The sequence below is a fragment of the Dendrobates tinctorius genome, unplaced genomic scaffold (assembly GCF_039654945.1).
Source record: "Dendrobates tinctorius isolate UK_male_01 unplaced genomic scaffold, ASM3965494v1 ptg000028l, whole genome shotgun sequence".
NCBI classification, from domain to species: domain Eukaryota; kingdom Metazoa; phylum Chordata; class Amphibia; order Anura; family Dendrobatidae; genus Dendrobates; species Dendrobates tinctorius.
In genome coordinates this window covers 79,233,474-79,290,544 of record NW_027361696.1, presented here as the reverse complement: position 1 = coordinate 79,290,544, position 57,071 = coordinate 79,233,474, and the positions used below count along the sequence as shown (strand labels likewise).

At 45.1% G+C, this 57,071-nt stretch overlaps 1 protein-coding gene across 2 annotated transcripts; it reads right to left on the bottom strand.

The window, feature by feature from the left end:
• Nucleotides 1-11,420: 11,420 nt before the first annotated feature.
• Nucleotides 11,421-54,111, bottom strand: MBOAT7 (membrane bound acylglycerophosphatidylinositol O-acyltransferase MBOAT7). 2 transcript variants are annotated; one of them, XM_073571034.1, is made up of 8 exons: nucleotides 53,790-54,111; nucleotides 28,824-28,909; nucleotides 28,274-28,403; nucleotides 25,932-26,058; nucleotides 17,995-18,151; nucleotides 16,861-17,221; nucleotides 16,597-16,779; nucleotides 11,421-15,393 (listed from the first exon to the last, which is right to left on the bottom strand). In XM_073571034.1, exons 2-8 carry the CDS (start codon nucleotides 28,897-28,899, stop codon nucleotides 15,042-15,044), a joined length of 1,386 nt encoding a protein of 461 aa, XP_073427135.1. In that variant the 5' UTR covers nucleotides 28,900-28,909; nucleotides 53,790-54,111; the 3' UTR covers nucleotides 11,421-15,041. The 2 variants fall into 2 exon arrangements, with proteins under 2 accessions (XP_073427135.1, XP_073427134.1); XM_073571033.1 differs by having other exon boundaries at nucleotides 53,830-54,111.
• Between the last annotated feature and the right edge of the window lie 2,960 nt (nucleotides 54,112-57,071).

Sequence of the window (57,071 nt, the reverse complement as noted above, 5' to 3'; positions counted from 1 at the left end):
CAACTTACAGGATATCTTTGCCCCTGGATGTCCCAGATGGTAGATATTGTCATGTTTCTCATTGCGATTTTACCTTTATATAGCCATAACACACGGCTATGATAGCATCATCCATCGGCTGTTAAGTTGGAAGGCTTAGAATGGCCTTACAGTGATATGAATGAATGCGGTATGTTCGTCCCTACAACACCGAAAATATATCTCCCTTAAATATTAGATCAATGCAAACCCCAATAGTCATCACTGGCTCCAAACACTCTCAGAGAAATCCTTTGAATACAGTAAGTGCTGTACTTGTCTGCCTTTGAAAAAACAAATCCCAATTTTGGATCTGGCTCCTAGAGCAGATTGACATGTTTTAATTACCTGGTCACTGCAGGAGGTCCCTACTTCAATGGAATTGGACACGTCAGCTCTCTCACTTACTCTGTTAATTAGTTCCGCTCTTCCCAGTTATAATAATTCCCAAGGTCAGGTCCTACTTCAATGGAGGTTGAAGTGTGTACTTTTTCTATTCCCCAGCTGTAATGAATCCCATAGGCTCAATGCGGGGGTGATATTGTCCCTTCTACAGAGATGGCTGAATGGATTTTTAAATTTTTCTCCATGACATACACCACAGTTCAAAAGTTTGGGGTCACCCAGACAATTATGTTTTCCATGAAAACTCATACTTTTATTAATCAAATGAGTTGCCAAATGAATTTAAAATCTAGTCCAAACATTGGCAAGGTTTGAAAAAAAATTTGAAATAATTTTCTCCTTCAAACTTTGCTTTTGTCAAAGAATGCTCCCTTTGCAGCAATTACAGCATTGCAGACCTTTGGCATTCTAGCAGTTAATTTGCTGAGGTAATCTGGAGAAATTTCACCCCATGCTTCCAGAAGCCCCTCCCACAAGTTGGCTTGACTTGATGGGCACTTTTTGCGTACCATACAGTCGAACTACTCCCACAACAGCTCAATGGGGTTGAGATCTGGTGACTGCGCTGGCCACTCTATTACAGATAGAATACCAGCTGCCTGCTTCTTTCCTAAATAGTTCTTGCATAAATTGGAGGTGTGGAGGTCATTGTCCTGCTGTAAGATGAAATTGCCTCCAATCAAGCGCTGTCCACAAGGTATGGCATTGCAAAATGGAGTGATAGCTTTCCTTATTCAAAATCCCTTTTACCTTGTACAAATCTCCCACTTTACCAGCACCAAAGCAACCCCAGACCATCACATTACCTCCACCACGCTTGACAGATGGCATCAGGCACTCTTCCAGCATCTTTTCAATTGTTCTGTGTCTCACAAAGCTTCTGTGTGATCCAAACACCTCAAACTTGGATTCGTCTGTCCATAACACTTTTTACCAATGTCTATGTTCTTTTGCCCATATTATTCTTTTCCTTTTATTAGCCAGTCTCAGATATGGCTTTTTCTTTACCACTCTGCCCTGAAGGCCAGCATCCTGGAGTCGCCTCATCACTGTAGACATTGACACTGGCATTTTGCATGTACAATTTAATGAAGCTGCCAGTTGAGGACCTGTGAGGCGATTTCTCAAACTACAGACTCTAATGTACTTGTCTTGTTGCTCAGTTGTGCAGTGGGGCCTCCCACTTCTCTTTCTACTCTGGTTAGAGCCTGTTTGTGCTCTCCTCTGAGGGGAGTAGCACACACTGTTGTAGGAAATCTTGAGTTTCTTGGCAATTTCTCGCATGGAATAGCATTCATTTCTAAGAACAAGAATAGACTGTCGAGTTTCACATGAAAGTTATTTTTTTCTGGCCATTTTAGTCCATGAGCCGGGCCAGATATCGGTACTACCCGGAGTGACTAATTCTCTTTGGTGTTTTTAGGTAGATGCATGTCTGTAGTTTATGTTTTGATATGATAGCCCTTGCACATCAGTAGCTTAACCCCTTCAGGCCTATTTGTACCCAAATGCCTAGGCCATTTTTTGTAAATCTGACCTGTCACTTCATGCGGTAATAACTTTGGGACGCTATCACCTACCCATGCCATTCTGAGATAGTTTTCTCGTAACATATTGTACTTCATGGTAGTGCTAATTGTGAGTCAATAGATTTTACCTTTCTGCATAAAAAATTACAAAATACACGAAAATTTGGGAAAAATTTGCTTTTTTTTTTTGCTTTTTTTGAACTTTGAAATTCTCTACTTTTTACAAAAATGCTGATACCCCCCCATAACAGTTATTCGTTTACATTCTCCACATGTCTACTTCACATTGGCATCATTTTGGAAATGAAATTTTATATTTTTCGGATGTGATAAGGCTCATAGTTTTATACGCAATTTTTAAAGTTTACGACTAAATTTCCAAAACCCATTTTTCCAAGGACCAAGTCAGTTCGGACGTCACTTTATGGGTCTTTTATAACAGAACCCACCCATACATTACCCCATTTTGCAAACTACACCCCTCAAGGTGTCCAAAACAGATTTTCAAAACTTTGTTAACCCCTTAGGTGTTGCACAGGAATTCAAGCAAAATGACAGTGAAATATCAAAATTTCAATTTTTTGGCAGATATTCCATTGTAATCCAATTTTACCTGCAACCCAGCAAGGGTTAACAGCAAACCCAAACCCAAAATTGGTTACCCCAATTCCGCAGTTTATAGAAACACCCCACATGTACATGTAAACTAAATTATGGGCGCGCAAGAGGGCTCAGCACAGGTGGAGAGCTAGGCGGTTTTTGGGATAATAGATTACACAGGAAGAAATCCAGTGGGCCATGTCGTATTGGAGAGACCCTGAGGTACCCCAAGAGTGGAAACCCCAAAAAAGTTACCGCATTTTGGAAACTACACCCCCTAAGGAATGTTTTAGGGGATATAGTAACCACTTTGACCCAACAAGCGCTCCATTGGAGTTTCATGCACTTGGTTGAGGAAATTGAAAAGTACGCTTTAGGCCCACATTTTTCATTTTGAAAAGGGGGACCAGGAAAAAGTACACCCCACTTTTTATTCCCCATTGTCTCCCGAACACGGCAATACCACAAGTGTTGTCTAAAACCACAGTATTGGCGCACGGCAGGCTTCGTAAGCGAAGCTGCGGCAAAATTCACTGTAAGAAATCTATGGGGTCATGTCACATTTGGAGACACCCTGAGGTCCCGCACAGTGGAAACCCCAAAAAAGTGACCCCATTTTTGAAACTACACCCCCTAAGGAATGTTTTAGGAGGTACAGTAACCACTTTGCACCGGGAACCGGCTCACGACCCGCGGCGATCGCCCGGCATATGATCCGGGTACGATTCGCCGTACCGCTACAGCGGCCGGCGCGAAGGGGTTAATGGTATTTTTCACCTTTTGAATAGATCCTACCTATATTTCCAAAAAATGATGATTAAAGGTCGATTTAGGGGAAATGCCAAAATGTCAATACAATGCATGTAGTATTTGTAACAAAATTTAATCCAAGTTATGTAAATACACACTGAACATGTCATGGGCTTGTCCATACTTGTGTGTGTGTATATATATATATATATATATATATAGTGTGTGTGTGTGTGTGTGTGTGTGTGTGTGTGTGTGTGTATGTATGTATAATTATATAACGTTACTCCATAATATCTTCAACATCAGACTCTGAATCTGACTGTTGTTCTACTGGCTCGTCTTCAATACCCTTGTTCTGGCATGTCTGTAACCTGCACATGTCCGTGCACTTCAGGCCATTGCTGAGGCAAGTACACTGAGGAAGTTCGCATGACCGCACACACTTGCAGGACAGTAGCTGGATAATAGCTTCTGGTGCCCCTCGCATCCACTTGACAACAAGCTTTCCGTCATTATCTCTCATCCAACCGCAGTCTGTTGGGTTTGCAACAAATGGCTGGCTCTGCAGACTTCTCCTCCAGATCGCAGCCTGGTAGTTTGCACGCAGTGCATGCATGAAAAGGCAGTCTTGGCAAGGAGGGAGTTGGCTTGACTCTCCCACTCCACGTCTGGCACAGAACAGCTGATACCAGAGCCTGTTTACCTCAGTTGTTTGGGTAGTTGGCAGGTACATGTGGCAGGTGATTTCCTGTAACTTCTCAAAGAGTTCGGGAGACACTTCCCATGAACGACCAACTTCCTGATAGGCATCCTGGTATGTCTTGTTCATCTTCAACTGCTTGAGTGTCGTCATCTTCCCACGGCCAGCGAATGCACTGACTGTGTCACAGCCTGTAAATGCATGCATACCAATCAATGAATCACACACGCTGCCTCCCAATGTTCTGCTCAGAGTGGTGATATCCAGGAATCTTGTCCGGTTCTGTGTACCGCATTTCTGAACAGGTGGGATGGGATTTTGTGGCACATGCCCAGACACAGGACCATGACATCAGTATCCTCTGAAGTGATGATGACAGACTTGTAACCAGATTCTGCTGCATGAAGAGCATGGAGAAGGAGGCGTGTGTCTGCTTCTTCTTGACTTGACTTAAGGTCAGCAGCCTCTTCCCACTGTTCTTTGGTGATCTTAAAGCAGAGCTGCTCACATGTGACATACATCTCCTTCTCCTCAAGCTTCTCCCTGTGGTGTTTCGCCTTCCATTCTTCTACCAGAAACTTTATGAGACTTGCCTTGTTGGAGGAATTACTTAGTAGCTTTCTCCACTGCTGGATATTGTGCCCATGTTGAATGTTCTTGAAATGGATCCCTGTGCCTTCATATCTGTTGACTCTTTCTGTATCTTTGATGGATGTCTCCTTGTAGACGTCAAAAGACAATATCAATGCGCTTGCTCTTAGCACCCTCATGGATAGCGCGACTCATTGCTGTGCCTGCTAGCTGGGCAAATGTTGCATCGTTTCCCTTCAGTTTCTGAACCAGGCTCATCCCATCAATGATGGTTGCAGAGGGCTCAGGGATCACCTCTGCAGGAGGAGCATTCCTCTACAACTCCCTTGCTAGGGCAGCCTTGTTGGTCTTGCGGATAGACCCATCACCGTTGGCAAGTGCCCATGGCAATGGCCCCAGGGGATGAGTCAAGACATCACTCATTTGTAGCTTTCTGTTCTCAGCTACAAGTATCATCTGGCCAAATAGGTTCCTGTCAGCCTTCAAAATTACCTCCTTTTCAAGGCCTTGTCTGTGTGTCTTCATTCTGATGTTAGAGAACGTTTTAAGATTGTTCTTCGTCATCTTGTCATGAAACAGTGTAGTTGGCATATCGGTACCCAAACGCTCATCCTTGAATGTGTGATATGCATCCTCTCCTATACTGTATGCCCCTATAAGGTCTTTGGCTACATCTGGTGGTGCTGCAGTCGCTGTTGATAAACTGATAAGTTCACCATTATGCTCTTTGTTGAAGGGGTTCAACCAACCAGTCTCCAGCAGTTCAACAAAAGATCGGACATCGGCTTCATCTCTTCTAATCCTGGACACCTGTAGGTCTGAATGACTGAAGTCAGTATATTGTTGGCCTACTAGGGCCCTCAGCTGCCTCAAGTACATGCTGTGGTACTCCGATGTCAGGTAGAATCTGGCAACAGCTCCAACTTTGAGGCTGAAGCCTTTTGTGCCCCCTGGTGTCTGGGTGTCTTTGTTGATTGTTTCTTCGATGGTCTGGTCCACAGGAATCCGTCCAAAAGGATTCTTGCTACCGATCTGGACCGAAAAGCCACCTTTCATGAAGTATTCATGGACTTCTGGGTGGTCTATGGGCAGCCGAGACATCGTAACATAGTAATAGGTTAGGTATCGGGCATAGTTGACCTTGTCATAGGCAAAACACCACGGTATCATCTGTCGGATTGCTCCTAGGTGAAGCATCCAGTTGCCTTCTCTTGAAGCTCGAACCAGGGCCAGCATGGTCTCGACCATGTCCAAGTATGACATCCAGAATGCTGAGAGTTGTTCATTTCTGAAGGTCTTAAGATAAACTTGAAAGAGCTTCAGGGTAAGTGTGCAAGATTCATTATCCAAGAACTTTTCGAAGGATCCCTGCGACACACTGATGCGAAAGTTTGTGATGTTCTTCAGTGTTTCATCCAGATGGTGAAGGTCCCTTGCATGGTTTTCTTCTAGCCATGGAAGGAAGTTTTTCCATGCAAGCCTCATAAGTGCTTCATAGACCAGCTTGTGTAGTCTCACTGCTCTGTTGTACCTCCGGCCGTCCATCACTCCAGACACTGATCCTTCAGCGATGACACCGGATTCAACACACAGATCTCTAAGGCCTGCATCCTGAAATCTCTTACCTATGATGGAGAGGAGATTACAGATTGTGTGGAAGACACCCATTCTAATTATAATGTTCTTGAACTTCTCCTGTTTCCAGATAACCTCGGCAGCTTTGGCATAGAGTGCTTGATCAAACACGCACACAATTCTGTTAAGCTTCAGGGTCTGCATGATGGCATGTGTTTGCTCCAAGACTTCATTCACAGTGGACATGGCTGTTGCAGGAGCATTCATAGTGGGCAGGTAGCTTACAGTGTCCTGGGCCACTACAATGTCGCTGCGGATTTGGATGTTGAACCCAGTCCAACTGCTAATGGTCTGATCCTCATGGTCTGACATTCTAGCCAGAAGCCAGATATGGTTCTTGGTTTTTGAATACTGGACCTCCTCGGTAGTGTTAACATTCGCAGTCTCAATCCTGGGTGGCCCTCCCCGCCGCCCAACATTGTATATTGGTAGCATTAATTCTGTCGGAATTATGCTTTTCTTCGACTTGGTTACATCTGGCAGGACTTTTGTCACAGAGCATGCAACATTGGACTGAACAGCGATGCCATTGACTCTATGAGATGTACCTGCTCCACTTAGTGTCTCCTCAAGTCTGTCAATGTTATCCCAGGCCAAGGTTGTGAACACACCAGGGTAGATATTTGCTGGCATTGGGATGTCATCCGTTGAACATTCCAACTTCTGGATACAAAGGGCTGTATCGATCTCCTCAGCCGTTGAATATGACACACAGTGGCCAAGACGATTCAGAGTTCGAACCAGTTCTGTATTGCCGGTCAAAGACTTAATTGCAAAGGACAGCAGTACGTGCTTGGGTGGCTTTGTCTTTCTATTGGTAACAGCAAAAACCAAGTCACTGCCGAAGGATGTGGCAAGACGTTGAGCTCTTTCAGAGGGAGTTTGGCACTCACAATCTCCTGTAAGCAGGGTTTGCAGGAATTGAGTGACTAATGCAGGAACGACATTCTGATCTGTATCGGGAGGCCATGGCTGACTCACATCTTGCTTCTTGATCTCATTCCTCAGCTGCATTGCTGCTTTGGTTACGACATCTCCAGAGTTAGCGGCTCTTGCTTCTTGCAGATCTTTTGTCATGCTGTGTGCTTGCCGGGCAAGGTCGTCCATTGATAGGCTATATGGATAGACTAGAAGCTTACCTTTCTCATCGGAGAGAAAGCGGAGTGATTCGCCAAACTCTGTTTCAAGTTTTCGGCGAACATGTTTCTTTGTCGATGGTTTCAGTTTGATGATACCACGGGACATCATGCATCTCTGAAGCCTAGATGTGAGGTTTATCATAGGCAGTACTTCTGGGTTTGGGAACAATTCAGTCCTTATATACAAGAAGAGTTCCTCAAGGGCTTCTCTCTCTGCCTCTCCGTAGCGTACTTCCTTGCTTTCTTCCTGATTTTCTGCTGCACCAGACCTACAGGCCACTTGGGAATCATCTTTTGTGAATAGTTTGTAGCACGACTTGTGGTAGTGCCCCTCTGAAGCAACAAGGTCTCTGCTAAGTAAACCAAGGATTCTCTGTGTGCCTTTCCTTATCGCTGCTCTGCGGATCATCTCATCTGCTCGTAGCTCAACACACTGGACGATTGGCTCCCTTGTTTGTTCTCCTTTGAGATACTTGCTTGACTTCTCGCAGAACATACATACTTTGGCATACACCCTGCTATCACTGGGGGTACCCCTCGGTAGCCTCCTCCTGGGGATTTCGCTTGCTGTTTCGACATTGACACCCTTGGCAAGAATAGAATCCAGTGACTTCTTCATTGTAAATAGACTACGACATTTACGGTGATATTGTATGTGTGGTATTTCTCGTTCTTCAAGGCCCTTAGCTGCTTCCAGGACGGATTCATGCTGTCTGATCTCTGCAGCCCTAAGCAATCTTTTCCAGGAGTCCAAATCCTGTAGGGACGCCAGATCTTCACTGTCATCATTAGAGCAGTGTATGATACAGTCGATCCGTGATTTCTTCCTCGCTGGTACTTCCATCATGCCATTAGATATGTCAGTAAACACCTGCAAACACAAAGAAAAACATTAAAACCCTTGGCGCACACACACACACACACACACACACATTAGTATGGACAAGCCCATGACATGTTCAGTGTGTATTTACATAACTTGGATTAAATTTTGTTACAAATACTACATGCATTGTATTGACATTTTGGCATTTCCCCTAAATCTACTTTTAATCATTATTTTTTGGAAATATAGGTAGGATCTATTCAAAAGGTGAAAAATACCATTAACCCCTTCGCGCCGGCCGCCGTAGCGGTACGGCGAATCGTACCCGGATCATATGCCGGGCGATCGCCGCGGGTCGGGAGCCGGTTCCCGGTGCAAAGTGGTTACTGTACCTCCTAAAACATTCCTTAGGGGGTGTAGTTTCAAAAATGGGGTCACTTTTTTGGGGTTTCCACTGTGCGGGACCTCAGGGTGTCTCCAAATGTGAAATGGCCCCATAGATTTCTTAGTGAATTTTGCCGCAGCTTCGCTTACGAAGCCTGCCGTGCGCCAATACTGTGGTTTTAGACAACACTTGTGGTATTGCCGTGTTCGGGAGACAATGGGGAATAAAAAGTGGGGTGTACTTTTTCCTGGTCCCCCTTTTCAAAATGAAAAATGTGGGCCAAAAGCGACATTTTTCGGTAAAAAAACGTACTTTTCAATTTCCTCAACCAAGTGCATGAAACTCCAATGGAGCGCTTGTTGGGTCAAAGTGATTACTATATCCCCTAAAACATTCCTTAGGGGGTGTAGTTTCCAAAATGAGGTAACCTTTTTTCGGGGTTTCCACTCTGGGGGTACCTCAGGGTCTCTCCAATACGACATGGCCCACTGGATTTCTTCCAGTGTAATCTATTATCCCAAAAACCGCCTAGCTCTCCACCTGTGCTGAGCCCTCTTGCGCGCCCATAATTTAGTTTACGTGTACATGTGGGGTGTTTCTATAAACTGCGGAATTGGGGTAACCAATTTTGGGTTTGGGTTTGCTGTTAACCCTTGCTGGGTTGCAGGTAAAATTGGATTACAATGGAATATCTGCCAAAAAATTGAAATTTTGATATTTCACTGTCATTTTGCTTGAATTCCTGTGCAACACCTAAGGGGTTAACAAAGTTTTGAAAATCCGTTTTGGACACCTTGAGGGGTGTAGTTTGCAAAATGGGGTAATATATGGGTGGGTTCTGTTATACAAGACCCATAAAGTGACGTCCGAACTGACTTGGTCCTTGGAAAAATGGGTTTTGGAAATTTAGTCGTAAACTTTAAAAATTGCGTATAAAACTATGAGCCTTATCACATCTGAAAAATATAAAATTTCATTTCCAAAATGATGCCAATGTGAAGTAGACATGTGGAGAATGTAAACTAATAACTGTTATGGGGGGTATCAGCATTTTTGTAAGAAATAGAGAATTTCAAAGTTCAAAAATAGCGAATTTTTCCCAAATTTTCGTGTATTTTGTAATTTTTTATGCAGAAAGGTAAAATCTATTGACTCACAATTAGCACTACCATGAAGTACAATATGTCACGAGAAAACAATCTCAGAATGGCGTGGGTAGGTGATAGCATCCCAAAGTTATTACCGCATGAAGTGACAGGTTAGATTTACAAAAAATGGCCTAGGCATTTGGGTACAAATAGGCCTGAAGGGGTTAAGCTACTGATGTGCAAGGGCTATCATATCAAAACAAACTACAGACATGCATCTACCTAAAAACACCAAAGAGAATTAGTCACTCCGGGTGGTACCGATATCGTCAAAATTGGCTCTTGGCTCATGGACTATTTTGAGAGTTTAATGGAAGCAACAAATGTGATGCTCCAGATTCTCAACTAGCTCAAAAGGAAGGTCAGGTTTATAGCTTCTCTAATCAGCCAAACTGTTTTCAGCTGTGCTAACATATTTGCTCAAGGGTATTCTAACCATCCATTAGCCTTCTTACACAGTTAGCAAACACAAAGTACCAAAAGAACACTGGAGTGATGGTTGTTTGAAACGGACCTCTATACACCTATGAAGATATTGCATTACAAACCAGACGTTTGCAGCTAGAATAGTCATTTACCACATTAACAATGTATAGAGTGTATTTCTGAATCATTTATTGTTAGCTTCATTGGAAAAAAAAAACTGTGCTTTTCTTTAAAAAACAAGGACATTTCTAAGTGATCCTAAACTTTTTAACGGTAGTGTATGTTATTTTAACTTACACAGTAACTTTTTTTTAACTTAGTCCACCTTGGAAAGTTATAAAACTTTGTGAATCATGTTATTAGGGGGATTTGTCTTCATTCCTGTACAAAAAGTAAAAAATTGCATGTAAGTGGCTTCTAGACCCCAGCTTTTCCCTAGTCTATTTGCATATCAGAATGTACTCATTTGGAGCACAGATGCTGGCAGTGATGGGTCAGCTCAGCACTGGTGTCTCACTAAGGGCTCATTCAGACATCACTGATTTAATTTCTGCTATTTTTCATTGGTTTGGCCTGAATTTCCTCAGGTTTTCACTAATAAGAACTAAAGTTTTTCTTCTCCACCATCTCCTACTGGTCAGCGAACTCCAGACATCCGAGTGCAGTAGGCTTTTCTTTTTTTTTACGGAACCAGAAACTTTCATTGGCGAGTTTCATCCGACACTGATCAATATCGAACATGTGTCTACGATTTTGTACGGATCATTCCACATTCTTTTTTTCCTACAGGGATTAAGACAAATCCCCTAATAAAGTTATTTGCAAACTTATTATTTTGTCCTGCATGGAAAGTTATTAAAAAATTGAGTTTACCCACTTTGTGCTCTAAAACTTTTTTTTTTTTTTAAACACATTTGTTATTTTAGATTTAGTATGCAACTTGAACTTCTAACCTCCTGCCGTAGCCGATTGGTTGACAGAGGGAGCCTCTCCTTCTGTCTCACCAACTAGATGCTGCGTTCAGCATTGACCGTGTTATGTAGGAGTAGATGGTTTGGATTGGAGTCGTCTCTGATCCTAGTTGTTACAGCTGCTGCATAATACAATAGGCACCGTTAAGTGATGAAACAGTATCTATGTCATCACTGCACCTGATAATATTGATAGGGGTGGGCCTCACAGTAACCACTTACCTTGACCAATTCTAGCAATCAATTACTCCCAATAATGAGGAATTCACGGGCAAAGAAGAGAAGGAAGCAATGTAAAATAGAACGCATCTTTAATATAAGACAAGAGCCTCTCCGTGAATAGTGTCCAATGGCAGAACTCAGGAGACACCACTCAACCAGCAAGATAGAAATGGAAATATGACTTCTCTCCAGCAAAAAACAAAAACACAAACGATGGCACAAATAGCTCAAACACTGCATGACCAGAAATGAATAACCAAGAGGTAAATGGTGAAGAATAGTGATGAGCGAGTATACTCGTTGCTCGAGTGACATCCGAGTATTTTGGCGTGCTCGGAGGTTTAGTTTCTGTTGACGCAGCTGCATGATTTGCGGCTGCTGGAAAGGCTGAATGCATGTGAGGAGTGCCTGTTTGTTAGGGAATCTCCACATGTATTCAACCTGTCCAGCAGCCGCAAATCATGCAGCTGAGGCAACGAAAACTAAATCTCCGAGCACGTCAAAATACTTGGAGAACACCCGATCATGCTCGGGAAACCCGAGCAACGAGTATACTCGCTCATCACTAGTGAAGAACATTACCAGTCATTGTGTCTAGGTCACAGATTAAACACAGAATAGTGGAAACTCAGGACTATTATAGTGTGTGGGCAAAAATGGCACAAAATAAAATTTTCACCAAAGTTCTCCCAATTCCTCCCTTCGAAAGGTCCCATTTTAAAACCTGACCGCATCGGCTCCAGCTGTATAATGAATTCCTTTATTTGTAGAGATGTTGGCATTGTGGGTCCTTGAAGATCTTGAGGGTTGGCAGACTGATCTCCCAGAGCTGTATCCCACTAGCTTGGCACCCTGCATGTGTGCGGCCATACTCTCCAATACAAAAATGCAAAAAATTGGCACATTTGCAGAAGCAAAATAGGAACACTATAGAAACTTAGATATTTTCTGCAACTACCTATGGTCGTTTTGTGTGCTGAAATAGTTTTTTCAATCTTCATAGAATGTATAAATGGATAGTGCTTGTATCAGCAAACAACAATTTACTTTAATACTCCCCACCGCTCACCTACCATATAGTCTCTGTACATACATTGCCTTTTTTCAGTGCAGATTTGTCACAAAACCTTAAGGGTTTCTTGATGCCAGCAAAGTGAATGAGATTCCTGAAGTCTCATGCGCATGTTGCTTAACTCTTTCCTTGCAGATTTAAATATGGATTATGTCTATTCTTTCAGCATTTTTGCTGCAGATTTCATCCATACTAATGAGTGGGGAAAAATATGCACCAAAAACGCATGTAATTAACATTTTTCCTGCCAAGTGACGCAGAAATTTCTGCACCAAGTAACGTGTGCACAGACCATTGTAGTTTACAGCTTGTTACATTAGGGACGGGTCACTATTATAATCTGACAGCGATGGCTGAAAGTGCGCAGTGTGTGCAAGCTCTTCCCTAAGGAGCTTGTAAGCATAGCATCGCTGGAGACCAGTTAGCTCTGGACCCCTCACAGCTTTGGTGCCCCCTGTTGCAGAAGGAAAGCAGCACTGGGAGTGCACTCTTCAGACCTGTGAGATAAGTTAAAGATTAGGGCATTTTTCCAGTTTATAGGAAAGTATTTATATTCGGATCTAGTTTGAAAAACAAAGAAAAAAACAAAACGCCCTTTTCTGCTTCATATTTTGGATGATACTCGCCTATTCAAATATAAAAAAATCATCCCTATAGTATCCAATTTTTACAGATACATTGTTATTCTCAGAGAAAACTGTACTTGGTCATGTATATTTTAAACTTGAGTAAAATTGTACGACATGGAAAAAAAAGTGACAAAAGTTACATAACTTAAGGTCATTTAACTATATCTTTATACCTAGACAACCCTTTTAAAAGAGTTTTGCAGTTTAAAAACTGCAAATGGAAGAAAAGGGTTTTCTTAAAGAAACTGGGCTTTGCTCACCCTCCCCAGGTCCAGTTCTGTGTCTCTGCCGCTACTCTTACTGCCTGATACTGTTAAGCTTTGTGGCTCTGCCAGAGTTGACAGCACATGCTGCAGGGCTCATAGATTGGCTGCAGCGCTTGTTGACATGTCATTAACGTTGCAGACAAGACCACAATACTACCAAACTCAAAAAGAACAAATCCTTCCAATGGGCACCATATATACTTTGCTTCTATACAGGTGGCATAGGTTCCAACAGCCACATCTGAAGTAGCAGCAAATCCAAGGGAAAGTCTTTTCCCCAGCCAAGTAAAAAAAGAGCACTTTTTGAGTTCACGAGGACCAAATGGTGTAAGACACAAGCCTCAGTCACTGACCCTTTGACCATAAATATGGTCAGGCTGCAGGAGGCATAGTTATATTCCACTAATACTGAAAAATAATTGGAGCACTAATCAAAATCCCGTCACCAGATCAAGAGGGGTCAGTTCCTGCTCTATTTTTTGTCTTTTATAAACTGGCCATACGGTTCCAGAGATATGGGCCTTTTAATTTAGTGCCAATTTTAAAAAAGGGGCATGACTCAGGGCAGTTATGCAGAGCAGCCTAAAGACAAACCCCTGAAGATCATGCAAACCATGCCCCTGAGGATAGTGTGAACCACGCCCCCATAGTAAAGACTATTAAGTTGCACTAAATAAAAAGGCCCGTAGCTCCGGAACTAGATTAAAAAAAATTAAAGAAATGGAATAGTCAAGAGGAGCAGCGAAAATAAAATAAGAGCAAATACTGGACAATTGTCCTGGTGATATTTCCCTTTTAAAGGGTTGGTTATGTGGTTCCATCATACTGCTGGCAAGAGTAGCAATGTATGCTGCAGCATCAGAGGCAGATGTGGACAGAGCCTTAGGCTGCCTTTACATTTACTGTGCTTTTGCGGCCCCAATAGATTCCTCTGGGGCCACAAAATCAGCCTGCAAAAATTACATGGTGCGCCGTACGGGCCATATTTGCGGCTGTGATAAAAGACTGAGCTTGCGATACAGCCCGCAAAAAATGCGGTAAGTGTAAAAGTAGCCATAAAAAAGGGATCTGTAGTTCTGCTGGCATCTGTGTCATTACCCCATAAATACCCTATCAGATGCATGTTAATCCATCCACAGTAACATTATCCGACTATTATTCATATCCCCCATTCACTAGAAGTTTTTTTTTTTCTTTTAAATGGAAATGAAATGCCTAGTGGCATAAAAAAAAAAAAAAAAAAAAAAATCCATTATTTTGCAACTGTACCTATAGTGAAATGTGCAGCCAGAAGCCCATGGGCGACTTATTTGGTATTTCCAGCAATTCTTGGTCCCATCAGTAGAGGGAACTAGATACAAATGGGAAATGATGAGTAAATGGCCAAAATTCTAAGACGCGCGTTTTATATAAGGCAAGAATGTATTTATAAAAAAAAAAAAAAAAAAAAAGCACGTAAATGATAGAGATGAAGTGTAATAACCATTCAGTGGTCCTTCAAGGAAGCACAAAGGTCGGGTGATGACAGCGACGTTCACCGAAGGACCACAACTCTCAGTATGTACAGTCAATAACGTCTTTCACAGTCCGTTAACTGAAGCGCAGGACTTGTTCATCCAGTTTAGCACAAGCACAGATATTGTATGGCTTGCAAGTACATCCAGGCACAAGACACACCGGACAAGGGTCTGCCAATCAATTATTTCTCCTTTTTCATCTCTTCCATTCATCCTCTGCTGTCCCGGGGAGCCCGAGGAGCTGCCATGGCCAGCAGCTTGCCGAGGATAAGGAAGAAAAGAGCCACCACGTGGACGGCAAAATAAATGGATCGCCAGTAGCGGACAGTGTCGGAGAAGGTGAGCAGGACAAAGCCCATGCACATGTAGTCGTAGGCTCTCATCTTAAGGAACCAGTGCATCCAGTCGAACACTAGCTTGCCAGAATCAGACAGACGTCGTCTCAGACCGGCGTCCATGGAGGCCTCCGATGCCAGGCATAAGGGTATGGTCAGGAAACTTAGGTAATACCCAGGATGAATCCCATGCCAGTAAGCGCTGATCAGCATGGTCCATGCACTCCTGTTGGGGGAAGATAGCAATATAACACGTGCAAAGTAGTTTTATACAGATACTACTTAGTTATACACAGTGTTACATTTATTTTTCTTTAAGACACATTTTCAACAGACCATTCCACTAAGGCATCTCGGGGAGGGATCAGAAAACTTTAAAACTCCCAACAAGTAATTAACTGGGAATGCTGGGAGTTGTAGTCTCAACAGCTGGGTTTATGATCCAAGGCACACATTAAAACCTGGCCTGCAGGGAGAGAGTGTATTTAGGCCACGACACCGGGCAGACCGCTGCCCGACATCGCACTTTCAAATATAAATCGGAAACATGGATGACGATTCAGTTGAAAGCCATGAAGAAAAAGGGAGCGTCAGCTGATGCTCCCTGCACCATCATTCTCGCTCTCTGAGACTGACATCTCAGCAAAGCGGGCGCAATGACATCACTACAATGTACCTGCTATGATGAGCAGTGCACTGCGACAGAAAACATGCTGAGGAGACCGGAGCAGTGGGGGAACGAAGAGTGTATTTTTTTTAATGAGGGGCCCATTACCGTGCGTGGGAGGACTATGCGGGGCCCAGTAACGTGCGTGGAGGACTGTACTAGAGTTTGACATTTGTGACCTAAGAACTGGTGGTGGCTTAAAGTTTCTCACCTTCTGCATAGACATGTTTGTGGTTTGTCCTTTTCCTACAAAACGAGGTTGGAGAAATCTAAGGGGGAAAGCTGTGCTACTGGCAGACCACTGGACCTCTAGACTCATAAAAATATAGGCAGGTCGTTGTTAAACTTTTTCCTGACTATTCTATTCTTTAACAGTTTTTGAAAGCGACCAATATCAGAACTGTAGGGGTACAAAGTAGCTTTTCTAGGGCCCTTAATCCAAATCTGGCTAGTTAACCAACTTCATTATTGTTTCTTATGTTCATAATGGGTCTTTTTGAGCAGCTACTTACCTAAAAAAAATAAATAAATAAATTCATGGGGCTGTCTGGGTCTTTAACATTGATCCCTAGGATGTCTGATCAGCGAGAATGTGATAATCAGCACCCCCACTGAACAGTACAGGCCATCAGTGTTAAAGTTCGGAAACACCTTTAAGTCGGTAAATCGGCAAAACCCAGGCACGTCGCCCTAAACCAATGGTTCCAGTGATTGCTTCTTTGCCAAAGTTGACAGCAGGATGATCGGGTGCGTTGAACTTACCCAAAAATGAAGGACTTCACAGGAGCATTCTTGTATATGTACTGTGCCAGCCACCACTGCACGCTCATATTCCAGCAACGCATCCCGTCTTTCACCTTCACGCAGAAATCCGCTCCGTAGCAGTCAATATTCTTCACAGTCTCATAGTCGTACTCCGTGTTCAGTTTGGACCCTTCAGCGTCTCTACAAGGAAAATATATTAAATATTCACTGCCCCGTAAACAGTAGTAGACGGCATGCCTATAGAAGTCATGGGAGGCATACCTCTCTAGTAGTGCATATTCCACAGTGGGTCCGCCTCCGGAGCGAGACTTGGCCGCAACAGGATAGGCACCGAAGGCAGCAGCAATACATCCGCACTCGGCAAATATCCAGGCCACGTAAAAACGCATCCGGAACACAAAGAAGATGGGGACCATATAGAAAAGGCGATACAGGAAGGAGCATTCGTAGAACTCCTCTTTCTTCACGTATTCCAGAGGGAAGTAGTAAGAGACAATCAGAAAAAGGACACCGAATACGGGGGCCGCCCTTAACCGAGACAACATGGGCTTCCAGCTGGGAATTTCTTGAGAACCAATTTGGTGCAGCCAGTCATGGTAGGTCTTAAATCGGTAGAAAGGGCCTAGAGACAATGTAACACCAACGGTGAGGGTTTCTATAGGACTTCTGCTTCCTTACATATAATATTGTGATGGTCTAGCCGAATCCCCATCTTCATTTGGGCAGTCGCTTCAAAAGGCACACCCGACCTAACAGCTTCAACGGGCAGCTCAGAGGCTGTCACTGTTGCTTGGTATCATTGGGGTCTTCGATTGAAACTGTACAAAGTCAAATTGTATCTAATTGGATATTTGTGCCCTCGTAGATGGTTAGGCCTTGAAAAAACAAGCACTTTTGCAATTGACTGCTTATTAAAATGTACAGCGGTTCTTAAGATATTAATGCTTTTCTTTGTTCACAGCTTGTTGCCTAGGACACAGACTACCACTGCAGTCTAGCTTGTAAGCACTCTGCTGAAGCCAGGATTAGGAGGTAACAGTGTGGCTCCAGAAATCCTGGCTAGTCAAAGAAGCGCTTAGAAGTTCAATAGGAAAAAGCGGTGTGCGTGTTCTGCTGTCTAGCAGTGGTGGTCGGTCTCCAAGGCAACGAGCTGTAAATAAAAAGTTAAATATCTCAAGAACGGCTGAAAATTTTAACAAGCAGTAAATCGCAAAAAAGTGTATGTATAAGCACTATCCGACAATACCCATTTATAAAGATGGGAATAAGTCCTTATCCTTGTCGATTTTTCCCAAGGATTTTCACTTGCTGCGGCCAATGCAAGGGAAATGTAGTATTGTAAAGTGAATGACATGCTCATCTACCACATTTATGCCGTCTATAAACCACACTTACCAGTCATCAGACCTATGTAGCAATAGCTGTACAAGAACACCTCCATCAGACTTGGGATCTTGGGAATCATATTAACAGATGACTGACTGGAAAATGACGCCACTTCTTGTTTCTTCACTCTGCTAAATTCTTGCACCTCATTTGCTAGGCTCAAAAGCTGGAAAACAAAAATGTAAGCAAAAAGTTAGAATATAAATCCAGGACATGTTGAATATACCTAAATCCAGGATGCACGTGTGGATATGATCCACTTTATTCATACATTTCCAGGAGAAATAAAAAAGAGGAACAGCACAACACACTCATGAAATAATATTCTCCAACATTTTTATAGTATAAGAACTACAAAACTAGAAGTATTTTCTGAAAAAGACATGTGAGAGACAGGTGCGCTGAAAGCTCGGTACATTTTTATATCTGCCGACATATACAAACATACATACTAGATCAAGGTTACGCCCATATACCTTTCCTCAGTGAGCTCATATGGGGTCTGGTTATGGGATGTGCCAGGTCTTTTAGAATTTTTGAGATCCCTAACTTACAGAATAACATTGCCCCTAGAGATTCCAAGCGGTAAATATCGTCATGTTTCTTATCGTGATTTTACTTTTATACAGGGATAAAACATGGCCTGGATAGCATCATCCTTCAGACTGTTATTAAGTTGGAGAGCTTAGAATGGCCTTACAGTGATGCAAGTGAATGTGTTATATTCATCCCTTCGCTACAACATCAAAAATATATCTCTCAAACATCAGGTCGACGCAAACCTCAACATTAGTCACTGACCACGGGCTCCGAAAAAGTCTCAGAACAATGCTTTGATCACTGGAAGCTCTACCCTGGGAAGTGTACTTCCCCCACCTATGCATAAATGAATCTCAGTCTCGGTGTCTTTTCCCCCCAGAGCAAATCTCCTGTTGTAATTATCTGTTCATGGCAGGAGGTCCCTACTTCATCCATGTCACTCAGATGTGGAGTGGTGGCATTAGCAGGCACAGAAAGGGTGCAAAGCATTGCCAGGAGATGCCTTTCAGACCAGGAGTCAGGGTGCCATCGAGGAGATTTGGGTAAATAAAAAAAAAAAAAAAAGGGGGGGGGGGGGGGGTGTGTGTGCTTATAATGTGGTGGTGCCGGTTAACGCAAACAAGCCCTGAAGGAAAAAGTCTCTGTAAGGGTACCGCTAAACCTAGCGATGCACCAGCGATCCCGACCAGCGATATGACGCGGTCAGGATCGCTGGTGCATCGCTAAGTGGTCGATAGTGAGCTGCCACACAGGCAGATCTCACCAGCGACATCGCTGGGGACGGGGATCGCTACTTACCTGTCAGACGCGGCGATCCTGCGTCCTCCCGCCCGGCTCCACGTGTCGCTCGTCGGCGCCACAGGAAGCGCCGCAGGAAGTGACCGACGAGGAATGGTCCAGGAGCTTCTTGCGCGATCAGCGATAACCATCGGGGAAGCCGGTCGGAGGCAAGTATCACATGCAGCGATCTCGCTAGCAATATCGCTGCAACGTCACAAATTCTGTGACTTTACAGCGATATTGCTAGCGATATCGCAGTGCGTAACGGGGGCTTTACATGTCACTAATAAGATCCCCTAATCTGTACAACAAAGTCCTTTATACACCCTCCTCAACATTGAAATTGCAACACCAAGAAGGAAAAGTCATGGAATTCTGGAAATAGGATGTATAGACATGTTAGTGATCTACAAATGATGAAAAAAATAGAAGCATTTTTAATTTTTTTTTTAAACTGATTTATTCAGCATCAAATACGAATGCCACATGCAGGAATCCCTGCACTTGACCTCACCGACTGCAGCCAAGGCTTGTATTAATGGTTGTCAGAGGAACATTTTGCCGCACTGATCCGACTTAGGCATTGAATAAACCACCAGAGAGATCACACGGGATTACGAGTGGGGCAGCATAATGTACGGTAGCCGGACGCATCCAGTCTTCATTCCAGGCGCACTGACAGCCCAGCGTTACATCAATTAGGTTGTGGAACCAGTGAGGTGGCTCTCTCTCCAAAGTGTCCCAGGAGTTTTTTTTTTTTTTTTTTTTTTTTTTTTTTAACATGACCATGCCAGGCCACATGTTGCTTGTGCTCCTATGAGGAGTTTGCGTTGTTTAAGAGTGTGTACACACGCTGCGGATCCGCAGCGGATTTGGCCCTGCGGATCCGCAGCAGTTTCTGCTGCGTTGTACAGTACCTTTATTTTCTATGCAAAATGAAAACCGCAGTGCAGATGCTGTGGAATTTTCCTTGCGGATTTGCTGCGGTTTCAAATCCGCAGAAAGAATTGACATGATTCCGCTGCGGTTTGCCATCTGCTCCATTGTAGAGATGATAAACCGCAGGGCTAATCCGCAGATAAACCGCAGGTCTTCTGACCTGCGGATTTACCTGCAGATTTTACTAAATCCGCAGAGCATTCTGCAGCGTGTGCACACACCCTCAATGTGCTCCCATGGCTGCAGCATCCCTGGACTTGTCTCCCATCGAGCACATCTGGGACATCATTGGTCGGTGATTACACGGGAGCTTCCAGCAGCCGATCTTGATGATTCGCCCAAAAGCATTCAGCAGCAGAACCTTCCTCAGACGACCATTAAACCTTTCGCGCCAGAGCCTGCTTTTGCCTTCGTGACTGGGCCAATTTTCTCAATTCTGACCAGTGTCAATTTATGAGGTCATAACTCTAGAACGCTTGAACGGATCCCGGTGATTCTGAGAATGTTTTCTTGTGACACATTGTACTTCATGATAGTGGTAAAATTTCTTTGATATGACTTGCGTTTGTTAAAAAAAAAAAAAATGGAAATTGGGCGAAAATTTCACAATTTTCAAACTTTTAATTTTTATGCCCTAATAGTTAATAAATAACATTTCCCATATGTCTACTTTACATCTGCACAATTTTGGAGGCAAATTTTTTTTTTTGTTAGGAAGTTATAAGGGTTAAAAGTTGACCAGCGGATATCTCATTTTTTACAACAAAATTTACAAAACCATTTTTTTTTAGGGATCACCTCACATTTGGAGTTTGGGGGGGGGGGTCAATAAGACAAAAATACCCAAAAGTTACACCATTCTAAAAACTGCACCCCTCAAGGAACTCAAAACCGCAATCAAGAAGTTTATTAACCCTTCAGGTGCTTCACATGAAAGAATGGAATGTGGAAGGAAAAAAAACATTTAACTTTTTTTTTCCACAAACATTTTACTTCAGAACCAATTTTTTTTTATTTTCACAAGTGTAAAAAGAGAAAATTAACCACAAAGTTTTTGTGCAATTTCTCCTGAATACGTTGATAAAATCATTTTTTTTTCAACAAAAATCATATTTTTGCCCCAAATTTTTTATTTTCCCAAGGGTAACAGAAGAAACTGGACCCGAAGAGTTAGGCCGGGGTCACACTGGCGAGGAATACGGACAAGTGAGAGGCGTTAAAAGCACGCATTACACACGGACCAATGATTCGCTATGGGTTTGCTCCCAACAGCCGTATATTTCTCAGGCGTATTCTACGGTCCGTGCCAATCGCAGCATGCTGCGATTGTCAGCGTACTACGCCCGTAATATGCCAATGCAAGTCTATGGGTGCGCTAAAAATACGGATTACACACGGACCATACATGCGACTCGCGAGAAGTATATATATATATATATATATATATATATATATATATATATATATATATATATATATATATATATATATATATACATACATATACACACACACACGTCATTGTGACAAACATATATATTTCACAGAGTTCTTAATAGCAGAATAGCCGCTAATTAAATTGCTGGCTTCTATCAAATCATTCCCCAACCCGACATGAAATGACACATGGTTTACATTCAGTAAAGCATTTCATTTCATTTCATGTTTCTTAATATGTCCCTGACTAATAATTAGATGAGGGTTTGTGTGCAAAATTTGGGAGTTGTAGTTGTTATTTAAAGGGGTTAATTCGTTGTTTAAAAATGCGTGGGCTTCCCATTGCCCTATAGTGGTGGCGAGTGGGTTAATCTAACAAAGGGTTAATGTCACCATTCGATTGTAAGGTGACATTAACCCTTTGTTACATTAACCCATTCGCCACCGCTACAGGGCAATGGGAAGCCCACACATTTTTTAACAACGAATTAACCCCTTTAAATAACTACAACTCCCAAATTTTGCACACAAACCCTCATCTAATTATTAGTCAGGGACATATTAAAAAACATGAAATGAAATGCATTACTGAATGTAAACCATGTGTCATTTCATGTCGGGTTGGGGGAATGATTTGATACAAGCCGGCAATTTAATTAGCGGCTATTCTGCTATGATGAACTCTGTGAAATATAAATATGTTTGTCTCAATGACATTATATATACATATACACACACATTCTATGTGTCTATATCTATTATTTCGTTTCTGTTAGAAACCCTGTCATAGGGCTCCATTATATGTCCATTTTGCAAGGCGGCGAGAAAATATCGCCATACGGATTGCATACGGATGCTATACGGATTACAAACGGATGCAGACATGCGCAAAATACGCAACCACACCTTGCTTACGGATGACATACAGAGCACTATTTAGGGGTCATTCATCCGTATTACGCCTTTAAACTACGGACCATATTTTGCATCGGTTAGTGTGACCCCGGCCCTATTGTGCAATTTGTCCTGAATACGCCGATTCCCCATATGTGGGGCGAAACCACTGTATGGGCACACAGCAGAGCTCGGAAGGGAAGGAGCGCCGTTTGACTTTTTCAATGCAGAATTGGCTGGAATTGAGATCGGACGCCATGTCGCGTTTAGAGAGCCCCTGATGTGCCTAAACAGTGGAAACCCCCACAAGTGACACTATTTTGGAAACTAGACCACTCAAGGAACTTATCTAGATGTGTGGTGAGCATTTTGAACCCCAAGTGTTTCCCTAAAGTTTATAATGTAGAGTAGTGAAAATAAATCTTTTTTTTTTTTTCACAAAAATGATCTTTTAGCCCCCAATTTTTTTTCCACAAGAGTAACAGGAGAAATTTGACCCCAAAAGTTGTCCTATTTGTCCTGAGTACGCTGGTATCCCATATGTGGGAGAAAACATCAGTTTTGGCACACGATGGGGCTCGGAAGGGAAGTAGTGACATTTTGGAATGCAGACTTTGATGGAATGGTCTGCGGGCTTCATGTTGTGTTTGCAGAGCCCCTGATCTGCCTAAACAGTGGAAACCCCCCAATTTTATTCCCAACCCTAGCCCTAACTTTAGCCTTACCCTAGCCCTAACTTGAGCCTAACCCTAGCCCTAACTTGAGCCTAACCCTAGCCCTAACTTGAGCCTAACACTAGCCTTAACTTTAGCTTAACAGTAACCCTAACTATAGCACTAACCCTAACCGTAACACTATACCCTAACTATAGCAATAACCCTAGCTATAGCACTAACCCCAACTATAGCACTAACTGTAAGGCTATGTGCACACGTTGCAGATTCTGCTGCGGATCCGCAGCGTTCCTGGCCCTGCGGGTCCGCAGTACCATTCTTTGCAATGGTAGAACCAGAAACGCCGTGCACATGCTGTGGATTTTCCACGCGGATTTACTGCGGGTTACAATCCGCAGCATGTCAATTCTTTGTGCGGATTCCGCTGCGGTTTCTCACCTTCAACATTGTGAGGTGTGAAACCGCAGGGCTAAACCACAGGTAAACCGCAGGTATTTTGACCTGCGGATTTACCTGCAGATTTTTTTCAATCCGCAGCACTTCCAACTACGTGTGCACATAGCCTAACCCTAAAGATATCACTAGCCCTAACCTGTCGTATCTGCTTTTTCTTACTTTATGACAAGATCGCTGACTGGCACAGCTGTTGCCAGCAACACTTGTCACACTGTTTCTCCTCTGATCTCTCACTGACAGGAGTTCAGAGGAAAAACAGCGTTACTATGAGGCAGATCGCTGGGAAAGTTTTTTGCTACAACAAACTTTCCCAGTGATCTCTCACTGGTTGGTGTGACGCTGACGTCATCAGGTCTCGATGAGGTCAGGGGAGGGGTCACAGGAAGCACTGTGCGCCAGGATCCCCTTGTTATAAGGTACATGGGGGTCCCAGTGGGCACAAAACCGCCGACCGTAGACAAATGTCAGCGCTGCACAAAGTCCAGCAAGCGCCGACGTTTATCTACCGTCGGCGTCGTTAACCAGTTAATAACCCCAAAACTGTAAGTGTTGGGATTTCTACAGGTGGTGCTCAAACCTCATACGGAATAGATCAAAAAGTTGTAAAAATTGTGTGTTTTACCATTTGCAGATTAGCAACATGTCTATCCATTCTGAGATTTTCATGACTTTTCCATCTTGGTATTGCAATTTCGATCTTGAGAAATGTATAAACCATATCATCGGTTGGTAAGATTATCACCCTTCCACTATGGCCATGGTGCCAGCTACCAGTCGGTGCCCATACAGAAGTCACAGCCTCCTGAGCAGTGCATCAGTCTGTACTATGAGGTGACCTATGGATGGCATTACCTGCCTGCTGTTAGGTGTCCTCTCCGCTCACCAGGACTGAAGCTACCAGAACTTTGCACATAACACCAAGGCTGCGACCATTTGGTGCCACAAGCTGTGTAGACACATGCCGGCAATATCAGTCACCGATATATTATCTTTGGAGGAATTTCTAGATGAAACCTGGCTATGGACACTGCAGTGCAGATCTCATGTATCAGCAATGTAGAAAGCAAGGTGTCACTGGCAACGTTCCTGCAGATATATCAGATATATTAGTAGTGACTGATTGTTCTAGTCTCACATTTCCTTGTCTGATAGAGGAGACTCTGACTGGGCTCTAATCCCAACCAGGTCTAGTTACACGTTATGCATCGGCTTTCCTTCTGGTTATACCAACAATGGACGCTGGTAATGTTCTGTGATCAGGATCATTCCAAATATCACGTTTCTGCATTATTCCCTCATATAAATATTTTCAGTCATTCCTAGTCTCTATCAGTATCTGAACATGAACAGATATACATCGTAACACAATCGCCGTGAGGCCATGAGGCTCCTTGCATCGTCAGGTTTGTGGTGGTGGTTTTTTTTTTTCTTTGTATTTCAACATTTCCGCACAAATATGTTCTGCAATCCAATTATGCTAATAGATAGCACGTCAACCCAACTAGTTATACAGAATTATAGGTAAAAAGCAGATTTCGTCAAGGATTATATCACTGAAAAAATGTAAACTATTAATGTATTTATTTTTAACATACCAAAAAAAATTAAGTTTCATATTTTCAACATGAACGTATTTTATGCAATGCTTCTCAGTGTAGAAAAATCTACTTTAAAATGTTGAAAATGTGCCCATAGTTTTCGGTACTGCAATACTACTGTAAAACATTATATAGTCAATTTGCCGTTCTCCTTACTCATCGGTCCCCCACAATCGTGTGCTGTGCATCGGAAATGACGCGTCTAGAGTGACAGTGGCATTTAAATAGTTAAACTGCAGCGATTGGAGCGTGCTCTGGTCGCTGCACTTAAGTGTCACCAGCGACCACATTGTTTCAGTTGCACAAGTTCAGCAACAACAAAGGCTGCACGTTCCATAACGCATCCCACATATCATGTTTGCTTTAAATATATACTTGCATTCATCATTCATTCTGTGGTTTTACAAGTGTATCAGGTATGAGGACAATGGAGATTTTTATATAGTGGTAACTTATTGACAAAACATACGGTGGGTCTGTCTGAAGCATGACTGGTTGAAAAGAAAAAAAAAAAAAAATCACTAAAAACCATGAATATCGCACGCCCCGACATGTCATGTTGGTATTTCCTAGCAGCAGACAACGGCTTCACTCTGGATGATGCACACTATTAGTGGTGGGAACTCACCTTCAAAGTTAAGAGTAACTGCACAGCGTTAGTGAAAGGGGTCGGGGCTGGAAGGTCAAAGTAAGTCACCGTTCTGAAGAAGAGCAGGTAGGTGAAAGTCCAGGCCAGTGCAAGGAAGTGACAGGACCTGGCAGAGTAATGAAAAGCACGAGGATCAATAATTTCTTACAATTCATCAGTGCACAATGGATACAATATAATCAATGTAAGTATCGTAATGGCAACTCTGATATTCTTAAAATGATCGAAAAACAACATATATATATATACACACACACACACACACACACACACACACACACACACACACACATCTAACAAAAATAAAGGGAACACTCAAATAACATCCTAGATCTAAATGAATGAAATATTCTCATTAAATACTTTGTTCTGTACAAAGTTGAATGTGCTGTCAACATAATCACACAAAAGTCAATGGAAATCAAGTTTTTGTACCAATGGAGGCCTGGATTTGGAGAGACCCCCAAAATGAAAGTGGAAACAAGTCAAAATGATGCTCAGTATTGTGTGTGGCCTCCACGTGCCTGTATGACCTCCCTACTGTACAATGCCTGGGCAAGCTCCTCATGAGGTTGCGGATGTTCTTCTGAAGGATCTCCTCTCCCAGACCTGGACTAAAGCATCCGTCAACTCCTGGACGGTCTGTGGTGCAACGTGACGTTGGTGGATGGAGCGAGACATGCTGTCCCAGATGTGCTCAATCGGATTCAGGTCTGGGGAACGGGCAGGTCAGTCCATAGCTTCAATGCCTTCATCTTGCAAGAACTGCTGACACATTCCAGCCACATGAGGTCTGGCATTGTCCTGCATTAGGAGGAACCCAGGGCCAACCGCACCAGGATATGGTCTCACAAGGGGTCTGAGGATCTCATCTCGGTACCTAATAGCAGTCAGGCTACCACTGGCGAGCACATGGAGGGCTGTGTGGCCCTCCAAAGAAATGCCACCCCACACCATTACTGACCCACTGCCAAACTGGTCATTATGAAGGATGTTGCAGGCAGCAGATCATTCTCCACGGCGTCTCCAGACTCTGTCACGTCTGTCACATATGCCGAGTGTGAACCTGCTGCCTGCAACATCCTTCAGCATCACCGGTTTGGCAGTGACCCCTTGGATGAAGCTGTGGCGAAACGCGCGTCGGGGATTAGGCCTGACAAGGTTGTATACTTCTTTTTGCACTGTGCATGTCTGCTGCTATATGATCGGCTATGTCATTTTCTGCTATAGAGCAGCCCATACATAGGGATATTCTGGGTGTGGACGCCCCACTTGATAGTCTGTACTACATACTGAGCACTTTTGTTATGAGATGTACATGTATTATTATGATTGCACTTGGCATTTATTATGGATTAATTATATATACATAGGGACTATTTGGGTGGACAGTAGTCATATGACAGTTTTCTCAATGTAGACAGTGTGTGGGCCAATCATACGCACTTTATTCATGTAGCAGCACCTGACTTTGTCGTTGCGGTACAGGGGAGACCATATATGTAGTATAATATCATTGCACAATCTCTTTTTGTACTGATATACCACTTGGGTGATATTGCAGGATGATATATATGCTGGGTGGTAACTCCGCATGCTCTACTCTCTTGTCAGTACAACATAGTCTGTGCAACAAGAGCATAATTAGTGTGCTAGGAGGCATATATTAGCTATTATGATGTTATATGAAATATTATGTGACTCCCTATTGGCACAATATTGATGTTATCTACCATGTTTCCTGTATCAATACATTCATCTGTATACTTACCTTGTCTGGCCGGTTTGCACCGGAATCTCTTTTTAATGTGGTTTTTATGTTTGGCCGATTTGCCTTAATAAAAATTCATATTTTTATGGCATCACTTCTTTCTCTGTTTTGATATCAATATTGGTGTAGGGTGGCATTTCTTTGGAGAGCTGTGTGACCCTCCATGTGCTCACCAGAGGTAGCCTGATATATTTATTTAGTTGACTGGCTACAGCCAATCACTGAGTTCAGTACATCTCTCTGCCCAAGCTGATCAAAACAAAACTCAGTGACTGGCTGCAGTACTGTCACAGTGACATCAGCACTGCAGACAAACACCAGGAGCAGTGGGAAAAAAAAAAAAAATCAGCACCGGACCAGGGAAGATGAGTAAAGCGCAATTTGTTTTTTCTCTTTTTCTTTTTTTTTTTTATTAACAAAATGAACCTAGGGACAGAGGTTTTCCAAAACTGGAAAACCCTTTAATTCTCTCTATTTTTTTTTAGACCAGATTACATTTAACAGCTTCAATATAAGGAGAGTACAGGCGATATATTCACAGGTTCTGTACCTGGGTGAAATCTTCGTGATCAGCCATGTCCCAAGAATGGTAATAATGGAGTGCAGGATGTGGATATTACAGGTCCCCAGGGTGAGCAGCAATCCCACCGCTGCTCCTCCCCACTGCTTCACGTGTGGACCTGAAAACAGAAAAGCATGTATAACAGGGGGACTGCAAACAACAAAAAAAGTCATCCCCATCAGTCAATTGAAGTCTGGGACCCCCACTGAAGCTGAGAGCGAAGGAGTCACAGCACTGCCTCCCTCTCACTGTGGCTCTCCCTTCCACCTGACTGCACAGGGCACATGGGGTTGGACCTACAGCAAGTGGTGGCATATCGTATCAACATGTTATCACTTACCAGGATGGGAGTACCCCTCTGAGGCTGAAGTATGACATAGGGATGTGTAATCTATATGTCTCTGCTTCATATTGTGGGGAATCTCTCTCCATAATATAAGACCCAACACGTGTGAGATATTGGCACAGAGAAATTTCAAAGATTTTTTTTCCCGTTTTTACAATGCAACAAATCCCACAAAATTACATATGAACTCACCCGCATGCTTGAAGAGAAATCCTACAAGTACCGAAAATAGCAGCACAGCAAGATAGGTGATCTCCTCGGGGGACATGGTCACCCTCCTGGAAAGGAAGCACAAGAGAACAAGAACTTAACAGGGGGACACCAGAAGCCAAAGCCGACCGGTACATAACTGTTACATGCAATGGTGGCGCCGGGGCTACTGAAAGACAAATCATTCATCGGGTAGCAATGACACTCCGTGGCCAGACGTTTCCTAGAGTGACAATCCTCCTAGTGGAAATGTTTCTGAGATCCTCGGTAATACGTGGGTTGTGGTGTATCCTCATGGGAGGATAATAGGCTCAGTGACCCACGCCATGATGCCACCTGATTATGTACAGTTGAAACTAAATGTTTCCATACACTATATAAAAAGACACATCTGCATGTTTTTCTCAATATCTGACATGAAATCAGAATAAACCTTTCCCGTTTTAGACCAATTAGAATTACCATAATTATTAATATTTGCCAAATGTCAGAATAATGAGAGAGCGAGCGCGAGAAAATATATGAATGTTTTAAAAGGTGTTTTTTTTTTTATTAACTACTGCAAAGTCAAAAGATTACTATGCCTTTAAATAAATCTGGACTGCCCATATGATGATGTCATGTGTTTGGAAGCTTCCGATAAGTTTTTTGGCAACAGCTGAGTTAGGGTAGTTTAACACTAGCGTATGGAGGAGCTGCGGAGGGATGCAGACTTCCTCTGTGAAGCTCCGCCCACTGCCGCGCCTCCTCTGTTCAGTTCCGCATCCGCCAGCATACCCTATCTTTAGCATTGGGTACGCAGGCCATGCAGATGTATGCGGATGCCTCCGCATGCGTCGTTTTGACAATGCGGCGACCTGCGCCGAATGCAACGTGTTGGATTTTGTTGCGCTCGCCGCTTCCGCATATAACGGCATGGCCTGCGTACCCAATGTTAAAGTTGGGGTACGCAGGCCGCATGCCGACAGAGGCGGAGCTGAACAGAGGAGGCGCGGCAGTGGGTTTAGCTTCACGGAGGAAGTCCACATCCCTCTGCAGCTCCTCCGTACGCTAGTGTGAAACTAGCCTTAGAGACACACCTGTGGATATATCTTAATGCACACCTGAAACTCACTGCTGCTTTGTGTAGCATCATGGGAAAGTCTCAAGAAATCAGCCAAGATATCAGGAAGAGAATTGTGGACTTGCACAAGTCTGGCTCATCCTTGGGTACAATTTCAAGATACCTGAAGGTGCCTCGTTCATTTGTACAAACAATTATACACGAGTACTATATTAACATGGGCTGAAAGGCCACTCTGCCAGGAAGAATCCATTACTCCACAAGAAACATGAAACATGGATTTTTGTGATAAACTTACCGTAAAAATCCTTTTCTCCGAGACGCTCAGTGGGGGACACAGGTACTGTGGGTGTATGCTACTGCTGCCTGGAGGCTGACACTACACTGTGTGCCAAATTATTATGCAAAAAATATTTCCTCATATTTTCTCTAAATTACCTTTTACCCAATTATATGAATTGCAGTCAGTGTTATTTTCCAGTCATCTACTATTCTAGTATAATTGCAATGTTTTTGAACAAACTGCCTATGAAAACAGTATATTTTTAAAAATAATAAACACTCAAAATGCATGTTCCAAATTATTATGTACAGCAGAGTTTAACCTTTTTATTTTGAACAAAAAAATGGTCAATTGTGAAATTATAAGCATTATCAGCTTATTACAAAATGAAATCAAACAGTTTTCAAGTCAAAACTTTATTCTAGGTGATGTTACATTTGCACATAGGACCCCTTGTTCGAAAGAAGCTTCTGAACTCTCTCGTCCATTGAATTTGTCAGTTTTTGGATGGTTTGTGCTTCAATTGTTTTGCATGTGGACAGAATACCCTCCCAGAGCTGTTGCTTAGATGTGAACTGCCTCCCGCCATCATAGACACTCCTTTTGATGATGCGCCAGAGGTTCTCAATGGGGTTGAGGTCAGGGGAAGATGGTGGCCACACCATAAGTTTGTCCTCTTTTATGCCCATAGCAGCCAGAGATGCAGAGGTGTTATTTGCAGCATGAGATGGTGCATTATCATGCATGAAAATGATCTTGCTGCGGAAAGCACGGTTCTTCCTCTTGAACCATTGCAGGAAGTGCTGTTTTAGAAACTCCACATAGATTATGGAGTTCATCTTTACCCCTTCAGGGATCCTAAAGGGGCCGACAATCTCTCTCCCCATGATTCCAGGCCAAAACATTACTCCACCTCGTCCTTGTTGGCACCTTAGCCGTGTTTTCATGGGGTGTCCATCAACCAAGCCATCCTCCACTCCATCCATCTGGACCATCGAGCGTTGCACGGCACTCATCGGTGAGCAAAACAGTTTGGAAGTCAGTCTTCATGTATCGTTTGGCCCACTGGAGCAGTTTCTGCTTGTGTGCAGTGGATAGAGCTGGTCGACAGGATGGCTTACGCACAGCTGCAAACCTCTGAAGGACCCTGCATCTTGTTGTTCGGGGGACGTTGGAGACACCAGCAGCTTCAAAAACTTGTCTGCTGCTATGACAAGGCATTTTTGCAGCTGCTCTTTTAACCTGACGCAAATGCCTGTTGGAAAGAGTCCTCAATTTTTCCTTATCAGCATGCACACGTGTGTGCTGGGAATCAGCTACATACTTCTTGATTGTGCGATGATCACGAAGTGTCTTGGCAATGTTGATTGTAGTCATGCCTAGACCTAAATACTCCACAATTTGTTGCTTCTCAGCAGCCGACACATCCGTTTTCTTTCCCATTTTGGCAAAAAATATAGGCTGCTTAATAATGTGGAACAGCCTTCTTAAGTACTCTTGCCTTTATTTGGACACACCTGCCAAACTAATTTGCACAGGTATCTGCAATTGCTTTCAGTGATATAAAGAGCCCTGACACACATCACCATCAGTGAGTTTAAATGACAAAAAAAAATTCTAACCTTATCACTCCTAAACTCTTTTTGCATAATAATTTGGAACACAGTTTAAGTGAAAAAAAGAGGTTAGCTCCTCCTCTGCCGTATACACCCTCGCCCCGGTTGCGGGCGGAATCAGTTTGGTGCAAAAAGCAGTAGGAGATCAAACAAAAATCAGACAATATCAACCTTAATGCAGGTAACAACATGTCTAGAAAAGATACCACCCTAATATCAAAAAAGGTATATTAAACAAAACAGAAGCCAACTTGGCTAACAGGGTGGGTGCTGTGTCCCCCAATGAGCGTCTCGGAGAAAAGGATTTTACGGTGAGTTTATCACAAAAATCCATGTTTCTCCTTTGCTTCATTGGAGGGCACAGGTACTGTGGGACATCCTAAAGCAGTCCCTGGGTGGGAAGTTGACTCACCAATCCAAGCTACCTGCACCTCCTGTCTAAAGGTGCGCCACCGCTGCTTGGAGAATCCTTCTACCCAGACTCGCATCTGACGAAGCCTGAGTATGGATATTGTAGTGCTTTGCAAATGTGTGCAAGCTGGACCAGGCTGCAGCCTTGCAAACCTGTTCCGCCGATGCCTGGTGCTGAAGCGCCCAAGAGGCGCCAACTGCCCGAGTAGAGTGCGCCCTGATCCCTGCTGGAACTGGTGTGCCTCAGATGCGGTAGGACTCCTGAATGGTCAAACGAATCCATCTGGCCATGGTCGATTTTGAGGCAGCAAGTCCCTTCCTGCGCCCCTCATGAAGCACGAACAGTGTGTCCGTTTGACGAAAGGGTGCCATCCGTGACACGTACCTCCTGTGAGCTCTCACCAGGTCCAACATATGAAGAACCTTTTCCACACGGTGTACCGGTGCTGGACAAAAAGAGGGCAGGACAATATCCTCATGAATGTGAAACGAGGAAACGACCTTCGGCATAAAGGGAGGGGCTGGTCTGAGAACCACCTTATCTTTGTGGAAGACCAGAAACGGAGCTCGGCAGGATACAGCTGTCAGCTCTGAGACCCACCTGATTTATGTTATTGCCACAAGAAATACTACCTTCCAAGAAAGGTAGGTTAAAGAGACCTCCTGTAACGGTTCAAATGGAGTCTCCTGTAGAACACTTAGGACCAGGTTAAGGTCCAAAGCGTCCAGGGGCGCCCTATAAGGAGGTACCAAGTGGGAGACTCCCTGAATGAAAGTCTTCACCTGCAGATTAGTAACAATCCTGCGCTGGAACAGAACGGATAAGGCCGATATCTGTCTCCTGAGGGAACTTGGGGCCAAGCCTGAGTCTAGGCCAGACTGGAGAAAAGCCAAGATGTTGGGAATAGAAAATCTCAGTGGAGAACAACCATGGCTCCGACACCATGTGAAGAAAACCTTCCAGGTGTGGTGATAAATACGTTCTGAGGCCGGCTTCCGGGTGCTAACCATTGTAGAGACCACATTGCAGCCGAACCCAGCCTGGGTTAGAATCCAGGATTCAATAGCCAAGCCATCAAACACAGGGCCCCCTGAGTTCGGGTGGTAGATCGGGCCCTGGGACAGTAGGTCTGGGCACTCTGGCAGGCGCCAAGGAACGTCGGCGAGTAGCTGTACTAGGTCTGCGTACCATGCCCAACGAGGCCAATCTGGGGCCAGCAAAATCACTGGCACCCCTTCCACCTCGATCTTCTTGCCCCTCGGAAGTAGTGGCAAAGGGGGAAATAGGTATGGGAGGAGAAACTGGTTCCATGGCAGAACCAGCGCATCCACGGCAATTGCCTGCGGATCCCGGGATCGAGCGACAAACGCTGGTATCTTGGCGTTCACTCTGGAGGCCATTAGGTCCACATCCGGCGTCCCCCATCGTTGGCAAATCTGCTGGAAGATCGCAGGGTGAAGTGACCATTCCACGGAAGAGAGATCCTGCCGGCTGAGGAAGTCTGCCGCCCAGTTCTCCACGCCCAGGATGTGGACTGCCGATATTGCCGAGTGGTTTCTCTCGGCCCAATGAAGCACATGCCCTACCTCGCGCATAGCTGCCCTGCTGCGGGTGCCCCCCTGATGATTTATGTAAGCCACACCCGTAGCGTTGTCTGACTGAATCCGAATGGGCCGGCCTACTAGAAGGGGATGAGAACTGTTGCAGAGCTAGCCGAATTGCCCGCATTTCCAACAAGTTGATTGGGAGGCGTGCCTCCTGCGGCGACCACCGTCCCTGGGTCATGTGGTGGCATAAAACTGCTCCCCAGCTGAGGAGGCTGGTGTCGGTTGTCACCACCAACTAATGGTCTGGGGGAAAAAGGCTTGCCCTGGAGAAGTGAGGCACTGGCTGTCCACCACCCGAGTGCCTGTGTGACGCGCGTGGGCAACCGGCACCGGCGATCGAGAGAAAATGGGGTTTTGTCCCAAGCTGACAAGAGGGCGTGCTGCAGGGGGCGAAGATGGAGCTGGGCAAACGGAATTGCCTCCATTGCTGCCACCATCTTTCCTAGGATCCTCATGCAGAAGTGGATGGTATGAGGGACCGGTTGGCGCAGCTTCCGGACCCTGTCGGAGAGCTAAGGCCTTGTCCCGAGGGAAATTACCAACCCTCGGGAAGTGTCGAAGATCATCCCTAAGAAGGAGATCCTCTGAGCTGGCACAGGAGATGACTTTCAAATTGACCAACCATCCTAAGCGGGAAAGAGTATCTAGCGTGATGCTGACACTCTCCTCGCATGCCCTTAAAGAAGGGCCTTTGACCAAGAGGTCTAAATAAGGAAAGACAACTATGCCCCGGGAGTGCAGGGTGGCCATGATGACTGCCATGACCTTTGTGAATACCCTGGGAGCGGTGGCCAACCCGAAGGGTAGTGCTGCGAACTGCATGTGTAGGCCGTTGATGGCGAAGCGCAGGAACCTTTGGTGCGGGGGGAAAAATGGGGATGTGTAGGTAGGCGTCTTGGATGTCGATAGAGGCCAAGTATTCGCCCCGCCCCATGGCAGATATGACTGAACAGACACTCCATCCGGAAAAGTCTGATCCTGATAAACTTGTTCAGGAGCTTTAGGTCCAGAATGGGCCTGACGGCCCCATCCTTTTTGGGCACCGTGAACAGGTTGGAGTAGAACCCCTGATATTTTTCGTTCTCCGGTACGGGAACAATAACTCTTGTGCTGGAGTAAATTTATGGCCTTGAGTAAAGCCCTTGCTCGGGCGATTACTTTTGAAGGACGGGAAAGAAAAAAACGTCTTGGGGGGGTATTTGATGAATTCTATCTTGTACCCTGAGGACACCAGCTCCGTTACCCATGTGTCGTGTGAGACAGAGAGCCAGGCGTGACGCAAACCAAAGCAGGCGGCCGCCTACCTTGCTGAAGTCGCCTTGAGATTGCCTCAAGTCATTTAGCTGCAGATCTCTGGGACTTAGGTCCTCTTGATCTGGGCTGGTAGGTACACATTCTCCCCAACGGGTTGGCTCTATATGAGACCTGCCGATCCCTGTCCTGTCTGGGACGACCTGAAGAGGCGGAATTGGTCGCTGCAGCCCACCCGGGGTTGCGAAGTGACCGAAACCGTGTCTGAGGTTGGTGGCGAAATGGCTGTTTAACCCTTTGTTGAGGGAGGAAACTGCTCTTTCCACCTGTGGAATCAGATGAGCTGATCCAACTTCTCCCCGAACAGGCGACTGCTCTGATAAGGCAAGGAAGTCAGGGATTTCTTGGAAGTTGTGTCTGCCCGCCATGTCTTCAACCATAAAGCCCTCCTAATGGAGATCTCATTTGCTGCAGCGAGAGCCATCCAAAGATGCATCCAAAGATGCATTAATTAGGTAGTCCCCGGCCAAAGTGATCTGATTTGCGATCTCCAATACCTCTGCTGGTAGGTCCATTCCCTGCAGGGCTCTGTTCAATGATTCTGACCAAGCCAACATGGCCTTTGCTACCCAGGTTGCCGCAAATGAGGGTGAGAGTGCTGAACCTGATGCCTCAAATACTGATCGAGCTAGGCTCTCTATGAGACAGTCAGTGGGATCCTTGATAGAGGACCCACTAGGTATGGATAACAAAGTCCTAGAGGACAAGCGTGACACGGGTGGATCTACCGTTGGGGACTCTGCCCACTTCTTATGGAGATCAGGGGCGAACGGATAACTCGCCTCGAGTGCCTTTTGCCCTGAGAACCGTTTGTCAGGCCGCTCCCTGTGTTGTTGTACTATGTCCTCAAACTCTGGGAGAGAACTAACACTATGCGGCTGCTTTGCTCGCTTAAATGAGACCTTGTGACCTGAGGCCAAGGTGGAATCATCTTCGATCCCAAGGGTCTGGTTTAGGCCTCAATGAGACTGTCAATTGTTTCCCGTTATTCTGGAGTACCTAAATCAAGCGGCTCATCCGAGTCGTAATCTGAGCTCCCGTTAACGACCCTTGGTGAAGGTGACTGAGAGGCCGAAGTTATGGATGCCGAAGCACCAGATGGACCAGGAGACGCTGTGTGGGTTCGTTTCCCCCACGTCTGCCTGGAGTGAGAGCGGCCTCTGCAGGCCGGAGGCTCCTGTGAGGTGGAGGACCCCTCTAACACAGGCGAGCCGCTATCCATGCAACCAATCTGGAGGTCCAAAGGGACTTGATTGCTCTCGTAAGCGATGCCATGGACTGCAACAGAGACAGAGCCCATTCCGGGAGGCTCGGTACACTGGCCTCGGTCGCAGGGGAGGGCTCCTGGCACGTTCGGAATCACAGGCTTCGGTTTGTGCCCGTGGGAAGGTGGACTGACAGGAGGTGCACGCAACATATAAGAATGTGTGTGCCTTTGCTTTTTGGACATGATGGCTGCTAAGTGATATGCCAAGGCCCAAAAAGCTGCTTAGCCTCTGGAAAAAACACAGAAGGTGGCCTTCCTCCAGGGGTAGCACTTACCCCAGTCCTGTGTCCCCTGTCCTGGACCTGTCAGACGTCCAGCCCGCCGCCCAGCTGTTCCTTCTTTTAAAAAACAGCACTCTCCGGCGTGTGGGTGGGCCTCCGGACGAAGAGGCGGCCCCGGGGACGTCATGAGGCAGAACTTCCATCCGTAGCCTAGTCCCTGGCAGAAGCCGGGGACTAAAATCTCCGGCGTGCGCCCGGACTCGGGGCGGGACCGCCGAACACCGGGCCAGGAGCCTGTGCTGCTGGCTGCCACGCTATGTGGCACACCCAGGGAGCCCGGGTATGCATAAGAACGGCGCCAGGATCGCCGACCACGGGGGGTCTGCAGGAGCCCTCCCAGCCCACCTCCTTTCATACCTCACCCCTTGACGTCCATCTTCTCAGGTTGGGGGGGTAAGGGGGGCCGAAAAAAGTTTAAGGGCGGTGCAGGAAAAAAAAGGGAGAAGATGGGAAGGCTAAGAATACCATCCGAACTGTAAAACATTGGGGAGGCAGCACCATGTTGTGGGGTTGTTTAACTGTAGGAGGGACTGGTGCAGTTCACAAAATAGATGGATCACGAGAAAAGAAGATTATGTGGCAATGCTGAAGCAACATCTCAAGACATCAGCCAGGAAGTCAAAGTTTGGGCGGAAATGGGTCTTCCAAATTGACACTGACCCAAAGCATACTGCCAAGATGGTAAAGTCAATGTTTTGGAGTGGCCATCACAAACCCCGAATCTCAATCCTATAGAAAGCTTATGGGCAAAGCGAAAAGGCCGGTGCGAGCAAGGCGACCTATAAACCTGGATCAGTTACACCAGTTTTGTCAGGAGGAATGGGCCCAAATTCCAACCAACTATTGTGAGAAGCTTGTGGAAGGATATCCCAGATGTCTGACCCGAGTCATTCAATTTAAGGCAATGGTACCAAATACTAATGAAATGTACGTAAACTTTTGACTTTGCAGTAAGTAATAAAAATGCCTTAAAATATTTTCTCTGTCACTATACTGGCAAGTGGTAAATAATAATTATGGTAATCCTAATTGAACGGGAAAGGTTTATTCTGATTTCATTACAGATATTGAGAAAAACATACAGATGCATACACTTAGGTCCATATATATTTGGACAGAGACAACATTTTTCTAATTTTGGTTCTAGACATAACCACAATGAATTTTAAACAAAACAATTCAGATGCAGTTGAAGTTCAGACTTTCAGCTTTCATTTGAGGGTATCCACATTAAAACTGTATGAAGAGTTTAGGAGTTTCAGCTACTTAACATGTGCCACCCTGTTTTTAAAGGGACCAAAAGTAATTGGACAATTGACTCCAAGGCTATTTCATGGACAGGTATGGGCAATCCCTTCGTTATGTCATTCTCAATTAAGCAGATAAAAGGCCTGGAGTTGATTTGCGGTGTGGTGCTTGCATTTGGAAGGTTTTGCTGTGAAGGAAACATGCGGTCATAGGAGCTCTCCATGCAGGTGAAACAAGCCATCCTTAAGCTGCAAAACCAGAAAAAACCCATCCGAGAAATTGATACAACATTAGGAGTGGCAAAATCTACAGTTTGGTACATCCTGAGAAAGAAAGAAAGCACTGGCGAACTCATCAATGCAAAAAGACCTGGGCGCCAACAGTGGTGGATGATCGCAGAATAGTCTCCATGGTGAAGAGAAACCCCTTCACAACAGCCAACCAAGTGAACAACACTCTCCAGGCGGTAGGCGTATCAATATCCAAATCTACCATAAAGAGAAGACTGCATGAAAGTAAATACAGAGGATTCACTGCACGGAGAAAGCCACTCACAAGCATCAAGAATAAAAAGGCTAGACTGGACTTTGCTAAAAAAAAAAAAAAATAAAAAAAAAATCTAAAAAATCCAGCACAGTTCTGGAAGAACATTCTTTGGACAGATGAAACCAAGATCAACCTCTACCAGAATGATGGAAAGAGAAAAGTATGGTGGAGGCGTGGTACAGCTCATGATCCAAAGCATACCACATCATCTGTAAAACACGGCGGAGGCAGTGTGATGGCTTGGGCATGCATGGCTGCCAGTGGCACTGGGTCACTAGTGTTTATTGATGATGTGACACAGGACAGAAGCAGCCGAATGAATTCTGAGGTATTCAGAGCCATACTGTGTGCTCAGATCCAGCCAAATGCAGCCAAACCGATTGTCCATCTGTAGTATGAAACGACGACCAATGATCCAAAACATAAAGCCAAAGCAACCCAGGAGATTATTAAAGCAAAGAATTGAAATATTCTTGAATGGCCAAGTCAGTCACCTGATCTCAACCCAATATAGCATGCATTTCACTTGTTAAAGACTAAACTTCAGACAGAAAGGCCCACAAACAAACAGCAACTGAAAACCACCGCAGTGAAGGCCTGGCAGAGCATCAAAAAGGAGGAAACGCAGCGTCTGGTGATGTCCATGAGTTCAAGACTTCAGGCAGTCATTGCCAACAAAGGGTTTTCAACCAAGTACTAGAAATGAACATTTTATTTACAATTATTTAATCTGTCCAATTACCGTATATACTCGTGTATAAGCCGAGATTTTCAGCCCTTTTTTTGGGCTGAAAGTCCCCCTCTCGGCTTATACACGGGTCATATACCTGGGGGGGGGGGTCGGCGGGGGAGGGGGACCGGGGGTGTCAGATCATACTTACCTGTCCTGCCGTGGTCTCTGCAGCCTCCCTCGCTTCTCCACTGTCTCCCTTCCTGTCTTCAGCGGTCACGTGGTGCCGCTCATTACCACTCATGAATATGCGCATATTCATGAGCGGTACCACGTGACCGCTGAAGACAGGAAGGGAGACAGTGGAGAAGCGAGCGAGGCTGCAGAGACCGCGGCAGGATGGGTGGGTATAGCCATATTCACCTGTCCATCGCTGCTCACCGCTGTCTCTGCTGCATCCTGTGTCAGTGACGTTTAGGCAGCAGGGGGCACGGTGACGTGTTAGTGCGTGCCGCCCCTCTGCTGGCTGAACAGTCACTGACACAAGAAGCGGCAGACAGCGGCGATGGACCCAGGAGAGGCGAGTATGGCTTTTTTTTTTTTTGAAGCGTATGGGGGGCATATTCTATGGAGCAGCATATGGGGGGGGGCATATTCTATGGAGCAGCATATGGGGGGGGGCATATTCTATGGAGCAGCATATGGGGGGGGGCATATTCTATGGAGCAGCATATGGGGGGGGCATATTCTATGGAGCAGCATATGGGGGGGGGCATATTCTATGGAGCAGCATATGGGGGGGGGCATATTCTATGGAGCAGCATATGGGGGGGGGCATATTCTATGGAGCAGCATATGGGGGGGGCATATTCTATGGAGCAGCATATGGGGGGGGCATATTCTATGGAGCAGCATATGGGGGGGGCATATTCTATGGAGCAGCATATGGGGGGGCATATTCTATGGAGCAGCATATGGGGGGGGCATATTCTATGGAGCAGCATATGGGGGGGCATATTCTATGGAGCAGCATATGGGGGGGCATATTCTATGGAGCAGCATATGGGGGGGGCATATTCTATGGAGCAGCATATGGGGGGGGGCATATTCTATGGAGCAGCATATGGGGGGGTCATATTCTATGGAGCAGCATATGGGGGGGTCATATTCTATGGAGCAGCATATGGGGGGGTCATATTCTATGGAGCAGCATATGGGGGGGTCATATTCTATGGAGCAGCATATGGGGGGGTCATATTCTATGGAGCAGCATATGGGGGGGTCATATTCTATGGAGCAGCATATGGGGGGTCATATTCTATGGAGCAGCATATGGGGGGTCATATTCTATGGAGCAGCATATGGGGTGGCATATTCTATGGAGCAGCATATGGGGTGGCATATTCTATGGAGCAGCATATGGGGTGGCATATTCTATGGAGCAGCATATGGGGTGGCATATTCTATGGAGCAGCATATGGGGTGGCATATTCTATGGAGCAGCATATGGGGTGGCATATTCTATGGAGCAGCATATGGGGTGGCATATTCTATGGAGCAGCATATGGGGTGGCATATTCTATGGAGCAGCATATGGGGTGGCATATTCTATGGAGCAGCATATGGGGTGGCATATTCTATGGAGCAGCATATGGGGTGGCATATTCTATGGAGCAGCATATGGGGTGGCATATTCTATGGAGCAGCATATGGGGTGGCATATTCTATGGAGCAGCATATGGGGTGGCATATTCTATGGAGCAGCATATGGGGTGGCATATTCTATGGAGCAGCATATGGGGTGGCATATTCTATGGAGCAGCATATGGGGTGGCATATTCTATGGAGCAGCATATGGGGTGGCATATTCTATGGAGCAGCATATGGGGTGGCATATTCTATGGAGCAGCATATGGGGTGGCATATTCTATGGAGCAGCATATGGGGTGGCATATTCTATGGAGCAGCATATGGGGTGGCATATTCTATGGAGCAGCATATGGGGTGGCATATTCTATGGAGCAGCATATGGGGTGGCATATTCTATGGAGCAGCATATGGGGTGGCATATTCTATGGAGCAGCATATGGGGTGGCATATTCTATGGAGCAGCATATGGGGTGGCATATTCTATGGAGCAGCATATGGGGTGGCATATTCTATGGAGCAGCATATGGGGTGGCATATTCTATGGAGCAGCATATGGGGTGGCATATTCTATGGAGCAGCATATGGGGTGGCATATTCTATGGAGCAGCATATGGGGTGGCATATTCTATGGAGCAGCATATGGGGTGGCATATTCTATGGAGCAGCATATGGGGTGGCATATTCTATGGAGCAGCATATGGGGTGGCATATTCTATGGAGCAGCATATGGGTGGCATATTCTATGGAGCAGCATATGGGGTGGCATATTCTATGGAGCAGCATATGGGGGGGCATATTCTATGGAGCAGCATATGGGGGGGCATATTCTATGGAGCAGCATATGGGGGGGCATATTCTATGGAGCAGCATATTCTATGGAGCTGCATATGGGGGGCATATTCTATGGAGCAGCATATGGGGGGGGCATATTCTATGGAGCAGCATATGGGGGGGCATATTCTATGGAGCAGCATATTCTATGGAGCTGCATATGGGGGGCATATTCTATGGAGCAGCATATGGGGGGGCATATTCTATGGAGCAGCATATGGGGGGGCATATTCTATGGAGCAGCATATGGGGGGGCATATTCTATGGAGCAGCATATGGGGGGCATAGTCTATGGATTCCACCCTTGGCTTATACACAAGTCAATAAGTTTTCCCAGTTTTTTGTGGCAAAATTAGGGGGGGCGGGGGGTGGTCGGCTTATATACAAGTATATACGGTACTTTTTTCCCCCCTTTAAAAACAGGATGGCACATGTTAAGGAGCTGAACCCTAAACCCTGAACTCCTAAACCCTTCATCCAATTTTAATGTGGATACCCTCAAATGAAAGCTGAAATTCTGAACTTCAACTGCATCTGAATTGTTTTGTTTAAAATTAATTGTGGTAATGTCTAGAACCAAAATTAGAAAAATTTTGTCTCTGTCCAAATATATATGGACCTAACTGTATATATTCTATGGAAACTTCTGGTTTCAACTGTAGCTGCCACTGATATTATAGGCTCTCGGCAAACACAAGTGCAGCGAGAACTTGGGTAAAAAGAAGGAGTCCGTAGTGATTTGGGTCAAATATTAAGAGGGACAGATTCTTGGCCAAAGACGGATATCAGCAGTAAAATCAGCAGTGGATGAGATTTCACTAATCTCACTCACATGCTGCTTCCCCCCCACCTCACTTGAAACTGCTATGGATTTTAAGCTTCTCAGTCTGCTCTTGCAGATTTTCACCACAGATTCAACCATTTTCTTTGTAAAAGCAGAGAAATCCACAAAAAATTCTGCATATAAGAAGTATTCAAAGAAACAAGTAGAAAACAGACAGCAAAGAAAGTCTCATGGAAGGATGGTAGACTCGCCAACTTAGAGCCACAGCAGCTCATTGAACAGTGTTAGGTGCTCTACATGAAATATACAAAGTTCTCAGTAGATGTTAGAACATATGCAGCACTCACCAGTTCAAGTAATATATAATACCGTAGTCCTTTTATTCCATGCAGTGGGATCTGGACATAAACAAGATGTGCAGTTTACAGAGGTATGTTGGGAGAGACAGAGTGGACAACGGCTGTTTCGCCTAACAACGCTTCAACAGGTCCAAGTGGGTAATTATATAAGGTCACTCCCTTAAACAGGGCTGACCTTTCAGTGTAAGGTGAAAAAAATATGTAGCGTTATCAAACAAACACAACTATGTGCAATAAAATAGATATATAGTAATTACATTTTTGGACAGAAATATTGCAGTCTTCATTGGCCCCTATCTCCTCCCTTTCATGTCCCGATTCTGCATTGAAGCATTACAATGATACACTTCAAAGTGCCCTGGATGAATTTGCTCCTCCTATACATAGAACACCACAACACAGACAGCGACAACCCTGGCACACCCTGCAAACACGTTTCCTGCAGCGGTGCTCCAGGTGCGCCGAACGTCTGTGGAGAAAATCCAACCTACCCGAAGATTTCATCCATTATAAGTTTATGCTTCAAACATACAACACTGACCTTCACTTCTCAAAACAAACCTATTTCAACACCCTCATCACTTCACTGTCCAATAACCCTAAACGTCTCTTTGACACTTTTCATTCTCTACTCAACCCAAGAGTACAGGCCCCTACCACGGAGCTTCGAGCTGACGATCTGGCCAATTACTTCAAAGAAAAAAATTGACCAGATCCGACAGGAAATTATCTCCCAATCACCTCATACCATGCACTGTCCTCCCTCCCCCACTGCATCTAGCTCACGCTCTGATTTTGAACCAGTCACAGAAGAAGAAGTGAGCAGGCTCCTTGCATCTTCTCGCCCAACCACTTGCACCAGTGACCCATTTCTGTCACATCTACTCAAGACCCTTTCCCCTGCTGTCACCCCTCACCTAACTAAAATATTTAACCTCTCTCTCTCTTCTGGTATCTTTCCCTCCTCATTTAAGCATGCCATCATACATCCACTACTTAAAAAACCATCCCTCGACCAAAACTGTGCCGCTAGCTATAGACCTGTTTCTAATCTTCCCTTCATCTCTAAATTCCTGGAACGCTTGGTCCACTCCCGTCTTATCCGCCATCTCTCAGAAAACTTCTCGATCCTCTCAAATCCGGTTTCCGCTCTTTACATTCTACTGAAACTGCCCTCACTAAAGTCTCTAATGATCTACTAACAGCTAAATCAAATAGTCATTACTCCATGCTAATTCTCTTGGATCTCTCTGCAGCATTCGACACTGTGGATCATCAGCTCCTCCTCACTATGCTCCGTTCCATTGGCCTCAAGGACACCGTTCTCTCCTGGTTCTCCTCCTATCTCTCTGACCGCTCCTTTACTGTATCTTTTGCTGGCTCCTCCTCCTCCTCTCATCTTCCCCTTACTGTTGGGGTTCCTCAAGGATCAGTCCTAGGCCCCCTCCTCTTCTCTTTGTATACTGCCCCTATTGGTCAAACAATCAGTAGATTTGGTTTCCAGTACCATCTCTATGCTGACGACACCCAATTATATGCTTCTTCTCCTGACATCACGCCAGCCTTTCTAGAAAACACCGGCAATTGTCTAAACGCTGTGTCTAACATCATGTCCTCACTATATCTGAAACTGAACCTGTCAGACTGAAATTCTTGTGTTTCCTCCCGCTACTAATGTACCTATACCCGACATTGCCATTTCCATGTGTGGTTCTACTAGTACTCCCCAGCAACATGCCCGCTGTCTTGGGGTCATACTTGACTCCGAGCTTTCCTTTGTCCCCCACATCCGATCACTGGCTCACTCTGGTTATCTCGACTTCATTCTCGTCTCGACTATTGTAACTCTCTTCTAATCGGTCTCCCTCTTATCAAACTCTCCACCCTCCAATCTGTCTTGAATGCTGCTGCCAGGATCATATTCCTCGCCAATCGTTACACCGATGCCTCTACCTTGTGCCAGTCATTACACTGGCTACCCATCCACTCCAGAATCCAGTACAAACTTATTACCCTCACCCACAAAGCTCTTCATTGCTCAGCATCACCCTACATCTCCTCCCTTGTTTCAGTATACCATCCTACCCACGCCCTCCGTTCTGCTGATGACCTGAGGTTAGCATCCTCAATAATCAGAACCTCCCACTCCCGTCTTCAAGACTAAACACGTGCTGCGCCAATTCTTTGGAATGCACTTCCCAGGTCAATACAATTAGTCCCCAATCCCCACAATTTTAAGCGTGCCCTGAAAACTCATTTATTCAGACTGGCCTACCGCCTCAACACATTAACCTAATCTATCCCTATGTGGCACAGCCAAAAGTTTTTTACCATAACCAGGTTCCTCGCATCATGTTCCCACACGCTTTATGCATCCATTAGCCCTCTGCATCTGTACTGTTACACACTTAACATTATGGCTGGTCCATACAATCAGGGCAACTGTTACCACCCACCTTTCATGTCTCCCCTTTTTTCCTCAGATTGTAAGCTTGCGAGCAGAGCCCTCATTCCTCTTGGTATCTGTTATGATCTATGTGATTATTGTTATGCTGTAATGTATATTGTCTGTACAAGTCCCCTCTGAAATGTAAAGTGCTGCGGAATATGTCAGCGTTATAGAAATAAAATGTATTATTGTAAATTAGAGGAAAAATATATCAAGTTTATAATTTAATCCAATGGGACCTTGTGCTTTGGTTTTCATGATCCATTTAATTTCATGTCTAAGTAGTATATTGTTGTGGTTACCATCTTGGGGTGGATAATTAACCACTTCAAGATTGGCAAAACACAAGGTGTCTGAATCTGAAGTGTTTTACCTGCATATGGTTAATAGCACGGTGGCTCAGTGGTTAGCGCTGCAGCGCTGGATTCCTGGGATCAAATCCCAACAAGGACAACATCTTGGAGTTTGCATGTTCTCCCAGTGTTTGCATGGGTTTTCTCTGGGTTCTCCAGTTTCCTCCCACACTCCAAAGACATACTGATAGGGAATCTAGATTGTGAGCCCCACTGGGGACAGTGATGATGGCTGTAAGACGTGGAATTAATGGCGCTACATAAGTGAATAAAATAAATTAAGTCTTACACCCTTTCCTGATGTAAAAGAACGATAATGTTCACAAAATCTAGTTTTTAAAAGGTATAATAGTTTTTCCTAAGTAACGAAACATGCACAGGAAAAATAAGACCTTCTACAAGTTTAGTTGTACAGGATATAAAATCTGTGGTTTTATGTAATACTATCTGAAGTGCCCGGCGTTGCCCTGGCATAGTAATAACCTTGGTTATAACAAATTATAATTATCCTCCATCCCAGAGTCCCGTGCCCATATACCCATCCTCCATCCCAGAGTCCCGTGCCCATAAACCCATCAGACATTCTCCATCCCATAGTTCCGAGCTGGGTGGCGCTGAGCAGGAAGTTCCTGGAGATGTGCTGTTATGTAACCTGGCAGTGCGGCTCTGTGTGCGGCCGCTGATGATGCGATTTTCTACGCCAGTAACAATAGAGGAGGGGGTGATTCATTTCTGTCATTTGCTCTCTGCTCCTGTCTGGGGCAGACAATGGCTGGCAGCTTATGTTCCCAGGGATGCTAGATTTCTCCCACACGGTCAGTGTCTGCTGAGGTGTTGTGGAGCGGGAAAACTGTTGCTCATAGCAACCAATCACAGCTCAGCTTTCATCTTTTAAATAGCTCTGGTGAAATGAAAGACGCTTAGTGATTGGTTGCTATGGGCAGCACAGCAAGTGTAACCTGTTGTGCTCAAGAAGATGCCTATGAAATACTAATATATATATATATATATATATATATATATATATATATATATATATATATATATATATATATACACACACACACACATACACACACTGTGTATATATATATATATATTTATTTTTTTTTTTTTTAGGTATTATACGGGGCTTTGCATGTGGAGTGGGCGGGGCTTGATACAAATTATCAGTTCGCCTCAGGTCAGCCAGGGACTCCGCGCAGCCTCAGTGACGTCAGCGTTAGTCAGTGAGGCTGTGCGGAGTCCCTGGCTGACCTGAGGTGAACTGATGAGCGTGGGAAAAAGTTCAGAAACTTTCCACGCTTATTAGTTCATCTCTGGTCAGCCAGGGAGGCTGCGCAGACATGAATTCATTCATTCTGTAGTGGTTTACAGCGGGGCTGGATGCATTAGCTCCGGTCCCCGCTGTAAACTAGTTAACCCCTTGTGATAGATTGCAGCGGGTGACCTGACTGAACAGCGGAGAGGTATGTATATTGTTGTGTTTTTATTTTTTTTTTTAGGGCTTTTTTTTGGATTAGCAGATAATTTTTAATTAATGTGTGTTTTTTTAACCCTTTACTATTCTAGGGTTAATAATGGAGAGGTGTCTTACTGACACCTCTCCATTATTAACTCGGCTTAATGTCACCTTTCAATAGCAAGGTGACATTAACCCATTATTATTAACCCATTATCCACCGCTAAAGGCAATGGGAATAGAGTGGCTGAGTGCCAGAAAAGGCGCATCTTATAGACAAAAACAATGGTCCCTCTCTGGGCTATTAATATCTGCCCTCACTCACTGGCTTTCCCTCTCTAGCAGAGAAATTGCCACAGGAGCCCACGCAATTTCTTCAACAAATTAACCCCTTAATTTAACACCTACATGTCCCAAATTTTACACACACCCTAATTAGTCAAAGACATAAAAAAAATAAATTAAATGGTTTACTGTACGTAAACCATGTGTCACTTCATGTCGAGTTTTGTAATGATTTTACTGAAGCAGACAATTGATTTAGCAGCTATTCTGCTATGTAGAACTGTATGAAATTATATATCTCTATCTCAAGGTTGCGAGTAAATCTCGCCATACAGATGTCACACGGATGCTTAGATGTGAGAAAATTGCATCCTCGCATTCCAATCGGATGACATACGGATCACAGTTCATGAAACATGTGATGGTGTCTCCGCAGTGTTGGATGTTGATCTCCATGAGGTCACATCCTCATTTTCACAGTCTTTTACTAGGCATTGCTCCTACTAGCCAGTTTCCTACTCCACACTGATGAGGGGCAATACCCCGAATCAGCTGTCTGTGGATGGATACCATGTTTTGGCATAGGTGGTTTCCTTCATTGGAGACTGCCCTTCCCGTGGTTGTTCCTTCCCAGGGAAAGACCTGGCTAGTCATTGCTTGCGTTGAGAAACACGTGATGGTGTCTCCGCGGCTTGTGTTTTGCATGCTTTTGCATATTTCCCATAAGGGATGGGGGCATTGCTCTAGAATCACTGCGTTGAGAAACATGTGATGGTGTCTCCGCAGTGTTGGATGTTGATCTCCATGAGGTCACTCATCCTCATTTTCACAATTCTTGAGACATGTCTTCTACAAAAAGCACTCCAAATTTGAATAGAGAGTCAACGGAAGCAGAGGAAAATGCCCTATTCACTAATTTCCATAAAAAAAACATTCAAAAAGACATTATATATACACACACACACACACTAGCTGAAGAGCCCGGCACTGCCCGGGCATAGTAACTAACTGTGGTTATAGCAAATTATAAATATCCTCCATCCCACAGTGCCGTGCCCATATGCCCATCATACATATCCACGATCCCATAGGCCCGTGCCCATATACCCATCACACATCCTCCATCCCATAGTCCCATGCCCATATACCCATCACACATCCTCCATCCCATAGTCAACCATGACGACATCATAATGAGCGGCGGGGCAGCAACCTATGATGACATCAGCGTCGCCATGGCAACCATTGTGACATCATAATGAGGAGGCGGGACTTGACACGCACACACTTTTTCCCCCATTATGTAGATAGGGGCAAAATTGTTTGGTGAATTGGAACGTGCGGTGTTAAAATTTCACCTAACATAGGTTAGGACGCTCTCGGGGTCCAGACGTGTGACTGTGCCAAATTTTGTGGCTGTAGCTGCGACGGTGCGGATGCCAATCCCGGACATAGTAACTAACTGTGGTTAGTTACAACAAATTATAATTATCCTCCATCCCATAGTCCCGTGCCCATATAACCATCATACATATCCTCCATCCCATAGGCCCGTGACCATATACCCATCATACATATCCTCCATCCCATAGGCCCGTGACCATATACCCATCATACATATCCTCCATCCCATAGTCCCGTGCCCATATACCCATCATACATATCCTCCATCCCATAGTCCAGTGCCCATATACCCATCATACATATCCTCCATCCCATAGTCCAGTGCCCATATACCCCATCACACATCCTCCATCCCATAGTCAACCATTATGACATAATAATGAGCGGCGGGGCTTGCAACCTATGACGAATCAGCGCCGCCATGGCAACCATGTTGACATCATAATGAGGTGCGGGGCTTGACACGCACACACTTTTTCCCCCCATTATGTAGATGGGGCAAAATTGTTTGGTGAATTGGAACGCGCGGGGTTAAAATTTCACCTCACAACATATCTTAGGACGCTCTCTGGGTCCAGATGTGTGACTGTGCCAAATTTTGTGGCTGTAGCTGCGACGGTGCGGATTCCTATCCCGGACATACACACACACATACACTTTGAGCTTTATATATTAGATATATATATATATATATATATATATATATATATATATATATATATATATATATATACACCTACACACACACACACACAGTATATGATACCCATGACCTACCCATGGGCAAGGGGTAGTCCACCCCTTATGCTACTCACGACCTACCCTTATGATACTAATGACCTATTCTTAGATCAGGGTTGTCCAGTCTATGATACTGAAGCCCAATCCTAAGGCCAGACAACCCTTTTAGGCCTCTTTCACACATCAGTATTTTTGATCAGTATTTCATCAGTATTTGTATGCCAAAACCAGGAGTGTCTCCAAAACAAAGATCAGTCTTTCAATTATATTTTTTTCTTGGTAAGTTCCATTCCTGGCTTTGGCATACAAACACTGACGCAAAATACTGACCAAATACTGACGTGTGAATGAGCCTTTAATGTGGTTGGATATTCGGGCTCAGTCTGAAGATGAAGCATCTTGCCGACACTTCTAAAGTAACCTTACAGATGTTACTATTTTCAGGAAGATTTCAGTGGCACACAGGAGATTGGGAGGTTCCTCCATTTTTCAGGAGCCTCCTGCATTTTCCAAAGAGAACCAAGAATAGCAGTTCCAACAACTTTTTTTGCATTGGATTTTAAAAGCTTTTAGTACAGAGGTGTTAGGGGGGCCTGCAAGGTGAGCGGCTCCCTCCTCTGCAATGCATTGTATCTGTTTTTTGGGGGTTTTTTTTAGCTAATATTCCTTAATTATATCCAACACTATTTTCAATAAAGTGTCTTTTTAGAAGAATCCTCAGCAGATTCTCTTATGTTGACGGCCCACGTGAATCAGTTGGTATGGTAACAAAAATGTAGATCTCCAGTGACGCCAGCATTGTGGCGCCAAATATAGCAGGAATCCGGATCCATCACACGTATAAGGCTTCGTGTCCGCGATCAGGAATGGCAGCCTTTTGGACGCAACGCATTTTCTGTGCATTCGAAATGACGCATCTGTTTTTGGGAGCTATGTATATTTACTGCATCTAATGACAGTATTCAGGGGAAGTATGCGGAGGAGGCTAGCATCTCAGCTACAGAAATTGATATTCTGCGGGTCAGTTTCTGCAGCATTAAAAAAAAAAAAAAAAGAGCACAGTAGGCATGGAATTTCTAGAAATACACTGTATCCAAACCGCTTCTATTCCTGAAGGTGGGCACGTACCCCAAGACTCCAATGGAGGGCACTGCACGTGCACACAATGGTGGAAGAATCTACAGCAAGTAATTGGATCTATTGCTAATTTTGGTAAATCTCCTCTCCCACTCCTCGATTCTCTTTAATAATGGTCTAGCAGTTCTTTGGGCAAATGATCGCCCTCACATCTCTGAACTTTCAACTTCTTGATTTCACCAAACAAAAAAACAAGTCAACTTTTTATAAGCAATATTTTATTTTTTTCCCAGTGAGATCAGAGTCAATGGCACGAGCCTCAGAGCTCAAAGATTGGCTACAGCGCTGATGACGTTATGTCAGCACTGCAGTCACATGCACCAAGAACATTGGCAGAGACTCAGCACTGAACCCAAGGAGGGCGAGTAGAGTACAGTTACTGCAATTGGGGGGATATGGGTTTTCTGAAACAATACAAACCATTAAAGGGAATCTCTCACCTATTTTTTGGCCTATGAGATGCGGCCACCCCCATTAGGGGCTTAGCTACAGAATTCTGTAATGCTGTAGATAAGCCCCCGATATAACCTGAAAGATAAGAAAAACAAGTTAGATTATACTCACCCCGGCGTCCGGTCCGATAGGTGTCGAGGTCCGGTGCCGTCCTCCTTCTCACTTCTGCCGCAGCTCAGGCGCCGGACCTCTCTGACCTTTCCCTGCGTACTTCAGTACTTCACTCTGCCCTCAACAGGGCAGATATAGTACACCTGCGCAGGAGCTGCGGCAGAAGAAGGATGACGCCATCGCAAGAAGATGGGAGGCGCCGGACCGCGACACCCACCGCCCCCCTGGGTGAGTATAATCTAACTTGTTTTTCCTTCTCTTTCAGGTTACATCGGGGGCTTATGTACAGCATTACAGAATTCTGTAGATAAGCCCCTGATGGGGTGGCCACAGCTTATAAGCCAAAAATGAGGTGAAAGATTCCCTTTAAGGTTAAGTTCATACTGGGTGTTCTTGCTGCTTTTTTAAGCTAGTTTTCAGCTGCATTTGACTGTACCAGCCATGTCTATGAAATTTCAGAAATCTCATGCATGTCATCAGTGTTTTGCGCTTTGCTTGTTTTTTGGACACAGAATGTCTCTTCTTTCAGTGTTTTTCATCTTGCCGCAGCTTCTTTCCTGCCAAGCACTCAGGTTTTGCTGCAGAAAAAAAAAAAGCTTCAAACACCCAGTGTGAACTTAGCCTTAAGGAAGTTGAGGAACCACTCAGAAAGTGAACTTGGCTGTTTACAAAGTCCACCATGTGTGGCCATCTCTCTACCAGCGAGAACAGAATTAAGGAACCTCCATGTTGTATGGTCCTTGATGTAGAAGCTGCATCAAATCTGGAATATCCTAATAGAGTTCATACTCACATGTGAGAAACTTGGACGAGTCTCGTATCTCAATACCCAACACTGCCGCCGGCATGCAGCTGAACGCTCCGATCCGAGTGCCGGGTATTGACGTGCGAGACTCGTCTTGAGTTTCTCGCATGTGAGTATGAGCCCTTAGTCCCCCATCGGGATGTGGCAGCCTCCTTATCAGGTAGGACAGAGATCAGGGCCATCCAGTTCTTAGTTTAAAATTGCATGAAATAGGAATATCCCTTTAAGTTTCTCAAGAAGCATCCTCGGCTCCATAGCATTGGAATTATGCATCCTACATAACATCACAGGAATACATTCCATCCAACAAGGTGTGATCTCTCACCCAGGGACGAACATTATATTGGTGCACCGGGGCCTGAGAGGTAAGGGGGCCAAATGCACCTCCGGCTAGTTTCACATTTGTGCTTTTGAGCGCAGCGACGGCCCGCGCACGGCCGCCGCTAAGCCCCGCCTCCGCCGGTAGCTCCGCCTACCGGCGCATGACGCTGCATGCGTCCCCTATCTTTATCACTGGGGGCGCAGGCCGTGCGCAGTATGCGTTTGGCGGCGCATGCGTCCTTTTCACGGTGCGCCGAGCGCAACCAAACTGCGGCGGGTTGCGTTTGGCGCTGGTCGGCGCACCGTGAAAAGGACGCATGCGCCGCCAAACGCATACTGCGTACGGCCTGCGCCCCCAGTGATAAAGATAGGGGACGCAGGACGCATGCAGTGTCATGCGCCGGTAGGCGGAGCTACCGGCGGAGGCGTGGCAGGGGGTGGGGCTTAGTGGCGGCCGTCGCTGCGCTCAAAAGCGCTAATGTGAAACTAGCATAAGCAGCTTCGGTCACAAACAAGGGCCCATGGACTGTTCTGTCTGTGTCAGCCGCTGTGTGGCCTCATGTACAAATATACCGTAGGTAAGAGATTTCTATAAAGAAAACTTGCACAATGTCCCACCATCACCCACAGGGGGGAGTAAAACAGTGTACACCGCTTTGGGTGGCTAAAATGGGGGAGACAACAAGTGTACAGCCCAACTACAAGTCACCGAGTTATACAAAAATGCATTAGTTTCAGAAAGTCAAAAAACATTTACACGATAAAATGGAAAATAAAATATATGAAAAATATCATAAATATAGATTATATAAACAATATAAGATAGCTATAATATAAAAATATGACTATACCTAGTATAATATGCAAATAATAATTATATTTGTATGTTATTTTATATTATAGCCATTTTATATTTTTACATGTTATTTAATACAAATTATACAACACAATAAAATGTAAAAAATTAACATAAAATAGCTATATAAAAAAATACAAAGAATATAAAAATATAGCCAAATATAAACAAAAATATAAATAAAGTTAGAAACAAAATAATGTACAAATAGAATCAAAATATAAGTAAAATATAAAAAAAACATACAAATATAACAATATAAAAACACATTTTTAGAGGAGCGAATTTGTTCGGATTCAGTTCCGAATAAGATCGGCATTGAATATTGTTTCTGCAATATTCGCCGAACAGCATTAGAGTCAATGGAAGTAGAAATTACCTAATATGTTCAGAACCGACCAGAACACATAGATTCAGCACAAATATGTCAAAGTCAGATTCGGGGACAAAAAAGAACAAATTCGCTCATCACTAAATACAATAACATACATAGACTATAAATACTATAAAGTCGCTATATAAAGAGTATAAGATAATAGCTCCATATGGCGCTATAGTGACGGAAGTATTGCCTGATAGTACAGGAGTACACTGAGGCAGACCTGATACTGGAGGGGCAGCAGAGCGCCGCAACTGCTCTCACCTGTATGATACCACACAAGTACCGGGGCCGCCCTCCTTACCTTCCAGTGGAGGCGCAGAAGCGAGGCAGCAGCGGGGGGAGGCTCAGCACACTGGTTGTTTAATGAGGAACCATTCATTAGGCAGGAGAGGTAACAGGAACCCTGTCACAGCGGCCACCACCCCCGAGTCCTCACTCTAGTGATGTGTCGTTCGTGAACGATCCGATACAAAGAGCCGGCTCCCTCCTGTGAGCGAAATGAGCAGGCTCTGCAGGGTGAATGAGCCGGTTTTTTTTTTTTCTGGCGCCTGGAAGCAGTGAATCCAAACTGTGACTCATCTGGGGGGAGGAGCAGTGAGGAGAGGAGGAGATGTGAATAAATGCACGTGAGTTAACCCTTCAGTACCAAATATATCCTGCCAGTTCCTCCATGGCATATATGGTGTGTGACTGTGTGTAAGAGGAGGGACGCAGCACATTGTTTGTCATCATCATCATCATCTGCAATGACCTGTGCGTTACCTTTAAGTGCGGATTTGGCCGCGCGGATTTTGTAAAATCCGCAGGTAAATCTGCAGGTCAAAAGACCTGCGGTTTTACCTGCGGATTGCGCTGCGGTTTTGCCCTGCAGTTTTTCATCTCCTCAATGGAGGAGATGGCAAACCGCAGTGGAATCCGCAGAAAGAATCGACATATCAATTCTTTCTGCGGTTTCAAAACCGCAGAAAAACCACGCAGAAAAATCCACACCGTCTGCACTGCGGTTTTGTATTCCCATAGGGAATAATGGTACTGTACACCGCAGCAAAAACTGCTGAGGACCCGCAGGGGCCGGAACCGCAGCAGAATCCGCAGCGTGTGCACGCACCCTTAGTCCCAAATAAAGATACACTTTACTGGCCCCTCATCCATGGCGTATACATACAGTATATGGTCTGTGTAGGAGGAGAGGCTCAGCACATTGTTTGGTATATCTTCTCATAGTGTTAGGCCAGGTTCACATTGCGTTTATGGCCCTGCGTTCAACGGGATCGTTACATAGCGGCACTAACGCTGTAACGGATGTGTTAGCGCACCCATCGGCCGTAATGATACTAACGCTGTAACAGATGAGGTAACGCACCCATTGGCCGCAATGATACTAACGCTGTAACGGATGAGGTAACGCACCCATTGGCCACAATGATACTAACGCATCCAAAATCAGCATGATGCGTTACTTCATGACGCACCCTTGAACGCGGTCTGCAGCATTTGTGGGTGCGTCATGAAGTAACGCATAATGCCGATTTTGGATGCGTTAGTATCATTGCGGCCAATGGGTGCGTTACCTCATCTGTTACAGCGTTAGTATCATTGCGGCCAATGGGTGCGTTACCTCATCCGTTACAGCGTTAGTGCCGCTATGTAACGATCCTGTTGAACGCAGGGCCAGGAGGATTCAGGACAACACTACAGGGAGGAGGATAGACGACGGCAGTTGTTGCTGCTAACGGCTTACACTCACTTGTGAGGGACGCACGTGATTCTCGTGCAAGTCTCACGCATGAAAACCCGGCACTGCCACCAGCACTCGGACCGGAGCGTGTGGTTACATGTACTTCTATGCAGCCGCCCCCTCCGGTCCCATTGCCGGCGGCAGTGCCAGGTTTTCATGCGTGAGACTCGCACAAGAATCGTCCGAGTCTCTCGCTAGTGAGTATGAGCCCTAAGGGAGGGGTAAGGCTGGTTTCACATTAGTGCTTTTTAAGCGCACGCACGGCCGGGGGTATCTCCGCCCCCGAGCCGGCTCTCTGCCCGGCGTGCCCGCCCCTTGCTTGTAGCGCCGCCTCCTAGCGCACAGCGGCGTCTGCGATCGGCGCACCCTATCTTTAGCATAGGGTGCGCAGATCGTGCGCAGGCCGTGCGCTAGTTGCGCTTTGACCTGCGCTGCGCACTTTTGACGGTGCGCCGTGCGCGCCAAAATCAAACTTTTCGGATTTTGGCGCGCACGGCGCACCGTCAAAAGTGCGCAGCGCAGGTCAAAGCGCAACTAGCGCACGGCCTGCGCACGATCTGCGCACCCTATGCTAAAGATAGGGTGCGCCGATCGCAGACGCCGCTGTGCGCTAGGAGGCGGCGCTACAAGCAAGGGGCGGGCACGCCGGGCAGAGAGCCGGCTCGGGGGCGGAGCTACCCCCGGCCGTGCGTGCGCTTAAAAAGCGCTAATGTGAAACCAGCCTAACAGTCTACACTGCGTCACACGGGGAGAATGAGGCCCTCACTTCACAGGCAAAGACCTAGAACGAGGACTGTGGAAAACGGATTTCTATTTTAAAAAAGAGCCGTTTAAAGAGCCAAAAGAGCCGGCTCTTTATGGTGAGCTGAGCCGAATGAGCCAGATCACGAAAAAGAGCCGAGCTTCCCATCACTACCTCACTCCATGGGATGAGCTGCTTCCTAGTGACCTCATCAACCCCGACTCGCATTCTCAAAGCCGATTGGAAGACCTGGCGTCGCTGAATGGTGATTGGCTGCTAATCCATCACTCAAATTGTGAGGGGCGGAAGGAAAGGTTTGTACGTAAAGCGTACGGGATTAACCTGTTCAGGACTGCAGTCCAGTGTCACAGACAGTGCACTATAGTGCAAAGTACACGCGGCTCCTGCTCTGCTGCTCATATCCTGGGACATCAAAGTTTTCTCACATCCGCCATTGATTTGGTGGAGTGGCCATATGGAGACTAGAGATGGGCCAATTTATTTGAGTGGAATTGAATAAAAAAAAACACAATCTCATACTGGAGAATATAGACTGTGTTTGTAATTTGCTTACGGTCACCTTGACAGAAGATGCGCAGTGACAGAGGCACAGAGAACTGGACAGCGAACCAGGGGTGACAGAGGCTTCCTGCCCGATGTCTGGTCCTCCGTCACACTGGCCGGTCCTGGAGGTCACTGTACATGGTCCAGGGCCTACTCTCGGCTGGAAGACCTGGTCTCGAGTGAACACCGAGCCACAACTTCTGGCCTTAAGCCCCAGAGGTCTGTTCGCGGCTGAAAGCCCTTGGCCTAAAGTGAACACCAAGGTGCGATGTGACGGAGGAGCCGGAGAGCTGTTCCAGAAAAACACCTAAAAAAATCACTGAAAAATCCTTGCTAGAATCTTCCTCTTCATTTCTATTGTAAAATGTCTTTGCCGTCAGGCTGGGGTCACATTGCGTTATGCCATTAACCCCTATTATCGAACGCATAGCCAACGCATGCCATAATCAGCATGAGCTAGCAATGTGCCGTCATTCAGTGACGGAGCCTCGGACGCGGG

What these genes read in the sequence shown, in the direction of transcription:
- MBOAT7 (XM_073571034.1), bottom strand. Translation starts at nt 28,899, where the DNA reads ATGTCCCCCGAGGAGATCACCTATCTTGCTGTGCTGCTATTTTCGGTA. An exon ending in ATCACGAAGATTTCACCCAG is followed by an intron (nt 26,059 to 28,273) that starts GTACAGAACCTG and finishes TTACTCTGCCAG; the next exon opens with GTCCTGTCACTTCCTTGCAC. An exon ending in AGTTACTCTTAACTTTGAAG is followed by an intron (nt 18,152 to 25,931) that starts GTGAGTTCCCAC and finishes TTTGTTTTCCAG; the next exon opens with CTTTTGAGCCTAGCAAATGA.